The sequence below is a fragment of the Dipodomys spectabilis genome, unplaced genomic scaffold (assembly GCF_019054845.1).
Source record: "Dipodomys spectabilis isolate Male_0828 unplaced genomic scaffold, ASM1905484v1 ptg000175l, whole genome shotgun sequence".
NCBI lineage: Eukaryota > Metazoa > Chordata > Mammalia > Rodentia > Heteromyidae > Dipodomys > Dipodomys spectabilis.
In genome coordinates, this window is record NW_024870852.1 from 9,689,061 (window position 1) to 9,759,111 (window position 70,051).

Genomic DNA, 70,051 nt, shown 5'->3' on the forward strand with positions numbered 1-70,051 from the left:
CTCCCAACAAAGAAAATCCAAAGGAAAGATGGATTCGTGGCCAAACTCCCCAAACCTTCAGAGAAGAACTAACACCTAAGCTATCCAAAATTTGCCATGAACTAGAAAGGGAAGGAATGCTACCAAACTCATGCTCTGAACCAGTCAAGGACATGACAAAAAAAAAAAAAAAAAGTGGGGGGGAGGGAAAAAATTATAGACCAATCTCTGATGAACACAGATGCAAAAAATCTCAATCAAATACTCATAAATTGAATTCAGCAACACATTAAAAATATCACACACCATGATCAAGTTGGCTTCATCCTAGAGATGCAAGGATGTATATCAACAGCATATGTAAATCAACAAACAAGTGCTGCACATACACAGAATCAGAGATGCAAATCACAATTACCTCAATTGAAATGGAACACACATTTGACAAAATTCAACCATCATTTATAACAAAAGCTCTGAAGAAAAAAGAAAAAGAAGGAATGCACCTTAATGTCCTAAAGGCTATATGTAACAAGCCCATTGCCAGTATCATACTAAATATGGGAAAACCAAAATCGTTTCCTCTAAAGTCAAGACTGAATCAAGAATTTTTTCTCTCCACTCTTATTTAATGCAGTACCAGAATTTCTAGCCAGAGCACCAAGGCAAGAAAAAGAAATTAAAAGTAACTCAAATAGGGAAGGAACAAGTCAAATTATCTCTATTTGTGCATGACATGGTCCTACACTAAAAAGGTTCAAACCTACAAGTAAGTCTCATAAACACTTTTGACAAGATAGCAAGATAGAAAATCAACACTCGGGGCTGGGAAGGTGGCTCAGTGGTAGAGTGCTTGCCTTGCATGCTCAAGGCCCTGGGTTCGATTCCTCAGCACCACATAAGCAAAAAGAAAAAAGCCGGAAGTGGTGCTGTGGCTCTAGGTAGAGCGCTTGCCTTGAGCTGAAGAGCTGAGGGACAGTGCCCAGGCCCAGAGTTCAGGCCCCACGACCGGACCCAAAAAAAGAAAATCAACCCTCAACAATCAATATATACTTGTATACAGTAACAATAAAGAGGCTGAAAAGGAATGAGGAAAATAATTCCATTCACCACAGACTCAAAATAGAAAATACTAGTCACTGGGAGTACTAAGGAGGCTGAGATCTGAGGACTGCAGTTCTCAGCCTAGGGCTGAGAGAATTTTACCTCCAACTAACTAGTAAAAAAGTCAAAGAGCTGGGAAGGTGGCTTAGTGGTAGAGTGCTTGCCTAGCATGCATGAAACCCTAGGTTCAACACCTTGGTACCACATAAACAGAAAAAGCCAGAAGTGGCACTGTGGCTTAAGTGGTAGAGCACTAGCTTTGAGCAAAAGAACCTCAGGGACAGTTCCCAGGCCCTGAGTTCAAGCCCCAGGACTGGTTAAAGAAAAAAAGAGTCCAGATGAAACTGTCTTCTTAATGCTTTCCAGAAAATGAGCTAGGAAGCAATAGTTTGTTTGCTTTTTTTAATCTGTTGAGGCCAGAGGTCTATTTGTGGGGTTGGCTGCATGACTCAGTTGGTAGAGTGCCAATCAATGATCGAAAGCACTAGTACTAAGTCTAAGTCTCAGACACAAAAAACAACACATTCCTAGCCAAGCGCTGGTGGCTCACACCTGTAATCCTAGCTATTCAGGAGGCTGAGATGTGAGGATTGATGTTCAAAGCCAGCTGGGGGCAGGAAAGACCTTGAGACTCTTCTATCAAATAAATCCCCAGAAAACCAGAAGTGGCACTATGGCTCAAGTGGTAGAATGCTAGCCTTAAGCTAAAGAGCTGAAGGATAACACCTAGGCCTGGAGTTCAAGCCCCATGACTGACCAAAAAAAAACAAAACTTATTTCTATACCAATGGATGATATTGGTCCTTCCTTCTAATACTCCACCCCCTCCACCAGCCCTGAACAACCCCACTTCCAGCAGGATGGAACCAAAATCACCGGAGCATTACAAACTGTATAACAGAGATAAAACATCTCTTCCCTCATAATGCCTTATATGGGCTTAGATTTCCTTTGGGAAAATTATTCTAGAGGTTAAAAGTTATTATGTGTGGTATGTCCCATAGGTCTAGAGAAATTCTCATACAGGCTGATCAGGGAACACATCCCAATTTTCCCACAGTGTCCGTATATTTGTGTACATACATGTGTGTGTGTCAGAGTGAGAAGCTGTATGTCCACTGAGGAACAGATAGACGAAATGTGCCCAGATGCTCACTGTGGAATACCAGGCATCAACGAGAAGTCACACACAAGTACACACTCACAGCGATGCTGTGTCCTGATCTGGGCAGGACAGTCATAGTTTAGCTCCTTTGTCTTGGTGTAATTGTGATTTATTCCATGATCATACTGGAGTTTGAACTTAGCACCTTGCTCTTGCTAGGCAAGTGCTCTACCACTTGAGCTATGCACCCAGGACTCTCTCCTTTAGTTATTTTGCAGATAGAATTTCCTGTTTTTAGGCCGAGGCTAACATAGGCTTCAATCTTTCCCACATAAGAGATTCTTTTTTTTTTTTTTTGGGTCTGGTCATGGGGCCTGAACTCTGGGCCTGGGCGCTGTCCCTCAGCTCTTCAGCTCAAAGCTAGCGCTCTACCACTTGAGCCACAGCACCACTTCTGGCTTTTTTCTTTTTGCTGAGGAATCGAACCCAGGGCCTTGAGCATGCAAGGCAAGCGCTCTGCCACTGAGCCACCTTCTCAGCCCCTCCCACATAAGAGATTCTATACTGATGTAATCATACTATTTAACAAACAATCCATATCTACATTTCTCTAATTGCTTGAAGTTTTCCCTCCAGAACTTTTTTTCTTTTCTTTTTTTTTTTTTTTTGCCATTTTGAGACTTGAACTCAAGGCTTCGAGCTTTCCTTTGGATTACTTGTTTATGACTGATGCTCTACCACTTGAGCTAGGTCTCCAATTTGGCATTTTTGCTAGTTAATTAGAGAGAAAGTCTCAGGGAATTTCTGCTTTGGATGTCTTTGAGCCTCAATCCTCACATCTCTACTGGGATCCTAAGTAGCTAGGATTACAGATGTAAGTGACTAGGACTTGGCTTTTCTGTTGTTTTGGGTTTTTTGTTTTTTGTTTTGATTGTGGTCATGCCTGTAATCCTCGCTGCTTAGGAGGCTGAGATCTAAGGATACCAGTTCAAAGTCAGCCCAGGCAGGAAAGTCTATGAGATTCTTATCAGCAGTTAATCACCAAAGAGGTAAAAGTGGAGCACTAGCTTTGAGCAAAACAGCCCATGACAGCATAAGCTGTGACTTCAAGCCCCAGGAGTTGGGAAAAAAGAAAAAAAAAGGTTTTCATCCAGGATGCAACTGATGCAAATGTATTACATCTGATATCTGATCATTTCTTTTAATCTGCTCTCATCTACAACAATCTCTATGAGGTTTTGTTTTGTCTTCCCTTTTGGTCCTGCCTTTCAGGGCACTGACATATTTGAAAAGTCCCAGCTAATTTCTTGTAAAATGTGTCACAATCTGGATTTTTTTTCTGATTTTTCCTGGTCTTTCTTCACGAATAGATGCAGGTAAAACATGTTTGGCCTGCTTGGCACTACATAGATGATATGTCTACAAGGTATCTTTTTGTCCCATTATTGGTGATGTTAATTTTAATTATTTCATTAATAGAGCATCAACCAGATTACCCCATTTCAGAGAAACTTCTCTTTGTAATTAGTAAATTATCCGTGGATTAAAACTGAAGACTATGTGGATATCTCACTACACAATTACCTTTTTCTCAATGGTTTTATTATTTATTTATGTCAGCTGTAGGGCTTGAACTCAGGGCTTAAGGGCTGTCCCTGAGCCTCTCTATGCTCAAAGCTAACCCTCTACCACTTGAGCTACAGTGACACCTCCAGGTTTTGAGTGGTTAATTGTAAATTACAGTCTTCCTGCCCAGGCTAGCTCAAACCACCATTGGATCCATGGGGCTGGGAAGATGACTCAGCAGTAGAGTGCTTGCCTCACATGCATAAGGTTGGGGCACGTAACTGTGGCTCAAGTGGTAGAGCACTAGCCTTAAGCTGAAGAGCTCAGGGACAGCTCCCAGGCCTAGAGTTCAAACCCCATGACTGACCAAAACAAACAAAAAAAAACCCACACCATTGATCCTCAAATTTCAGCCTCCTGAGTAGCTAGGATTACAGCTGTGAGCCATCAGTGTCCATCTATCTCAATTAGGTTTTAGCATCCACTAATGATCCTTGCTTGTTATTGTAACTACCTCAGGCTCCATTCTTGACCTCAGATCTCCCATAAAGTAACCCTATACAGGAAACTTCCTCTTGGAGCACCCTCTCTTTGACTGCCTTACTCCTGTCTCCAAGGAATATCAAGCCAGAAATCCAACCCTAGATCCAGAAGAAGCTTTGGCAGAAACTTTCTGAACTTGGGTCAGACCCTGGATTCCCTGGCTCACGTTCACAATCTCCTGGAGTGTAAGGAGAGATGCCAGACCAGCCCTAGGCCAAACTAAATCCAGGGCTTAGCACAGCAGTAAAGAGAAGTGTTTCCAATTTCAGATGAGGAAACTGAGTCATGAAGCCTGTCTCTTGGGCAGATTCTATGGCCAGAATTATGGATGAAATGCTAAGATCCACTGAATTCATCTACCCATTCAGGCCATGTCTACCTTATTGAAGAGAAGAGCTTCAATTATACTACTTGGCTTGGAACTCCGTCATTCTCTCTGGTCCAAAGTCTTTAGCCTTCTGATAGCTGGGATGATGGGAAGAGAAGAGGTTCTGGAGGCCCTAGACCTGAGTTTGAGTCCCTGCTCTTCCACTGCTGACTTCATGACCTGGGTGGGCAACCTGGCTTTGCTAAGGGTCATTTGTAAAATGTGATCAGTCGTCCTTACAGATGTTTTGGGGATCAAAGCAAATATGCATAAAATTACTGGCCCAGTGCCTGGCATGAACTACCTTCCAAGCCTGTTCTTAGCCTTGTGATTTTTTTTTTACCATATGTACTTTTTATCAACTTATTGCCTCTCAGTTCTAAATCCACTTTTTTTGCCTACTCTCTAATAAGAGTTGGGCTTTGCAAAATATTTCTCCTTTGCCAGATGACATGTGTTGAGCCTTTTCAATGTGTACTAGAGCTACACTGGGGGATGGTGGCTCTTTCTTTCCAAGTTCCAAGTTGGCTCACTGTCAAGTTGCTGGAAGGCATGTGTTCTCCACTATTTGGCCCACAATCTCTCCAGTGCTAGAAACATGCAAGGCGCACCGTTCTCCAGTTTGCCCACTACATCTACTGTAGTATATCCATGAGCCTAGGAATTTCCTGTGTTAAGGGATCATTGTGAAAATCAAATGAGATACTCCTTCATCCAATAAATATTCATGGATGGAGCTGAATTCATCAGTGTCTATAACCCAACACTTGGGAGACTGTAGGATCATGAGTCCAAGCCTGGCTATTTTATAATACCCTTCCCCCCTCCCAAAAAAAAGAGATATTATTGGGGCTGGAAGGTGGCTCAGTGGTAGAGTGCTTGCCTTACATGCATGAAGACCTGGATTTGATTCCTCAGCACCACACAAACAGAAAAAAATCCAGAAGTGGCACTGTGACTCAAGTGGTAGAGCACTAGCCTTGAGCTGAAGAGCTGAGGGACAGCGCCCAGGCCCAGAGTTCAGGCCCCATGACGAACCCAAAAAAAAAGAGAGAGAGAGAAATTATTGGGGGAGTTGGAGTCAGCACTTTATCACTATACAAGGTTACAGACTGGTAAGAGGTTCATTATTGCTGGACACAAAGCAGGCACTGAATCATTTGCAGACCCCACACACTCAGTACTCTATCCTTGCTCTGCTTAATTTATCTGCATTAATATGCAAGGTAACATATAATTACACACTAACATCTTTATGTTTAAAAAAAATGTTATGGTTTAGAGCTTATATTTTATTTTGTTCATCTGTCTTTTCAATATCCCCTCCCCTGCACCAACATGCAGTGTTCACGATTGTGGAGGCAAGCTTTTGTCTGCATTATTTACGTCAGTGTCCCCAGATGCTATGTGAATGCCCCACATATTGGAGACACCCAATAAATAAGAAGCAAACAAACAACGGACTATGTGAAGAATGCACGGATGAATAATGAACAGATTCTTAAGGATTAGGAGAGTAGGAATGAAAAAGTAAATAAAAATAAAGCCAACTAGGACTAGAGAATTGGTCCCTGGGGGCCTCTCAGATGGACGCCGGCCATTAATGGTCCAGAGCTCCCATTTCCCGACTGCCAGCCAGTTGCTTAGCAACCGGCCACCTACCAACCACCGCCGCTAGAGGGCGAGCGGGCGGGGAGATGTGAGAGCGAGCGCGTGCGCGTGCGTGCGGGCGCGTACGGGTGTGCGCGCTGCGCGCGCCGGCTAGAGAAGCACGTCACTTCCTGTTTCTTTAGGGGAACGTGGCTTTCCCCGCAGCGCCCTTCCCTCCATCTGCGTCTCTGCCGCGGCGGCCGGAGCTGGAGACGGAGCCCGAGCGCAGCCTCGCGATGGACTCGGCCGCCAGCGAGCCACACAACGGCAGCACGGAGACCCCTAGCCCGGCCAACGGCACGGCGCGACCGCCGTCCACGCCCGAGGGCATAGCGCTGGCCTACGGCAGCCTCCTGCTCATGGCGCTGCTGCCCATCTTCTTCGGCGCCCTGCGCTCGGTGCGCTGCGCCCGCGGCAAGGTAGGGGCGGCGCCGGCCACGCCGAGCGTTTTCTACCCACTCCATCCCACCCTGCCCCACCCCACCCCACCCCACCCCCCACTTCGGATCCGACTGCCACGGACCCTTGCGAAGCTAGCCCTGCTGGGTCCTGACATCTCCCTCAGATAGGAGATGGTTTTTGTCTGCGCGCGTGCGCGTGGACCCTCACACATCCCTCTTGTCTGCCTCACGTCGCACTGGGGGACACTGTCGACCCACCCTCACACTGCGACAGAGTGAGCCCACCGGGCCCGGGCAGACCGGCCCCACCTTCTGTGGCCGGGCCAGCAAGCAAGGCATTCTCCCCTTACTGTTCCCAGCTTCAGGTCAGCCCAGTCTGGACCCGATGGACGACCTGAGAATTAAATGGCTCCCATCTTTTCTGCTCTGTCTATATGAAGCCCCGCCAGGCCCCACCCAGGGCTAATTCTGCCATCCACAGCCATCCCGAGGCATCCGTAGAATCGTGACACCTTGCTCACTCACCTACAACTCCCAGACCAGGCATTTGCCCTGCCTCAAAAACAAAACCCAGAAATCTATCCCCAGCCCAGAGCAGCCTTCCATCTTTTGTTTCAATGTCTGGAAGCCATTCCAGGCAGCTGGCTCCTCAGAAAGTGACACCTGAGTCTTCTAGTTTTTAACCATAGACCCCTTCCACTGTTGATTTCCTCTTCCTAACTTGGACCTTTTCTAGCCAAATCACAGGTCCTATTCCTAACTGCTAACCCTGTTCCCAGCCTACCTCTAGCTTTACTTCATCCCACTTAAGACAATCTCTCCCAAGTTGCGTCTATCTGCATAGAGATTGAGCCACTGCTGGCCTCTTGTGACACTGGGCCAGGCTCCTTCCTTGGCCTTCCATTGGATATTAAGAGGATTCCAGCATCTTCCACCTTTTGCCACCCTCTTCCTATCCTCCCTGTCCCTACTTCTTCCCTGTATTAAGCCCTCCATAGTCTATTTGGCCAATTGCTTTTTGCTTCCTGGCACTTTCTCCTCCACAGCCTTTTAATGTGCTGCCTGCTCCTCCCCCACCAGACCTGAAGAGGAACCAAGCAGAAGCTGCCCTTAGCCAGAGAGGGCAGGCACACAGAGCAACTACCACTTTTGAAACTCTCCAAACACTTACCCAACTTGTGCAGTGGCTAAGGGTTGCCACCTTTCATCCCAAGAGCAGAGAAGACACAAGAGTGACAGGGCTTCAACTGAGAGGCTCCCGCATGACCCATTTTTCTTTCTCTTCTGCCTCTTTTAAGTGGAATTCAGGTGGTCTCAGCCTGTCTACAAGGCCTATCAGGCATTTAGTGAAGAAAAAATTCTGAAATAGACCAGAACAAAGAGGGAGAGAGGGTGCAGTAAGGCACAAGTCTAGGCAGTCCAGTCTAAGCTGCTCCCAGACTGAATAAATGGGTCACTCATCTTTGCAAAAAAACACCTACCAGGCACCAGCACAGTGTTTCCTGTGCTTCCACTAATGCCTTGTGTTGGGGAGGTGTAAAGATGAGAAGTCAGAGCCTGGACACCCCAAGAGTAAAGATGAGAGAGGGTGACTAGGTCTGTGATTGAAATGCAAGCAGCACTGCAGGGCTGAGCAGCAGAGTAAAGAGGCTTTGTGCTGGAGGCAGGTGTGAGCCATGATGGAGATGTAGAATTCCAGCCAGGAGGGGGCATTCTAAACAGAAAATAAGGAAAGCCAGAGAGATGAAAGCAATTCAGGGAACAGCTGGAGCTGGTGTGAATGGAGCAGAGATGGAATAAACAGAAGACAACCTTAACCTCTAACCATCTACCCCAGGCATCTCCTACAGGGCAGTGAGGTTGGAAGACTGAAACTACAAAGGACCTGACCATTCTGGTGGCTTTCTGCCCCCAAGTAACCAGGATATTCTCAAGTTTATGAAACCATTACACACCCTTGGATGGTTACAGCACCTGAATGTGGCAGGCAGAGCCAGTTTTATTGTCTCTTTAATGACTTCTTTTTCTTTTTTCTTTTCTTTTTTTGGTCGTGGGGCTTGAACTCTGGGCCTGAGCAGTGTCCCTCAGCTCTTCAGCTCAAGGTGAGCACTCTACCACTTGAGCTACAGCACCACTTCCTCTAAGAATGACTTCTAAAGGGCATTCTCTCATTTTATAGTGGAACCCAGGGGTGTCTACTGCTAGACCAAAGTGTTATCTTTGATATACGTGCCTGTGGAAACCCACCCAAGTAGCATTTGGGCCAAGGAAAGGACAGGCAAAAATCATTCCCTTGTCTACCCTGAGTCACTTGACAGAGAGAGGACCCAAGAATTTAGGATTCCCACTGGTATTAGACCCAAAGCCAGCTGAGAGGTCATCTGAGGACAATTCCCCTGGGGTCAAAGTGTCCACAACAAGAAAAACATGTGAAATCCTGGGGAGAAGGTGGAGCCTGCAGGGGGGTGGGAAGAAGTGGCCTGGGAGGGGCTCTCCATTCTGTCAGAAGAATCCCACCCAAGCACTAATTCATACAGAATGGTTCTACAGAGGAGCCCCTCAGCTAAGAGGACAGGGCATCGGCTTCTATGTCAGTCCCTGGGCTAGGCACCAGCAATGGCTAGAACAAGATACAGATGTGACTGGCTAAGTACAGTGAATTCCATCCCTCTGGAAGAGGCAGAAGATGTCTTTGCATGGATATGAGGGCAATGAGAAGTGAGATAAGAAACAAAAAGAGGGACCTGGTGACAAGATGCTCAAGGAGCTGGAAGCCTTTGTGAGGAAAAAAGAATCCTGAAGGCAGCTCAACACTTAACCTTAGTAATGACAGAAGTACTACTCACTTGTAAAATATTCAAGTGCCAGAGTTTAAAGGAAAAGCTGTGGGAGTGAGACCCCACTCAGCTGCCTGTGTGCCACCTTCCACAGCTGCTTTTTTATAGTGCTGGCTATTAAACCCAGGACTCAGATATGGGCACATATACTTGCACTGAGTATATGTCAGCCTGTCTTCCAAAACTCTCCTTGTGCAAATACAAACAATAGGTACATGCTCGTGAAGGTAGATGCAGGGAGATGTTTTTATAAAAGTAGATTATACAGTACTTGCTTGTCTACAGCTTGTCATTTTTCTGTGATAGGTTTATCTCCAATTACAGGGAGGATGAATGACTAATGTCCTGGTTACAGAATTCAGAAGATATACTGGGGTGAAAGTATACTCCCACCCCAGCTGCCCAGCTTCCCTCTCCAGTGGCAGCCTGTCACCATGTCTTACGATATCCCATCCACAGGGATTCTATACCTTTTCAAACAAATAGACGTATGCTTACCCCATTTTTGCTGTATAATTTGCATGTTGTTTCTTATACACTGTTTTCTGCCCCCTTGCTTTTCTCACCAAATACATCCAGTCCTGTCATTCATAAGATTTGGTCATGCCCTTTAACAGCTGTGTGGTACCCGCCATGCCCCGCAGTTTAGAGTGCTGGTTCTCAGCAGGCCCTGGACCTGCAGCCTCAGTACCCCTAAGGAACGTGTGAGAAATGAAGATTCAGAATCAGACAACAGGAGTGCTCCCCCATGTGTGTAACAAACCTGGTGCATTTCATGCCACTTGATTTGGGGAGTCAAACAATGGTCGACAATAGAGTTAACAGTTTCCTCGGCAAGCAGCAGAGTCCTTGCTTGTTTAGTAACTGCATAGTACACCCTGTGGAGGTTTTCAAGCAGGCTAGTGCTGCAGACAGGTTTTTTGAGTTCTCTCCCAGCTGATGGGGGAGGGAAAGGTGAAGACAGCCTTGGGCCAACTGTGAGAAGGAGGTGATTCAGGAAATGTTCAGGAAGCCGAACTGTGGCAAGGTAAGTGACTGGAGGGCTAAGTAGAGGGGGCCCTAGGGTCTTGAGCTGGGGTGACAGGAACAGAATGGTTCAGGCATTACAGGTGGTTCCTAGGGCATGGCTTGGAAGCGGCACTCTCAGACCTCAAGCTCTGCCAATAGCTTGAAGTCAGGCATCTGTCTTCCTTTGCTTCTGCCCTGATAAACTGAAGGTCCAGAAAGCTATGCTTATATCTGCTTGTATGTCAGTCTCCTCCTCGCTCTTCTCCCCCCCCCCTTCTCTAATTATGTTTTGTGTTTCAGGAGCTGTTTGAATTAAGTATGTTTGGTTTGGTTTAAAAGTCCAAGTTATTATGTACAGAATTTCTGTAACTTCTTTACCTTTGGGGTTCTGTTCCTCAGGAAGGTTACAAGCTTTCTGAGCATCATCTGCTCACAAGTTCCCATCAGAAATTTCCAGATATTAAGGATGGAGCTCATCTAGTAAATAGTAGCCAGGAGCTTACATAGGCTCTGCAACCAGCCTGCCTGGGTTTGAATCCTGGGTCTGCTGCTCCCATCCATGTTTCACTAAGCAAGTTACTTTATCTATGAGACTCCATTTTCATGTCTGTCAAAAGTACCTGCTTCTTAGGGTTTATGAGAATGAAATCTTGTAAAGCACCCAAAGCAGTGTGTAGCACATGAAAACGTTTCAGTCAGTGATACCCTCATTACTGTTCCTGCCAGTCAGATCCCACATCTTCCATTCTGACTCAACACTGCAGCATAAGATATTTATAACAATTACCCGCAGAGACCAGATCCCTCTGCTTGGTGAAGCATCTGGCCAGCCTTGTTTGTCATCGAATATCAGACCTCTTCCTGCCTGAATACTGGGCTGCACTGAAAGAAATTTGTGGAAGTGAGTCACAGTACTGGTTTGCTGAGAAGCCACAAAGTCCTATTTTAATTTCAAGCCCTGTACTTCTATATGTACAGGTCTCTGCCTAGTAAATGCTTCACCTCCTTGTACGTAAACTACTCAACTCTGTTTATCTAGCTCCTGCTCCACACCAGACCCTTTGCTGAGCTTTCAAGGCCTTAAGTAGCATCTGCTCAAGTCACTTGTGACTAGAAATAGTGTTTTTTCTGCTTCCTAGTGATGCTCTTGTGTGTAATACAAATAGCATGTACAGCTCGAATGATTACTCAGGTGCTAAGTGCTTCTAATGTAAATGGGAATCCTTAAAACTCACTTTGCAGCCAAGAAACTGAGGCCCTAAGAGAGAAGATCAGCATCCCAGAGTCCTACAGCTGGGCAGAAGCACAGCTGGGAGCCTGGGCCTTCTGGCCTCGGTGTGCTCTGCACTGCTGAGTGTTTCCATGAGTGTTGCATTGATATGCCTTTCTGTCTTATTTCATGTCTGCTGCACTGTACTAGACTATTCACCTGTTAAGGTCTTAGCCTACCTGCCTAGAAACACTTAGAGATCAGGAGCTGGGTAGGGATTTTTTGACCCATACCACTATATTAAGGTTCTAGAGATGCAGAAGAAAGCAGGTACTTGCCTTATTCCTATTACCACCACCAAAAGCAGAAACCAGGGGCTGGCAGAAAAGAGGGAAGGAAACCAACCCCACAGGGCCAGTATTGTTTTCCCTCTCCCACCCCACCTCCTGGAAAAGCTGTCCCCATGACTCCGGGGGCAACAGTCTACCTTAGCCCTACACATGATAATCATAGCCTCTCACATGACCACAGAGCAGCAATGAATAAGTATCTCAGGTATAGTTCATATGCATCTTTGTGCATATGTGTAAGTTCTGTCTTCAGGAAAAGTTCCCAGAAGTGGAATTGCTTGCTCAGAGGGTGTGTGTGTACATTTGTGGTTTTCATATATATTGCCAAATTATCTCTACAAACAGACCTGTTGGCCCTTTCTTCCCCTGCATCCTACCAACTTTGTTAGCAGTGGTAGGATTCTTTGTACTCCAGGAGATGATAAATGGAATCTTGGTGTGTTTTAATTTGAATTACTAAAAATGAGCAGCTGAAGCTGAGCTTCAGCTTCTTGCTAGTGGCTCATATCTGTAATTCTAGCTGAGATCTGAGGATGATGGTTCAAAACTAAAATGGGCAGAAAAGCTCACAAGACTCATCTCCAGAGAACCAGCAGAAAGCTAGAAGTGGCTCAAGTGATAAAGCACTAGCCTTGAGCAAAAAAGCTCAGGGACAGCCCCTAAGCCCTGAGTTCAAGCCCCAGGACTGGCACTTACAGTGGGGAAGTCTAGAAGGGCTTCACGGTAGGAACACTTACTGACCCCTAAGGAATAAGGATTCTGCCTAGTATAAAAGGTATGTAAAGGGGCTGGGAAGGTGGCTCAGTGGTAGAGCGCTTGTCTTGCATGCATGAGGCCCTGGGTTTGATTCCTCAGCACCATATAAACCAAAAGAAAAAAGCCGAAAGTGACACTGGTTCAAGTGGTAGAGCGCTAGCCTTGAGCTGAAGAGCTGAGGGACAGCACCCAGGCCCAGAGTTCAGGCCCCACGACTGGACCCAAAAAAAAAAAAAAAGGTATGTAAAAAACTTTCAAGCTGGGCATTGGTGCTTGTGTCTGTAATCCTAGCTACATAGGAGATCTGAGGATCATGGTTCAAAACCAGCCCAGGCAGGAAAGCCTGTGCGACTCTTATCTCCAATTAACCACCAGAAAACCAGAAGTGGTCCTGTGGCTCAAGTAGTAGAGCGCTAGCCTTGAGCTGAAGAGCTGAGGGACAGCACCCAGGCACAGAGTTCAAGCCCCATGACCGACAAAAAGGAAAAAAAGAGCTTTCAAATACAAATTTAAACCAGGATTATACTATTACTAATGAGCTTTCATTTTAAAGTCTTTTAGCATAAAATCTGTGAAACTGGTTTAATTCTTTTGGGGGGGGGGCCAGTCATGGGGCCTGAACTCTGGGCCTGGGCACTGTCCTTCAGCTCTTCAGCTCAAAGTGAGTACTACCACTTGAGCCACAGCGCCACTTCCAGTTTTCTGGTGGTTAATTGGAGATAAGAGTCTCATGGGCTTTCCTGCCCAGGCTGGCTTTGAACCGTGGTCCTCAGATCTCAGCCTCCTGAGTAGCTAGGATTACAGACATGAGCCACCAGCCCTGGGCTGTAACATTTTCCGACCTGGGCTGGTTCACCCCTCCTTAGGCAGCCTGGTGTTCCCCCTGCTCCCGGGAGGTTACCATATTGATGCCGAGCTTAGTGCAGACACCCGATCAGCATAGCACACTGCAGCCCAGAACTCCTGGATTCAAGGGATCCTTCGGGCTCAGCCTTCCGAGTAGCTGGGATTACAGGCACATGCCACCGCAGCAGGCTGGGCTGTAAGTTTTTGAAATAGGATCTCACTTCCTCCCCCAGCCATGGGTTCTGCCTCACCCTTGAGAAAGGGTTTTGGTGAACTTTTCAGTCCAGGCTGACCTCAAACCTCATCCACCCTTCCAATCTTAGCCTCCCAAGTAGCTAGGATTACAGACATGAGCCACCAGCACCTCAAAATAGTGGAGTTATTTTTGGTTACATTCAGTTCTTTTTCGCGTAAATATTTATCCTCTGTCAGCTCTTTGCCCACAGTCATATTCTTGCCAACTGTGACATCTGCTGTCATAAATTTAATTGTGGCTTTATTTTTACTGTACTCAAATCTCCCAGTCATATTCTTTTAAGTTTACATTTTGCTTCTTGTAGTTGGTGTCTTCCTTTGTGCAATTTTAGCTTTCGTTAGTTTCGTTAGCTTATTTTAACTCTACTTATTACTTGTTGACTGCTGTATAAAAGACTAATCATATTTCCTCCTAGCTGACGTATTAGAAAATTGGTCACGGAAGCCAGGTAAGGTGGCCCACACCTATAATCCCAGCCCGCAAGAAGATTGAGAGTTGGGGGCCAGCCTGGGTTAAACAGCAAGACCCTGTCTCAAAAACAGTTCTCTTTATGAGATCAGCTGTCACAATTTCCATTGTCTCAGCTCTTCTCCACAGGTGCCCTGTACTCTAGGTTCAGAGCTCAGTGGCAGAATGATGAGATGGGTGTATCTCACCCATGGTGTAGACAAGAGAGAAAAGCATTAGCAAAATCTTTGGGGCCCAAGGCACTAAACTGGACTGGAACAAAAGGGGAAGAAAGAAAGCATCACATTTCACCACTCCCCAGCTGCGGTGGCCAGACCTGCAGCCCCAGCTCAGGGACCCTTTTGTTTTCTCCTCTAGAATTCCTCGGAGATGCCTGAAACCATCACCAGCCGGGATGCTGCCCGCTTCCCCATCATCGCCAGCTGCACACTCTTGGGGCTATATCTCTTTTTCAAAGTAAGTCATTTTTAGTTTAAATGATTTTATTTCATCTCATTTTTCACCTCACAGGAGCTATGCATGTTCCTTTATAGAACATAAAGCACTTACCGCACTTACCTGTAGATTTGTGACCCAGGGACATCACTGTGGATGTTTGAGACCCTCCCCATCCATCGATTTTTTTTTCTCATATAGTTTTTTGTTCTGTTTTGTGGTACTGCTTTGGTTTTAGCATACTGTTTACATTGGGCTGGGGATAGCTTGTGTTAGACATACCTCTGCCATACTAATCACCTTTTTTTTTTTTTAAATTTATCGAGGTTTATTTTCCCAATAAAAGTTACACGGGCTCAGTGTTGAAATCCTGGAATACACAGAAAAGTAAAAAGGGGGAAACAGCAGTCATCCAAAGCCCCACTGGCAGATACAGTGACAGTGACAGTTTCCCCTCGGAGGTGTGTCCTTCGTGTCTCTCCCTGCTCGGTTTCTCCACACTGTGACCGCATGCTGTATTTGGTCTGTAGCTGCTTTTTTCACTTAATTGATGATACCGTGAGCATTTTCTCATGTTGCTGCAAATGCTCCACAAGCTTTTATTTTAATATAACTGTACTACTTTCTGATGATAAAAATAATATAGGCAGAAAAGTGTGTCAAGAGAATGCAGAGGTCATCATGTCCACCTTGTCACTCGACTGGTATGTCTCCTTCCAGGCTTTTAAGAAGCATGATTTTTACATAGGAATAACTACAGTATTTTCTTCTGTTTTTTTTTTTGTTTTGTTTTGTTTTTGTTTTTTGTCAGTCGTGGGGCTTGAACTCTGGGCCTGAGTGCTGTCCCTGAGTTCTTCAGGTCAAGGCGAGCCTTCTACCACTTGAGCCACAGCGCCACTTCTGGTTTTCTGGTGGTTTATTGGAGATAAGAATCTTACGTGCTTTCCTTCCCGGGCTGGCTTTGAACCTCAGATCTCAGACTCCTGAGTAGCTAGCATTACAGAAGTAAGCCACTGGCACCCAGCCTCTTTGTTTTTTAAATAGTACATTACAAGCACTTTTTTCCTGGATTGGGAATTACTCAATAATGATTTAATTTGCATTTTCAAAGTATATGTATATGGTTTAACTTTTTGCAAGGCTGATTAAGTATAGTGGAGTACTTGCTTAGCATGTGTGAGGCCCTGGGTTCCATTCCTAGCAACAACAACAACAACAAAAAAAAAGTAAAAATTTTTTAGCCTAAGGAAAGACATAAAAGAGCTATAATCCTCTCCCCAATATAGTTTGTTATGAATCTTTTTTTTTTTTTTGCCAGTTCTGGGGCTTGAAATATAGACCTGGGCACTATCTCTGGCCTCCTTTTGCTCAAGGCTAGCACTCTACCACTTGAGCCACCACTTCTGGCTTTGTCTGTGATTAATTGGAGATGAGAGTCTCCCAGACTTTCCTACAAAGGCTGGCTTCAAACCACAATGCTCAGATCTCAGCCTCCTGAGTTGCTAGTATTACAGGCGTGAACTACTGGTGCCTAGCATGAATCTTATTCTTCAGAGTTAAGTTTAAAAGAAAAACACTAAAATTTTAAATGTGTACATCAAATCTACCCTTACCAGGGCAGTACTACCTGTGTCAACATCATGAAATCTACCTGGTGTTTTTCTAACAGCTTTTCAGGGTTGGTTACGATGTATCTGAGAGTGTTTAGATGTGAAATTGTTGCATTGCCATAGTGCTGACCATGGCAGTATTCATGTGGACCTCTTTGTGCACATATTTTGATTCATGTTTCATATTTTACTCAAGTATCTCTGCAGTAGGATTGCCAAGTCAGTCTTGGCTTCTGTAATCAGACACTGCCAAATTTCGTGTGTGTGTGTGTGTGGTGACACTGCCAAATTTCGTGTGTGTGTGTGTGTGGTGCTGGAATGAATCCAGGACCTCACACATGCTAATAAGCATACTCTCAGCCCCAGATAGTGCCAGATTGACCTCCAAGAAGATTGCTGTTTACATTCTCACCAACAGTTACACTTGGGCTCACTTCCTCCTGCTCTCAAGATAGCTAACAGCAGCATTTTTAATTTTTACTGATCTGTGGATGAAACAAACGCATAATTTGTAATGTCTCCTTACATAATTTGTAATTTATAGTTGCCTCCATGCTTCATTGTTGGATCAGAAACACTTTTATTGTGGGGAGAGGGTCCACTGTCCCTCAGCTTTTCAGCTCAAGGCTAGGGCTCTACCACTTGAGCCACAGTACTACTTCCGGTTTTCTGGTGGTTTATTGAGGTAAGAGTTTCATGGATTTCCTTGCCCATGCTGGGGCTGGCTTTGAACCACAATCTTAGATCTCATCTTCCTGAGTAGCTAGGATTACAGGCATGAGCCACTGGCGCCCGGTTCAAAAACATTCTTTTTTAAGTTGGCAGTTGTGGCACATGTCTATGATCCCAGCACTTAGGAGGCAGAAGAAGAACAATTATGAGTTCGAGGCCAGCCGGGGCCAAATAGTGAGGTCCTGTCTCTAAAAGCCATTAAAATGAAAATAATCTTTAATGTTTCCAGAATATCCTTATAAGCAGATACACTATAGGTGATATACAACATCATCTTCACTTTAAGCAAAGTGTCATTACCATTTTTACTCTGCGCACTGTTCTGTTTTCTCTTTTTTTCCTGGAACTCAAGTGAATAGCTGAGTACATCAAATGTCTTGACTCGTAGCATACCATTCTCAGACCCTGTCTTTGTTTGAACCCCTTCACTAGTAATGCCCACCTCCCTTCCCACCTTTCTTTCCCTATTCACCAGAGATCACTGCTCCCACATGTCTGGCATGTTGGTGTGTCTATATGAGGGAGAGTTGAGCTCTGCCACAAGCAGTCTTATATAGCAAGTCTCCCTCTGCTTCCTTTTCCTTTCCCCTGTACTCAGGTCTTTCTGCTGCTCTGCCAGCCCCTTGCTTCCGATTTGTCTTGTCACAGAATTATTCACGTCTCTCTTGTGCTGAGAGCAGGAATATATGTCCAGCCTGTCCTGAAGTCCTCTTACATGTGTAGTAACCGGTATTCTTTCCTTAGGCCAGATGCCCTCTTTTTGAAGCACTGGCTTCCTGTTTCTCAGCCTGTTCTCTCTTGGATAAGTGAGCTCCAACCGGCCTTGTGTCAAAGCCCAGTGTACCTCTCCCTGATGCTGTCGAGGGGCCACTTTGAGGTCCTGAAAGACAGCTGGTTAGCTGACTGCTTAAGAGAAAAAGTGGCTTTGCTTCAGCCCTTTTTTCCCTCCCTCCTGGTTGGGCTAAGTCTGTAACTGCTTTGTAAACTCCTAAAGCTTTATATTTTCCTGATATCTTGATATCCCCATGGACAAGATTTATGCATCCTGCCCAGGCAGCCAGGTGCATTGGTGTGATGAGACTGGTTTCTACCACCAGCCCCCTCTGCCTTTCCTTGATGATATTCAGATACAGAAGAGAAATGAGAAATTCCCCCAAAGTCTGTTATATATTCTTTGACCCTGACTCCAATAAAAGCATCTGTCCAGAGGTCTCCCTCATATTGAGCCTTTCTGAGGTACTTTCTGGATTGTTTGAAATGTCATATTGTAAGTGGAGAGATAAGCCTTCTGTATGGTTTTTTTTTTTTTTTTGGGTCCAGTCGTGGGGCCTGAACTCTGGGCCTGGGCGCTGTCCAGCTCAGGGCTAGCGCTCTACCACTTGAGCCACAGCGCCACTTCTGGCTTTTTTCTTTTTGCTTATGTGGTGCTGAGGAATCAAACCCAGGGCCTCGGGCATGCAAGGCAAGCACTCTACCACTGAGCCACTTTCCCAGTCCCTGTATGGTCTTTAAGGGACATTCCAACACAGGGAGGCATGTGCACTCAATGGTCCCTGGAGACAGGGACATACTCTTGGACAACAAGAATCCTTGAGCAGTTGTCCATGTTGGAGACCAGTGTAGAGAGCAAAGGCAGAAGGAGGCATTTCACTATGTGTTTAAACGTTGCTGGGTCACAGGTAAATGAGGGCAAGAAGGATAGCTTGTGGCAAGAACCAGCCTATTACTAGTCACCCGGCCACGTAGGCAGGGTGTGCCCAAGCCTATTTTTAAGAATGTTGAGGCATCAGGAAAAAGTCTTGAAATTTTAATAACATTTTTAATAACACTTTAATAACATTTCTCAGCCTTTTACTACATTTGCTTTATCTCACCTCATTTAAAACAGATTGTGTTGAAACAGCTTATAAAAATTAACTCCAAATATAAGTGTAATGAAAACCTGTAATCCCAGCATTTGAGAGGCAGAGGTGGTAGGATCAAAATTTCTTCAAGGCCAGTCTGGACTATACAATTAAGACTGTCTCAAAAAAGAAAAGAACAGAAAAAAAAAATCAGTAGCATAAGAAAAAGTTGCTGGGCATGGTGGCTCACCTGTAATCTAGCTACTCAGGAGGCTGAGATCTGAGGATCATGGTTCAAAGTCAGCCCCAGCCTAGGGCTGTAACCTTCGCATTATCAGGCACTGATTTTCCTCATCTATTCAGTGATTCTGCATTTATTGAGTACTGTCACATCGAGCTCTGTGCTGGGGACACTGTAGGGAGAAAAGCAGTTGGTGGTCTCTGCCCCCAGGATAGATGTGAAGTGGCTCTAGAAAAGCTGTAGTGCCAGGAAAGCACAGAAGGACCAGCGCAGGCTGAGCCCCTCCTGCCCATACCACCACACTAGACAGCAGTAGCACCATCCACCTGCTGCTCACCCAGAGCGCCCAGGCATCTCCTTCATCCCTGCCTCTTCTCCCAGCCCCTATATATACATCCTGCACTCTGGTTCCAGAACAGATCTGGACCCTGCACTACTCATCACCCTCCACGCCACTGCCTAAGGCATCACTCTCCTCCCTGTGTTGGGTTCTGCAGATCTTCCCTGAGCACTGTATTTATTACCACTTTTGCCATATAGGTTCTTGTTTTTTTTTGTCGGTTGTGGGGCTTGAACCCTGGGCCTGTGCACTGTCCTTCAGCTCAAGGCTAGAGCTCTACCACTTGAGCCACAGCACCACTTCTGGTTTTCTGGTGGTTTATTGGAGATAAGAGTCTCACAGCCTTTCCTGCCCGAGCTAGCTTCAGACCATGATCCTCAGATCTCAGCCTCCTGAGTAGCTAGGATTACAGGCGTAAGCCACTGGCGCCTGGCCCATGTAAGGTCTTCTATAAGCAGAGTTCCTCTCAGACATCAGATCATGTCATAGCCTTTCTCTCAGCTGTCACTATTCCATGCACACACAAAGAAGTGCCACCCCGACCTCTGTACCTGCCCTCCCCTCTGCCTTAGGTATCACCCCCAAGAATCTTTACAACCCACTCTTCACTGATTTTAGGATTATGCTCCAATGTCCTCTTCCAGAGGTCTTCCTTAACTACCTGTTTGAAATAACTGTCACTTTCTCTTAACTCTGCCCTGCTTGGCTTTTCTGAAGCACAATCTGATAAGACATTGTGAATCATTGGTTTGTCAGTAATTCTCCCTCCATCAAAGGCACAGGAATTCTGGGTGCAGGAACTTTGCCTAATTCCTTGCTGCATCCCAGGTGTTCAGTAAGATACCCTTGAATTGGGGGAGGAGGTACACTAGAATGCCAAGAAAGCAACCTAAGGAAAACTCTGAGCTGAGAGTGGAGGAAGGATGAGTAGAAGAGACATCTCAGGGCAGCATGTGCCCAAGCTACCTGTGCATGAGTATGGCACAGACCACTATAGGGGCTAGAACTGAGCATGGCAAAAGGAAGACACTGCAGGGCTTCAAACAGGACAGTGGCTAGGAACCAATGACTTACACCTGTAATCCTACTCAGGAGGCTGAGATCTGAGGGTCACAGTTCAAAGCCAGCCCAGGGAAGAAAAGTCCGTAAGACTCTTATCTCCAATTAACCACCAGAAAATCAGAAGTGGTGCAGCTCAAATGGTAGAACGTTAGTCTTTGAGCTAAAGAGCTCAGGAACAGTCCCCAGACCCAGAGATGAAGCTCCACAACTGACAAAAAAAAACAGGACAGTGACTCTAATCAGAGTTGCTCTGTATGTGTGTGTGTGAGTGTGATGGGCTTGAACTCAGGGCCTGGACACTGTCTCTGAGCTTTTGTGCTCAAAGCTAGCCTTCTACCAATTGTAACCACAGTGCCATTTCCAGCATTTTAATCATTAATTGGAGATAAAGCCCAGGCTGGCTTTCAACCACAATCCTCAGATCTGAACGTCATGAGTAGCTAGGATTACATGCGTCAGTCACTGACATCCAGTATAGGAAAGTGACATTTAAACAGATTCTGTAACAGGCCTGCTTGGAAGTAGCCAGAGTTCCTGTACAGTGTCTGAGAGCACATCTTTTCCTCCATTAAAGACCATCAGAATGTCAAATTCAGTAGAGGAGACAGCAAACATGGAATCATACAGCATAACCTTGCCAATGCCCAGAATTAGCATGACCACTGCCTTAGGATGTTTCTTAATTTCACCTGGCAGTAAGAAAGGGAGCAGCAGCTGTCAGGGCCTAATATCCTGACTGCCTGCCACCGTCAAGAGGCATGGTCAGAACTGATGTGAGATGTCTAGTAATTAGCATGCTTGGAGGTTTGGTGGCCACTTTGTAGGTGCTCCCAAGATTTTTGAACAGAGAAAATGGAGAAGTGAATTCTGAGGTTCCAGCAGCTCTCTTGGATCTGTGTTTATATTTTGTCATCCCCCACAACTACCATGAAAGACTAGGCATAAATATAATAACTGTCTTCAGATGTGGAACCATGATCACAAACCTTCAGACTCCTTTGGAAGGTACATCTGGGGGCTTGAAGGGCCACCCTTTTTTTCACAGCTGTACAAAATAGAAGGCCCCTAGTATTGCTTGACATTCTTCCTGATTGTCTCCTAACTCCTGAGAGGGGACTTTGGTTTCCTCATGGCTACCAGCTACCTAACTTCCTGTTTTCTTTTTTATTTCTGCAGATATTCTCCCAGGAATACATCAACCTCTTGCTGTCCATGTATTTCTTCGTGCTGGGAATCCTGGCCCTGTCCCACACCATCAGGTCAGAAGGCATCTCTGCAGCATTTGAAGCCACTTTCTTGGGAGCAAGTACAGGGTCTTGGATATGAACATGACCTTTGGTGTCATTGAGAGCCAGGTGTGGATCCTGGCTGTAAAATCCAAGGCAATCTTGCCCTTGTGTCATAAGGTGACCTAAGATGAAAATCATAACCTCTCTGGGCTACAGTTTCCACATAAGGGCTGATAGAGTACCCAGCTGGAGAGTTGCCTGTGAAAAGTACTGTCCTGGTAGTTGGCATAGCACTAGATGAGGGACGCCAGTGCACTAGGCTCAAGTCTTCACATATCATCTTTTCTCTTAATCAGAGGCACAGTGTGGGAAGCAGGAGTGCAGACACTGAGAAATTTGACTGCCTGACTTTGGATCCAAACTCTGCCACTTAATAGCCCTGTAACCTTGGGCAAGTTACTTACTTAATCTCTCTGAATGTGAAGAAAATAATAGTACTTCTCTCCTAGGGTAATGTGGAAAACTTTTTGTGGTCAGTCATAGGGCTTGAACTCTGGGCCTAGGTGCTGTCCCTCAGCTCTTCAGCTCAAGGCTAATGCTCTACCACTTGAGCAACAGCACCACTTCCAGTCTTCTGGTGGTTAAATGGAGATAAGAGTCTCCTGGACTTTCCTGCCCAAACTGGCTTTGAATTGTGATCCTCAGATCTCAGCCTCCTGAGTAGCTACGATTACAGGTGTGTGCTACCGGCTCCCAGCCTAATGTGGAAAACTTTTAACATGGTATCCTACACTTACTATGTTCAACAGTTTTTTTCAGTACCAGGGTTGCACTTAAGAGACTCCTACTTTTATGAGATGCTTGCTTAGCTGGTGCTCTACTACTTGATCCATGCCTTCAGCTCTGCTTTCTGCTGGATATTTTGGAGACAAAGTCTTTGAGACTTTTTTGCCTACGTTTGCTTTGAACTATGATCCTCTGGATCTCAGATTCCTGGGTAGCTAAGATTACAGGCATGAGACATGAGCACCTGGCATCTTACATATTCTTATAGCTTTTATCTGTGCTAACCTGCCACATAATCATCTATGGTTAGTTTTTGCTTTTAATCCTGAGTTGTAGTCAGGGAAACTGAAGCACAGAGAGGTTAAGAAGTTACTAGGATCACAGAGATGGTAAGTAACAGAACCAGAATTTAAACTCAGGTCTATGTGACCCAGAGGGGGCTACTATTGACTTTCTATCCTGTGCACTGCAAACCCTCAACATCCTTGTACTACCCACCACATGGGGGACAAGTTGTGCCCAAGCTTGTGTTTACAAAGATGTCTCAGTATGTTTCAACTGTCCCCTTGCAGTGGTTAGCCATAGGCTGAGAACCACTAATAGGGAGGTGGCCAGCAGACCAGGAATGTTCCCAGAAGGGAACTTGACTTCAACTCCAAAGGGTGGAAACCTGGAAGAGATCAGGCCAAGAGTTTAATAGTCCCTGCATATAAGTGATCACTATCAGCCTTTTCCCAGTGCAGTCAAAGAAAGCACTAGAGAGAAAGAACAGAATTTCCCTCAGCGACAGTGAACACCATGGAGAGTATGGCCCATTCCTCAAGGCATAGTGGCAGGATGGGGTGGTTAGAGCATAGTTTTGAGGGGCAGCCTGAGACCAAGGCCTGGTTCTCCCAGCTTTGCAATTTGCAGAGGTTATTCAAGCTTATCTGAGCATCAGTTTTCTAAGCTACAGAAAGAACCTCACAGAAAAACAGGAAGCATCAAATGAGCCTCTGTGTGCAGTGTCCTTAAAACACATGGCAGGCTACAGTGAGTCCCATGCTAGCCTGAGCTTACATATTGGGACACCACTCTGGTCTTTGGACTGATCTAGTACTACCTTCACCTACCCTGAGCCTTAACCTACAAAATCTTACTCGCACATTGAGAAGTGTTTTGTTTGGTTTGGTTTGGTTGGTGGTGGGACCTGAACTCTGGGCCTAGGCGCTGGCCCTCAGCTCTTCAGCTCTCCCACTTGAGCCACGGTGCCACTTCGAGCTTTTTCTGCTTATGTGGTGCTGAGGAATTGAACCCAGGGCCTCATGCATGCAAGGCAAGCACTCTACCACTAAGCCACTTTCCCAGACTCATCTTGAGAGAATTCTTATCCAGCTCCCTAGTCTGAAATGTGAAGGCTTAGAGAACCGGCAGTAAAGGCTGCACTCATGAGGACCTATGGCAGGGATGGAAAGAGTCACTCGACTCCATCCTAGGCTGATGAAGACCCAGCCCGCCCCACCTGCGAGCCTGGCCATCCTACCTCAGTGTTACTATAGACTGAGAGAACCCCACATTGTTTGAAAGCCACAGATGGGCCATATGCTAAGGAATTATGAGGTTACTTTATCTTAGCAACCCTTCAAAGAGATATTATCTCGATCCAACTCCCACACCAGATATATTGAATGATTGTCTCCTAACCAATTTGGAATTTTTCATGATAGATATCAACAGAAAATAAAAACTAACAGTAGCTTAGGGATGTAGCTTGGTGATAGAGAACTTGCCTTGTAAGTTTTAAACCCTGGGCTTGATCCTTCCTTGGCACTCAGAAAATAAAAAAGAATGGAATAAATAAAAATAAATAAAAAATGGAATAAAAAGTAAAAATTGTTAACTAGAAACTATAAATAATGAAAATGAGTGTCATATCCATCCTAATATAATTTAGAGCAGTAATGAGATATTATGTCTTATAAGCCCAGCAACTCAAGAGGCTGACTGACAGCCAGCAGTTGTGGCGCGCTCCTGTAATCCTATCTATTCATGAAGCTGAGATCTGAGGATCATGGTTCAAAGCCAGCCCAGGCAGGAAAGTCCATGAGATTCTTATCTGGTTAACCACCAAAGGCCAGAAGTAGAGCTATGATTTAGTAGTAGAACTCCAGTCTTGACAGAAAAAGTTCAGGGAAGCCGGGCGCTGGTGGCTCACGCCTGTAATCCTAGCTACTCAGGAGGCTGAGACCTGAGGATCGCGGTTCAAAGCCAGCCCGGGCAGGAGAGACCATGAGACTCCTATCTCCAATAAACCACCAGAAAACCGGAAGTGGCGCTGTAGCTCAAGTGGTAGAGTGCTCGCCTTGAGCTGAAGAGCTGAGGGACAGCGCCCAGGCCCAGAGTTCAAGCCCCACGACCACAAAAAAAAAAAGAGAAAAAGCTCAGGGATAGCATCCAACCAGACCCTGAGTACAAACCCTTGTACTAATCCTCCTTCCCCGCCCCCCCCAAAAAAAGAATAGATTTAGGTATAATAAAAGAAAGCTGAAGCTCCACTTCCTGCTTTTTGGTAGTTTATTAGAAATAAAGAGTCTCACAAACTTCAAACCACAGTCCTCAGGTCTTAGCCTCCTAAGTAGCTATGATTATAGGTGTGAATCACCAGCATCTGGCTCAATTTTTTGTTTGATTTTTTTACTTATAGCAACAAAATTTGACCTAAGAAAATTAGAGCTAGCTGGGCACCAGTGGCTCATGCCTGTAATCCTAGCTACTCAGGAGGCTGAGATCTGAGGATCACGGTTCAAAGCCAGCCGGGGCAAGAAAGTCCATGAGACTCTTATCTCCAGTAAACCACTAGAAAACCGGAAGTGGCACTGTAGCTCAAGTGGTAGAGTGCTTGCCTTGAGCTGAAGAGCACAGGAATAGCACCAGAGTTCAAGCCCCATGTCTGACAAAGAAAATTAGAGCTTGTAAAAATACTAGGTAGCTATGGACAGAGGTGTGCTCACCATACAGAACAGTCAGAGCAGCATATGGAGAAAAATTTGGTAGACAAAAACTGCCAAGTGAATGAAATTATTGTTTGTATGTAAAAGAACTACATGCTCTAAAGATAATTTTACTACAAAGAGAAATACAATTTAATTATGGGGGAGGAGGGTTATAGAGAATTTACCTAACAATTAAACTGACTCTTGTTCAGTTGAATTGAGTTTTCTTTAATACCTTCTCAAAGAAAATTACGGGATTGGAATTTCCATGAGCTTTATATATCCACAAACTTAAGAGTCAGATGTTCTTCCAGATCTATACAACAGTGGTCCAAAGGTGTGAGATGGAGAAAATTGAGGTTTGGAAGGGTTATGTGACTGCCAGGAGCCACAGATAGCAATGGCAGAGTGAGGTTTTGAGACCAGGCTGCCAAAAGTCTGTAGGAGCTGATCCCACCAGCCCACCGGCCCCAGCTGTGGTTTTCTCAGATCTCTGCACCTTTGCTACCATCCTGCTGCCTACCTCAATACTCTGAAAACAAACCATAGCTTATGGTATAGGGGGTGAGGCTATGAGCTGCCGTTATCTTTTGTACAGTCCCCAAAACTCAAGTCCAACTAGACCCCAGATATCCTCCTGCCAGCAGAGCCTTGGCTTATTTTTATCACCTCTGACAGTTCCTGTCCTGTGCAGCTGACCCTTGGAGGACAGAGGCCCAAAGCTGCCACCCCAGGAGGAGGAGGCCACATCACCAGTTTCACTAACCCTTACCATCCACTCCCAGAGAAGAAGGGTACCTGGGTGGTTACTTAGAAATCACAGGCCTTGTTTGACAGGAGCCATCAAAGGCTCTCTGCCTACTGCAAAAATGCATTGAGAGTTGTTCAGCAAGCATTTACCATTTACCACCCAGTTACCATGCCTAGCATGGATGGCAGGAAGATAAGTAGATAGGAGCCACTGCTCAGAATCACAACTGCCATGTGTCTCTTCTTGAGTTATATACAGCCTCTCTTTCCTCCAGAACAGACACCAGTCTGTTCAGTGTGGTACTGTACATCTGTAGTCTTCTCTACTCAGAAAGCTAAGGCAGGAGGATCACAAGTTTGAGACATATCGGGGCAATTTAGTGAGACTCAAAATTTTTAAAAGGCTAGGAGTATACCTCAGAGATAGGACACAGGCTTAGCATAAACCAGGACCTGCGTTCCCTCACCAGCACAAAGAAATGACAGTTGAGAAAAATTGAAGCTGCATTTAATTAAGTTCAGAAGATGCACTTACTTAATCCTGTGAATAGTCCCATGAGAAAGGAGTTACTTAGTGGTCCAGTTGTACCATAGATCATGCCTTTAATAGTAGAGCTGTAATTTGAGCCTATGAAGTCTGGCTCAAAGCCATATTCTTAACCAGCATACTATGCTGGTGAGAAGCAGAACATCAAGTTCCTAAGGAAGAGGCCAGACTGGGCAAAGGCCTTATTAGCTCCTTGAGCCACCTCTCTGCCTCTGCCCATAACTACACATACCCCAGCTTCAGACTTCCCCAAAGGTACCTCTATACACTCAGTTTCCAATCTCATCCATACCAGCTTCTGCCTCCCACATCTTTGGAGCTCTGCATGGAAGCCCATTTCTGATTCCAGCCCCCTATCTACCACATCTGCCCACAAGGCCTCTCAATATTCATACTGCAACCCAATCCTCCAAGCTACAAGCAATCGGTTCTGGAACAAATGGGGAACCTGAGGTCCAGAAATAGTTCTTTAGTCCACATCTTTCTCCAAGACACCAGAATATTAGAGAACTCTTGTCCACATGTCTTAATTACAGTGACCTGGACATATCTAGGCTGCCTCGGTTTACCTTTAGTTGGGAGAACAGTTATGTTTTCAAGCCCAGCCTCTAGAAACTGCACTATACAAAAGCTTACAGTTCTCACATATCCCTGTTGCAGTCCCAGCACTTGAGCTGAACATCTCTTCTACCTTTTCATCTTTACACAATCCTTTGTCCTTACAAACTAGTGGAAAGGCTGAAACCAAGGCTTGGAATTCCTGACTGCCATACTAACTCTATCTGCCTCTGTTTTTGTGTATATTTGGTGGGAACAGGCATTACAAAAATCACTGGGTACCAGTGGCTTAGGCCTGTAATCCTAGTTACTCAGGAGGCTGAGACCTGAAGATTGTAGTTCAAAGCCAGCCCAGGCAAAAAAATCCATGAGACTCCTCTCCAATTTCCATGGGAAGTGGTGCTGTGACTCAAAGTGGTAGAGCTTTAGCCTTGAGCAAAAGCACTCAGGGACAACACCCAGGCCCAGAGTTCAAGCCCCAGGACCAAACAAAAAAAAAAAAAAACACCAGGAGTTCAGAGAACCAGGTTTGAACCTCAGGACAGATACTTTATCACCCTGAGCAAGTCATTTTATAAGAACCTTTTATCTAGCCGGTCGCTGTGGCTCACGCCTGTAATCCTAGCTACTCAGGAGGCTGAGATCTGAGGATCACGGTTCAAACCCAGCCCGGGCAGGAGAGACCGTGAGACTCCTATCTCCAATAAACCACCAGAAAACCGGAAGTAGCACTGTAGCTCAAGTGGTAGAGTGCTCGCCTTGAGCTGAAGAGCTGAGGCTCGCCTTGAGCTGAAGAGCTGAGGGACAGCGCCCAGGCCCAGAGTTCAAGCCCCACAACCAACAAAAAAAAAAAAAAAGAACCTTTTATCTATAGACTAGGAAAAAAGCCAGGAACCTGTGGCTCACACATGTAATTCTAGCTTCTCAGAAAGCATAGATCTGAGAGCTACAGTTTGAAACCAGCCTGGGTAGGAAAGGCTATGAGACTCTTTTATCACTGATTAACCAGCCAGAAACCCTCAGTGGAGCAGTGGCTCAAGTGATAGAATACTAGTCTTGAGCTCTAAGAGCTCAAGGACAGAATGCAGGCCCTAGTTCAGCCCTAGAACTAGAAAAAGAAAAATTAACACCTACCTATCTGTGGAGCTGAGGGTGCCAAGATGTAACAGCAGTAAATGGGTGTTGAGGGTTATATTAGAGCTATTATTCCCAGGGGGCTCTGTTTGCCAACTTGCTTTGTCTTTCCTTCTAGCCCCCTCATGAATAAGTTTTTTCCAGCCAGCTTCCCAAACCGACAGTATCAGCTGCTCTTCACTCAGGGCTCTGGGGAAAACAAGGAAGGTCAGTGTTACCCACTTTCCCCTATGGTGTTTTGGTTTTCCCAGTTGTCTCCCAATACTGGATTCTCCCAATAGAGAAAATGATGAAAGTGGGCTCCAGGATATCTTTCCCTAGGTTCATATCCAGCTCTGCCACACTTAAACAGGACTCTGGGTGGATGGCTTATCTCTCTGAGCATTAGAATGGTTTTGCTGGGGCTTTTTCCCCCCATCTGAAAAACGCAAATCAAGCACCTTCTTCATAGAAGACCTTTTGGCTCTATTAGGACACAGTACATAATGAAAAACACCCAGCACACTGCCTGGCTCATAAAAGTACTCAACTAAACACTGCTGTCAATCAGGTTTTATGGTGTCTGTTTTTGTGTGATATTCAACCGGAGACTTGAAAGAGGGATTCGACGGCTTTTTTTTTAGCCATAGAGGGTTCCGGGGAGCCTAGGGATAGCGGGTTGTCATGTGGGTCCGAATATGGACTCGGGATTATCAGTAGCGTGACCAAATGGAAGCTGTAGCCCCGTTGGTAACAGTCGTAAGCCGTGGAATGCGTCCCCCTGCCGGCACCAGGCCCCTCCACCGCGTCGGAGCAGCAGCGTTGTTACGGGATCCTCTGTCTCCAGTGCACACATACCGAATAAACGATTTCTGGATTTTTTTTTAAGGCTAAGCCTTTTTTTTTAAGAGACCAGAGTCTCGGGGTCCGGACCACATCGGTCCCAGCTCTGCCTTACTCGGGTGGCCCTCGGGTCCGGGATGGCGACCATCGCTCCACTGTCCGGCCGAAGACATTGAAATTCCCCCGTCACGGGCCCCTTCAGCGGCCGGGGGGCGCTGGGCAGCGCGGCCGAGAGCGGTCCGGGAGCGAACGGCCCACGAGCGAGTGTCCAGCCAGAGCGCCGGCCGACGCCCCGCCCCAGACCCCGCTTCCGGCGACGACGGGAGCCGCTCTGCCCCTCTTCCTGCCCGTGGCCCTCCCTTTCCGCTGCCCCCGTGCCCAGGAATAGGACGCTAGAAGATCCGGAAGTGGGGGGAAAAGCGGACGGGGTGCTGACGTGATGCTCGGGAAACGGAAGTGGTCATATTTTGCGCGGCCGTAAAGCGCAGCCGGCTGGACCACTTTCCGGTTGACGACAACGGCCCGACCGCGTCCTCCGGTGCCGGCCTTCCTCGAGTGCGGAGCTTCCCGGGCTCTCACCGGTTCAAGTTTCGCGTGTGCCCGTCCCAGTTGGCGCCCTTCACCCGAGGATCATGTTCAAGAAATTTGACGAAAAGGAAGATGTATCCAACTGTATCCAGCTAAAGACGTCGGTTATTAAGGGTATCAAGAGCCAACTGACCGAGCAGTTTCCAGGTATTGAGCCGTGGCTTAATCAAATCATGCCCAAGAAAGATCCCGTTAAGATAGTCCGGTGCCATGAACATACGGAAATCCTTACGGTAAATGGAGAGTTGCTGTTTTTCAGACAAAGAAAGGGACCTTTTTATCCAACCCTCAGGTTACTTCACAAATACCCTTTTATCCTGCCACATCAGCAAGTTGATAAAGGAGCCATCAAATTCGTGCTCAGTGGCGCAAATATCATGTGTCCGGGTTTAACTTCTCGTGGAGCGAAGCTTTACCCTGCTGCAGTAGATACCATTGTGGCGGTCATGGCAGAAGGAAAGCAGCACGCTCTGTGTGTCGGAGTCATGAAGATGGCTGCAGAGGACATTGAGAAGGTCAACAAAGGAATTGGCATTGAAAATATCCATTATTTAAATGATGGTCTATGGCACATGAAGACATATAAGTGAGCCATAGAAGGAATGTACTTGGGTTAAATATAGATAATTGTGTTTGTATATGTGTTTGTGTCTGTGTGTGACAGCATGGAAACAGTGCCTCTGTAGTTATGCTGAATAAATTCAACATTCGCCTTTAAAAAAAAAAAAAAAAAAACACCCAGGGTCCTGCTACCCCAGCAGAGAATTGAAATTGGGGGAAAATTGTAGTTATCTGCTATACGCTGGAATCAGACTGGAGTGGCTACTGCTCTGTGAACCTGGGCAGCCTCCATCGTTTCTCCTGGCTTACTTGTTAGAAAGCTTAGAAGCATCAAGAATGGGTCAAACATCAGGATGCGTGCCACAAGGGTCCCCACAAGACCAACCTCAGGCCTGTTCCTGCCTTTTTTTTCTAGGCTTGTGTCACTACCCTCTTCTTCCTCTGCTATGGAACAAGAATTGCCAGCAACCTTCAATTCCTTTAGTGGCAAAAAGATTCCAGAAAGAACTGGGACCTTGTTAAAGACCTGAGTTCAGTGTGCCAGGCACTGTGCTGAGGGCATTATAAGGACCTTCACTTCCCCTAGTAGCTCTATGAGGGAGGTGCTGTTGCCGTTCTGACAAATGAGAAAACTGTAACTCAGAGAGGGAACTGTCTCCCCCAGAGTCTCCCAGCTGAAAGTGGCAGAGCCTATATTTCCAATACTAGGGACCACCTTCCTCTGACTCTCAATTTTCTCTGGGTCTCAGTTTCCTCTTCTAAAACATTAGAGGGGTTGGGATAGCTCTGATGGGCTCTTTCCATCCTAATACCCCCACCAAACTGGAGAAATCAAGGCTGAACCCCTGGGTCTGTGGGCTTCTGACCATGACCATAGACATGCCCTCCTCTATCCGGGGGCTGACAGGTGGGAGGGACAGCTCCACACTGGGGAGTGAACTTACCCAGCCTCTCTGCCCAGATATTGTCAACTATGAGTTTGACACTAAGGACCTGATATGCCTGGGCCTAAGCAGCATTGTTGGTGTGTGGTATCTGCTGAGGAAGGTAAGTAGCCAGCGCTTGTGTACAAGAGCCGGTAAGGGTGGCAGGGGAGGCAGCGTGTGGGCAGGGCAAAGTACAGTAAGCTAGGTCTAACTTCTGTTTTTCTCCAGCACTGGATTGCCAACAACCTGTTTGGCCTGGCCTTCTCCCTCAATGGAGTGGAGCTCCTGCACCTGAACAACGTCAGCACTGGCTGCATCCTGCTGGGTGGACTCTTCATCTACGATGTCTTCTGGGTGAGTCAAGCGGGCATTCCAGAGATGTCCATCTCTAGCCTCCCAGCCCCGCTTTCTTACTCCCCAATCTCTGGCCCAAGTGATAGTCATCTAAGGGAAATCAGGTCCCCTCTGGGTGGGCCCATCTGTAAAATGGAGCCAGAGAAAGCAAACTACCTATGACAGAGCCCATGCAGTACCTAGTGCCTCTGTCTACCCTCATGTCATTTTGATGGCTCTCAAATAGTAATCTCTGGGGGGCTGGGAAGGTGGCTTAGTGGTAGAGTGCTTGCCTTGCATGTGTGAGGCCCTGGGTTCGATTCCTCAGCACCACATAAGCAGAAAAAGCTGGAAGTGGTGCTGTGGCTCAAGCGGTAGAGCACTAGCCTTGAGCTGAAGAGGTGAGGGACAGTGCCCAGGCCCAGAGTTCAGGTACCATGACTGGCAAAAAAAAAAAAAAAAGTAATCTCTGGAGCAACTGAATTAAGACTCAGGGGTGTACAGATGGGTGGTAGAATACTAATGAATGGTCCAGTAATGACCTGGAAGAACAGAGACTGCCTGTGCTCTGGCTCCACACCCCATGAAGCATAGCTGAGGAATTAGATCAGCCCAACACAGGGACCTTTTCCCTGGCTCAAACAGCCATTCTCCCTTGCTGACCATTGGTGGCTCACACCTCTAATCCCAGGTACTCAAGAGACTGAGATCTGAGGATCACAGCTCAAAGCCAGTTTGGGCAGAATGCCCATGAGACTAATCTCCAGTTAACCCCCAGAAAACTGGAAGTGGCATTGTAGATCAAAGTGTGAGCACAATCACAAGTTTTGAGTGAAGAGCTCAGGGATAGCGCCCAGGCCCTGAGTTCAAGCCACATGACTGAAAGAAAAAAAAAGAAAAAGCAGCTATTCTCCCTTGAGTGGTTGGTGACTGAGGGCTTTTATCTCTTCAGGGGCTGGGGGCAGAAACAAACAGGCTGCCTAACTTGGGCCATCAGAGCTCCTTTGCAGACTCCTTGGAAGTTCCTCTCCACTGCCCAGAAATAGCATCAGGCTACCTCACCTCAGTTTCATCGGCTCTGAGCCCTCCTAGCTTCCTGCCTCATTCCTGCAGAACTCAGGCAGCAATGTTTTCAGATGCCATGGGACAGTTGTTCTTTACCACCCCTTCCTTTGCCTTCCTTCAGACTCTTCTTTTCTCCTTCCAGGTATTTGGTACCAATGTGATGGTGACGGTGGCCAAGTCATTTGAAGCACCAATAAAATGTAAGTGAGGGGCTGGGAATGTAACTTAGTGGCAGAGTGCTTATCTACCATGCATGAAGCCCTGGGTTCAGTTCCTCAGTACCACATAAACCGAAAAAGCTGGAAGTGGCACTGTGGCTCAAGTGGTAGAGTGTTAGCCTTGAGCTCAGAGAGACTCCGCAACAGAGCCCAGGCCCTGAGTTCAAGCCTTACAACTGGCAAAAAAAAAAAAGTAAGCATCTCCCACAATGTAGAACCCCCTCATCAACCATAGCGCATTCTCGTTTGGGTCAGTACTCCCTTTTCCCCATAAACTTCTTCCTCAAAGGTCTAGTGAATCTCTTCAACCTGGTTCTCTTATTTTGATTAATCCAGCTGTGTTCTTGATCTACCACCTTCTGCCTAAGCCCTTTCCCAGGGACAGCTGCTGGGTCATGGTAAGCAGAAATGGGAACAAGCTGGAAAGAAGCATAGAGAGGAGGTATCCAAACAGCCTATTGTGGGGCTGAGGAGAACTTTCCAGAGGGGAGACTACCATATTGAGAACTGAGAGCATAGGACCCACTTACCTTCTCTAGAACTCTGTCTTTCATATTGACTTGGTTTATTTTTCATTTTTTTAAGGTTTTTTTGGGGGGTTCTTTTGTTTTTTTTTTTTCTTGGTTGGTCGTGGGGCTTGAACTCTGGGCCTGGGCGCTATCCCTCAGCTCTTCAGCTCAAGGCGAGAGGACTCTACCACTTGAGCCACAGCGCCACTTCTGGTTTTCTAGTAGTTTATTGGAGATAAGAGTTTCACGGACTTTCCTGCCCAGGCTGGCTTTGAACCGCAATCCTCAGATCTCAGCCTCCTGAGTAGCTAGAATTACAGGCGTGAGCCACCGGCGCCTGGCAAGTTTTTTTAATTGTTATTATAAAGATGATGTATAGAGGGGTTATAGTTACATAGGTACTAAGGTGCTGTCCCTGAGCTCTTTTTGCTCAAGGCTAGTGCTCTACCACTTTGAGCCAACAATGCCACTTCCCATTTTCTGGTGGTTAATTGGAGATAAGAGTCACGAATTTGGGGCTGGGAAGGTGGCTCAGTGGTAGGGTGCTTGCCTTGCATACATGAGGCCCTGGGTTTAATTCCTGAGCACCATATAAGCAGAAAAAGCCAGAAGTGGCGCTGTGACTCAAGTGGTAAAGTGCTATCCTTGAGCCGAAGAGCTGAGGGACAGCGCCCAGGCCCAGAGTTCAGGGTCCATGACCGACAAAAAAAAAAAGTCATGAATTTTCCTGCCCAGGCTGGCTTTGAACTGTTATCCTCACATCTCAGCCTCCTAAGTAGCTAGAGTTATAGGCATAAGCCATGGTGCCAGGTAAGCTCATGGTCTCTAGATGAGATCATGCTTCCTAGCATTGACTCTTCACTCAGCCATATCGAGGCACAAAAGGGAAGCTTTATCTCAGGAGAAATCAATCCCCCTGCCTCTTTCCTATTTAATATCACAAAATTGGATCACAGATTCAAATTATGCATCAGCAAGACAGATGAGAAAAATACGTAATTAGCTTAGAGTCCCAGTCCTAGACTGTGCACTGATCACCTCTTCAAATCATCAGGCTGTGTACTGGATGTGCATGATAGAAAAGAAAAAGGTATGGGACTGGGAATGTGGCTTAGTGGTAGAGTGCTTGCCTGGCATTCATGAAGCCCTGGGTTCAATTCTTCAGTACCACATAAACAGAAAAGGCCAGAAGTGGCACTGTTGCTCAAGTGGTAGAGTGCTAGCCTCAAACAAAACAAGCTCGGGGACAGTGCCTAGGCCCTGAGTTCAAACCCCAGGACTGACAAAAAAAAAAAAAGTAGCCTGGTGGAGCCTTTGCCTGTCAGTGATGCCTCAGTGAAGTCAGCTCAGAACACAAAGAATTTCCTGTCTTTCTTGTCCCATTCCCTGCTGTAGACAACTTTTTGCCATGAACTGGGCTAGAATTTATAGCCACAAATCACTTCTAAATTATGTAGTCTCAGGCTGGGATGTAGCTCAGTGGCAAAGTGCTTGCCTAGCAAGTACAATATCCTGGGTTCAATCCCTAGAACCAAAAAAGAAAAAAAAAGTCAAAAGATAAATAAATTCTGTAGTCCCAGCTCAATTAGCCCAGAGGAAAAGCTTTAACATGAATAAACTCCCAGAGACTATCCATGTTCATCTTCCTAAAGAGATGGAAGCAGGGTACAACTTGGCAGCTTCTCTATTACTCTGAGCCCAAGGCTTCTACAGCTTTATAAAGCACTGAAATTGCTGGGCATCACTGGCTTAAGCCTGTAATTCTACTTACTTAAAGACTAAGATCTGAGGATTGCAGTTCAAAGCCCAGGCAGAATAGTCCATGAGACTCATCTCTAATTAACCACCAGGAAACCAGAAGTAGTGCTGTGGCTCAAAGTGGTAGAACAGTAGTCTTGAGTAAAAAAGTTCAGTGCCCTGGCCCTGAGTTCAAGCCCCACAATCAACCAAAAAAGGGAAAAAAAGAAAGCACTGAGATTGTATGGTATGTGAGTTACTTACTGCCAGAGAGCCCCAGATTTCTCCCCATTCTAACCAGCTGTGACTCCAGACAGAGACATTGCTCATCAGCCAGTAAAGTTCTCACCACCACCCCATTGCCCCCAGAAACACAAGTGTGTGTGTGTGTGTGTGTGTGTGTGTGTGTGTTACCCAGGGTTGGGGATTGGCAGCCTGAGTGTTATGAACTCTAGCCTAACTTCATCACTGTGTCTCCCTGCAGTGGTGTTTCCCCAGGATCTGCTGGAGAAGGGCCTGGAGGCAGACAACTTCGCCATGCTAGGACTCGGAGATATTGTCATTCCAGGTAACTCTGCTGGAAGAGGGTTATGGTAGAGGGGGTGGAGAGATATTCTAGAACAAGGAGGAGCACTATGAAAAAGATAGCTTTACTTGTTGAGAAAGAACAGGGAAGCCCAGGATTTGGTGAAAGATTCTTCTTCAACACACTTTTGTGGAGCAGCAGTCATATGTTAGGCCCTGAGCTGGACCCTAGATGGACAGTAGCGAACAAGGCTGTCATCATAGAAGTTCTGCTCTAGACAAACTGTCATGATTTTTAAAAAAAAAAAAAAAAAACTTAAAAAGAAAATGTCTAGGGCTGGTAGAGTGCTTGCCTAGTATGCATGAAGCCCTGGGTTCAATTCCTCAGTACCACATAAACAGAATAAGCTGGAAATGGCCCTGTGGCTCAAGTGGTAGAGTGCTAGCCTTGAGCTCAGAGAGGCTCAGGGACAGAGCCCAGGCCCTGAGTTCAAGCCCCAGCACCAGAAGAAAAAAAAAAAGGAAATGTCTAATGAGTGAGATCAACTCTGGAAAATAAAGCATATTATATGCTGGGTACCAGAGGCTCATGCATATAATCCTAGTTACTCCAGTGGCTGAGATCTGAAGATTGCAATTAGAAGCTTGCCTGAGCAAGAGTCCATGAGACTCTTATCTCCACTTTACCCAAAAATCTGGAAATGGAGCAGTGGCTTAAGAGCTCAGGGAGTTTAGGAATTTAGCTCAGTGGAAGATTACTTGCCTGGCAAGTGCAAGGCCCTGAGTTCAGTCTTCAGCTCTGAAAAACTACAAAATGGAAAAAAGAAATAAAGCTTAAGGAAATGGCACCAGTGTCCCATGCCTGTAACCCTAGCTACTCAGACAGGATAGGAAAGTTTGTGAGACTCATCTCCAGTTAAGCACCCAAAAAGCTGAGTGGAGCCATAGCTCAAGTGGTAAAACACTAGCCTTGAGCAAAAAGAGCTTAAGCCACAGAACTGGCGCATGCGCGCGCACACGTGTACGCACACACACACACACACACACACACACACACATACACACAGCTCAGGGACAGCACCCAGGCCCTGAGTTTAAGACCCAGGTCTAGCACCACCACCATCATCTCCTCAATAAAGTGTGACTGCCTCAAAGGAGCCCAACATCCCTCATAGATAAGTTACAGATGGCCTACGACTACCATTGTCCCCTTGTTCCTGTCTCCTTTGCTGAAAGGACAGAGAGCAAGAATGCAGGTGTGAGCCACTGTGTGTGCTCTTGGCACATACCTGCTTGTCTGCACAATCTAGCCTTTGAGCCACATCTATGTGTGGGTGCTTATCAGTGCGCCATGGATGTGACACAGGTTTATGTCCCCATACATCAATGAATGTGCCTCAGTGTGGCATCGAAACTCCCAGTGGAGACTCACGATAGCTACAGTGGCTAAGACTTCAAAGCTATGTGTCTGCAGACCTGGTAACAGAACATGCCAGTTCTAGTCACGGGTTCAATCAGTAGATTCGAAGGCTGTTACCGAGTTTGGAATACGTTAGAAGCCAGCTTGTTTTCTAGGGTAGGAAGATGAAAGAGCAACGGTAATAACTCAGGTGATGTGGGCATATTTGCCTGTGATGCTCTCTCCTTGGGCACATGCAGATGAAGCTGAGGCTTTAGGTAAAGAAAGCCTAACTTGAAGAGAGGAAAGGGGCTTTCAGAAGTGAATAGACTATAGACACTTACCAGCTTATAACCAGCTGGACTCAGACCAAGCCTGTCTTCACTGCAAAAAAGATGACACTGTAAGGCTGGGGTGTTGCCCAGTATAAGACCCCAGAATTCATCCAGCATTCATGAATGGGTGAAGTATGTATGTATGTCAAGAACCTGTTTTCCCTAGCATGATACTGGAGACTTTCTATGCATTATCATTATTAGTCCAGCAGCCCCTTTAATATAAAAACTACTTCCATTTTTCAGATGAGGAAGAAGGTTAAAAAATATGGTTCCCAGGGCTGGGAAGGTGGCTCAGTGGTAGAGAGCTTGCCTTGCATACATGAGGCCCTGGGTTCAATTCCTCAGCACCACATAAGCAAAAAAGAAAAAAACCGGAAGTGGCGCTGTGGCTCAAGTGGTAGAGCGCTAGCCTTGAGGAGGAGCTTAGGGACAGCGTCCAGGCCCAGAGTTCAGGCCCCACAACCGGACCCAAAAAAAACATATATATATGGTTCCTAGTTAGATGCGGGGGCTCACGCCTGTAATCCTAGCTACTCAAGAGGCTGAGATGTAAGGATCACGGTTCAAAGCCAGCCCGGGCAGGAAAGCCAATTAACTACCAGAAAACTGGAAGTGGCACTGTGGCTCAAGTGGTAGAGTACTCCCCTTGAGCTGAAGCACTGAGGGACAGCACCCAGGCCCAGAGTTCATGACCGACAAAAAATAATAATGAATACACACACACACACACACACACACACACACAATTTGTGGGCAAAAAAGTAAGCTGGGCCCTGGTGGCTCACACCTATAGCTACTCAAAAAGCTGAAATCTAAGGGTTGAGAATTAAAGCCTGGACAGACCAATAAATCCAAGAGATTCTTATCTCCAATTAACCTTAAAAAAAAAAAAAAAAAAAAAAAAGCCTGAAGTGAAGATTTGGCTCAAGTGGTAGAGTGCCAGCCTTAAGTGAAAAACTGGAAAAAAAGAGAAAAAAAGTAACATAACTGCTTGCCTGGGGAGCTTCGGCTTGAACTGAACTATTTCCATGTTTCACGGCTCCATGAGGCAGGATGCTTTCTTCTCAAGAAAGGTAACTCATACAAGGGAAAAAAAGCATTTGGCTTAATCTCCAGAGTATGGTCTTTCTTAGACACTCAGTGACAGACCGCTCCAATATCCTTGGTGGTCAGTTCTAGCTGTCAGTTCTGGCTGTTTCTGCATGTTTATCCTTCCCAAATTCATAGATGTCTCAGAATCTTTCAGCACTCGTGAGAATCTCAGTGAACTGGGCCCTCTTCCTGCCCAGGTGGAGCATGCTTTGAGGACCAGATGAGCTGTTAGGAGTGAACACCTCTGTCAGAACTCCAGCCCCTGGATTGGTTGAAGAACAGTTGAGAATTTATCTGCCAGGATGTTGAGTTTTCCCACTTTGCAGTAGGGCAGCCCTGGCACTCTCCACCTACCAAACTATTTAGAGTCATTACAAGTGACTAACACATTTTTCTCTTTTTTTTGGGGGGGGGGTCATTCTTGGGGCTTGAACTCAGGGCCTCTGCGTTGTCCCTGAGCTTTTCTGTTCACAGATAGTGCTCTACCACTGGTGGTTAATTGGAGATAAGGGTCTCTCAGAACTTCCTGCCCAGGCAGGCTTTGAACTGTAATCTTCAGATCTCAGCCTCTTGAGTAGCTAGGATTACAGATGTGAGCCACCAGGGCCCAGGTCATTTTCCTTTTTTAAATTAATTATTTAAATCAAGCACCAGTAATCCTAGTTACTTTTGGGAGGCTGAGATTTAAGGATCCAGGTTTGAAGCCAGCCCAAGCAGAAAAGTCTGAGACCTCTCCTTCCTTCCTTCCCTCCTTCCTTCCTTTTTTCCTTCCTTTCTTTTCTCTCTTTCTCCCTCTCTCTTTCATGCTGGTTCTGGGGCTTGAACTAAGACCCTAGGCACATCCCAGAGGCTGTTTTGTTTCTCAAGGCTAGTGGTCTAGTGCTTTAAGCCACAGCTCCACTTCCAGTTTTTCTGGTGGATAATTGGAAGTAAGAGTCTCCCAGACTTTCCTGCCTGGGCTGGCTTTGAACTGCTATCCTCACATCTCTGTCTCCTGACTTGCTAGAATTACAAGTGTGAGCCACTAGCACCTGACTCCAGGAGACTCTTTTTTTTTTCCTGGCTACAAGTTTATTCAACACAAAACAATCTCCATCTTTACTGGGGTGGCTGACCACGTCCACGACCAAATCCACCTCTAAACTGGGATTCAGTTGCTGACCCAGCCCCAGCCTCGGCTTTCTTGTCAGCACCAGGGGGCACAGCACTCTGTCTGTAGGTGTCTCTGTCAGCTTCACCTCTTGTGAGTCTTGCAGGCCGCTCGCCCTCCAGACCTTTTGGCTGAGGCCTTCCAGTCTCAGGTCAGCTGCGGCGCAAGGTAGCAGGCACAATCTCAGGGGGCAGGTGGAGGTAATCACCAAGATGCTGGATACCCTCGTTGGTCAGGTACCAATAAAAATGCCTCCAGGGGCTGGGAAGGTGGCTCAGTGGTAGAGCGCTTGCCTTGCATGCCTGAGGCCCTGGGTTCAATTCCTCAGCACCACATAAGCAAAAAGAAAAAAACCGGAAGTGGTGCTGTGGCTCAAGTGGTAGAGCACTAGCCTTGAGCTGAAGGACAGTGCCCAGGCCCGGAGTTCAAGCCCCACGACTGGACCCCCCCCCCCCAAAAAAAAAAAAAAAAAAAGCCTCCAGGCAAACTGTTCCTTCCCGTAGCCCCGAGACTTGAGAGACTGCTTGGCCTTTGTGACGTGAAGGTTTGGCACATTCTTTTTGTTGTTGTTGTTTTGGGTCCAGTCGTGGGACCTGAACTCTGGGCCTAGGCGCTGTCCCTCAGCTCTTCAGCTCAAGGCTAGCGCTCTACTACTTGAGCCCAGTGCCACGTCTGGCTTTTTTTCTTTTTGCTTGTATGGTGCTAGGGAATTGAACCCAGGGCCTCAGGCATGCAAGGCAAGCGCTCTAAAACTGAGCCACCTTCCCAGCCCCAGGTTGGGCACATTCTTGTCTGCCAGTTCTGGGTGCTTGGGCATGTGGACATCCTTCTTGGCCACCATAACACCCTCCTTAAAAAGGAGTTCATAAATGGCAATCTGGTTTTTCTTGTGCATCAACATCACAGCGGCTTCAGGGTCAGAGGCCAAGACTGGAAAGGAAAGGGGCATGCGCGATACGGCGCCTCTTCCGGGTTACGTGGCCTCGCCTCTTCTAGGAGGCTCTTTATCTCCAACTAACCACCAAAAAGCCAGCAGTGGAACTATGACTCAAGTAGTAGAGTTATTAGCCTTGAGCAAAAAAGCTCAGGAATAGTGCCCAGATTCTTAAGTTTAAACCCCAGAGCCAGCACACAAATACACAAAAATAATAAGCTGGGAGCCGTAGCTACTCAAGAGGCTGAGTTCTGAGGATCACGGTTCAACACCAGTCTGGGCAGGAAAGTCCAGGAGACTCTTATCTCCAATTAACTACCAGAAAACTGGAAGTGGCGCTGTGGCTCAAGTGGTAGAACACTCACCTTGAGCTGAAGAACTCAGAGACAGCGCCCAAGCCCAAAGTTCAAGCCCCACCACTGACCAAAAAATAAAAAATAAGTAAATAAATAATTTGTGCTAGAGGTGTAGCTCAGCAATAGATCACTTGGCTACCATGTCCAAGGCTTTGGATTTGATCCTCAGCACTGCAGAATACTTATAAATGTATGTAAATGCATATACATATTTGCATATAAATCACATGTTGTCTGTTGGTGCTTCTGATCAGCACAGAATGTTTTGGTACTTTTTTTTGTGTGTCAGTCCTGGGGCTTGAACTCAAGCCTGGTGTAGCTCTTTTGTTCAAGGCTCAACCACTTGACACTCAACCACTTGAGCCATAGTTCTATTTCCAGTCTTTTGCTAGCTAATCAGAAATAAGAGTTTCACAAACTTTCCTGCCCCCATTGTTCTAAATAGAGAAACTGGGATTTCTGTGGGCATTTGGCAGTGTTGGCTACCCCTTTAGTCCCCAATGAGGGTTCCATGCCTGGGAATACCAATCTGGGACCCGCTCCTTCTCTGCCACAATCTAACCCTGACTTTCTTCCCACAGGGATCTTCATTGCCTTGCTGCTGCGTTTTGATATCAGGTAAGGGAGGAAGGGCCTCCTTAGGGGGGACCAAATACTCTACCCAGAGCAATGGAAGCAATTCCAGTTTCATGTCCGTTCTGAAATTTAAGTGTTCCAAGAGCCCTATCCAAAATGTTCTGTAGTGTTGAGAACACAGACCAAGAGTTTAAATCCAGAACAAATGTCCTAGTGGGACATGCAGTGCTTTCTCCCTGTGCCCTTGCAAGCAGCCTAGCCTTGCTAAGTCTTGGATTTCTCACACTTAAGGTAGTAATAGACAAAAGTTCCTACCTCAAGTGCATCACAACAGTCTGGAGAGAGTGCTGAGTGCAGGCCAGCCACAATTACCAATATCATCATCCTTACCAGCCTGAGGTCAGGTCACAGGGTCCCAGCTAGGTCTCTAGCTATTGCCTGCCCTCTCCTTACTTGGATTTTTTTTTTCTTTCAGTCTGCTGTAGAAAATCAGCACAGGGCTGAGGGTATGGCTCAGTGGAAGAGAGTTTGCCTAGCTAGTCAGGGCCTAGGCACTGCCCCTGAACTTTTTTGCTTAAGGTTAGTGCTCTATCACTTGGGCCATAACTCCACTTATAGCTTTTGAGTGGTTAATGGGAAATAAGAGTCTTAAGAGACTCTTAAGAGACTTTGCTAGTTAGGCTGGCTTTAAAACATAATCCTTGGATCTCTGCATCCTGAATAGCTAAGATTACAGATGTGAGCCCACTGACACCCAACTTGTTTTGTGTCTTAGGGGTTTTGTTTTTGTGTATATCAGGGGCTTGATGGAACTTGGGGCCTAGGGCACTATCTCTGAGACTTTTTGCTCAAGTACTTTACCACTTGAACCACAGCTACACTTCTAATCATTTACTAGTTAGAGATAAAAATTTCATAGACTTTCTTGTTTCTTGTCCCCAACTGAACTTTGATCCTTAGATCTCAACCTTCTGACTGAGTAGCTAGGATTACAGGCATGAGCCATCAGTACCTGATTTATTTTGTGCTTGTTAGACAGTTTCACTTTGTAGTCCAGCTGACCTCAAACCCTGAGTGTTTACAAGCATGGACCACCTTGCCTGTTTTTGGGGGGCGGGGTTTTGTTTTGTTTTATTTTTTTTGGTCGTGGGGCCTGTACTGTGAGCCTGGGCACTGTCCCCCAGCTCTTCTGCTCAAGGCTAGTGCTCTACCACCACTGGAGCCACAGCACCACTTCTGGCTTTTTCTGCTTATGTGGTGCTGAGGAATCGAACCCAGGGCCTCGTGCATGCAAGGCAAGCATTCTACCACTAAGCCACCTTTCCAGCCCTTGCCTATCTTTTTACTTGATTGATGCTTTTCTTTTGCAGCACTGAGAGTCAAACTGAGGCCTTGAGCATAGTAGACAGGCACTAGAACTAACTCCCCAACCTCTAATATCTGGATGCTTTGTGTAGTTCCACTTAAAACCTCATGAAATCACAGGCTTCCAGATAACTTTAATAGGGCCTGACCAGTAAGTAGGGAAACCTACATCTGTACCTTCCACCTCCACTCCAGAAGTAGCACATAGAGAAACCCACAGAAGTCCCCCTGGCTCACCTGCTGCAGGCACAGACTTAGCTGCCAGCACCCCAGAGTCAGAAGATAGACCTATCTCATCTAGGTTCACAGGGTGACAGTGTAATTCTAGAATCAGTGTCACATTCCCAGAGTCACTTGCACCAGCCCTCACAAAAGCCATCTAGAGAAAAAAAGAAGCCAAAGGTACTCATTCTACATCTTAAGTGAGCCTGCAGTACTTGGTGGGCACCATTCCTGCTGCTTGGGCCAGCAAGGGACTTTAGCTGGCATTGTACAGGAAAGTCAGGTAGTGGTGGTATCAGGTTGCATTTGATTCATAGATTCTGAAGCTGATCTTGGATGAATCACCAGGAAACTACTGGCATTTTTTTCCGTGCAGCTGGCATCTATTGGGTGCTCACAGATACTGAGTTGTTGCATCTGCCACATTTAACAGTAGAAAAATTGCCTTCACAGTTTCTGTCTTTCTATTTCCCACAGCCTGAGCCACCCATATCACAGCCTCTGTTGTTTTTCAACATGCAGTTCCTTGGCCTTGCCTCACACCTGCATTTTTTTCACAAGCTTTTGTAAATGATCTGTATGCGGACTCAAAGTCTCCCAGCCACTGTTGCAGGTTATATTTGATATTTAATCAAAACCACCAAGGAGATGGGCTCCTGTTTCTTCCATTCTGCAGAAGAGTAAGCTAGGCTGAGGGAATGATAGTGACTTATCCAAAGACCCTTACTAGGCTAGGGGGTGGGAATGTGGCCTAGTGATAAAGTGCTTGCCTAGCATGCTTGAAGCCCTGGGTTCGATTCCTCAGTACCACATAAACAGAAAAATCCAGAAGTGGCGCTGTGGCTCAAGTGGTAGAGTGCTAGCTTTGAGCAAATGAAGCTCAGGGAGAGTGCCCAGACCATGAGTTCAAGCCCTAGGACTGGCAAAAAACAAAGACACTAATTAGCTGGGGCAAGTGCAGACTCTAACCCCCATCTCAGAGTTCAGATCCCCTAACAACGAGAGGGTCTTCCCGAGACAGGAGCTTGCTCTTCCAGACCTACGTCTAACCCTCATCCTCCTCCCCATCTTCCCTGAAGCTTGAAGAAGAACACTCACACCTACTTCTACACCAGCTTCGCTGCCTACATCTTTGGCCTGGGCCTTACCATCTCCATTATGCATATCTTCAAGCATGCCCAGGTAAGCAGGCTATCCTTATGTGAGTGGCAGTATTATACTGCAAGTAACAGGACTGGCAGAGGTTTTGCTTCTTGTGTACACAGCCAGAAGTGGGCACTTTCTGGCGGGATCAGCAGTGGTTTGTGGTTGCAGGGTGGCTGTCTGTGCTCTTAGCAGGTCATGCTTAAGAGGAAAAAAGCCAATCGTGCTGTTGTCCTCCTTAGGAAGACAGAAACCTTTCCCAGATCCTCACAGATGTTTGCTTACATCTCAGAAGCCAAGTAGATTGCCCTGACTGCAGAGGACAAATGGGAAGAAGAGCTGGCTTCACTGGCTCTCTAGTTGGGGCAGATTGAGTAGAACTGAGTAGGTGTTGTGGGGTTTTTTCTCTTTTTTTTTTTTTATTATTATGAAGGTAATGTAAAAAGGGGTTACAGTTACACAAGTCAGGTAAAGAATACATTTCTTTTTGAACAATGTCATCCTTCCCTCACTCCCTCCCAGTTCCTCACCCCTCCCCCACCTCTGTCCCTACCCACAATAGTTCATTTTCAGCCTAGTGTCTAGTGAGTACCACTGCTGCCTTTGTTCCCCCTTTACCCCTCCATTTCTGTGCCTCCCCTTCCCTTTCAAGTGTTGAGTTTTTCAGTCCAGGGTTCCTCCCAAGCAGGCCAAGGCTCTGCCTCTTCCTCCTACCAAGATGGGTGCTAGTAGTCAAAGCCCCTGAGTGAGTGTAGCCTAAACGTTGGGAGTGGATAGAGCAGGCAGAATGCCTCTGCTGGAGTAAAAGGGAGCCTTGCTTGTTGATTACTTCCTGCTTGCCAGGCTTTGTGCCGAGAAGGTCCTTGTGAACAGATGAAGAACCACATAGCAGTCTTGTGGCAGAGTCAGAACTCAAGCCTAGGTCAGTGTGAAAACCAGGCTCAGGCTCAACGGCCCTGGTTCTAGGAAAGGCAGCATGGAACAGAAGTTGAGAGGACCCTGTTGGGAATCCAGACAACCTCATTCATTAATAAGAACAGAAAAGAGCCGGGCGCTGGTGGCTCACGCCTGTAATCCTAGCTACTCAGGAGGCTGAGATCTGAGGATCGCGGTTCAAAGCCAGCCCAGGCAGAAGAGACCGTGAGACTCCTATCTCCAAGAAACCACCAGAAAACCGGAAGTGGCGCTGTAGCTCAAGTGGTAGAGCCATCGCCTTAAGCTGAAGAGCTGAGGGACAGCGCCCAGGCCCAGAGTTCAAGCCCCACGACCGACAAAAAAAAAATAAGAACAGAAAAGGAGATCAACAATAGCCACCTTAGGATGGTTTGAGTATGGGATGAGTTAGTGTAAGTTAAAATACTATAAACTCACCTGGCCCAAGTAGTCTAACTGTCATTATACTGCCCACCTCCCCATGCAGTTTCATTGTAGTTTGGCTACTTGTAGCAAAAAAAAAATTAAATGGAAAATTCCAGCAATTCATAACTTAATTTTCATGCATTGTATTACAATCAACTGACCATCCCATGAGAGCCTTTATGCAGCACTTCCTACCCATTAGTCTCTTGATAGCCATACATATATATATGGTACATATATGTGTGTGTGTACCATACAAATATATACACATATATATGGTATGATAGCCATACATAAATATATATGTATGTATGGTACAATATTATCTGCAGTATTAGGCATCCCCTGGGGTCCACATATCCTCAAACTAATAGCAGAAGATGGTGGTAAGCCCTAGGTGTGGAATTAGACCTGGGTTGACTTTAAGGGCTTTTGTGAAGTGCTCCACTATAACTCAGCCCTTCACTGCAGTCCAAGCCTCAAGCCATTCACTTGGCAGCCACCAGATGGCAGGCTTGCCTTTCCAACTGGACCAGGGGAGGACTCCATTAAGCCCTCATATGCAAGGAACGAGAGATGATCTCCTTTGTGGGGAAATTGCAGACCTAGGAGGACAGCAGTCTGCCCAAGGTCACATAACAAGCTTAGCTAGGCCTCTACTGGAGCCCTGAGCTGGACAGCCCAGGCCTGTACTATTCCTCAGCCCTTCTCTGCAGTTATCTAAGTCGTTATTTCCTTGACAAATCCTTTGGGGAAAGAGATCTGGTGCACAGGAGAACATGTTGCATGAGGTGGCCCCTTTTCTAAGACAGAGGCAATTCTAACGCTAGCATGGCCGTAGATGGGAGTCGCCTCTGTAACCTCTGCATGGCCTTCAACTTATTTGACCTCCTGAGAAATCTCCAAGCTAGCATGCGATCAAAACCCCTTAGGAAGTCTCTTAGAGATGACCAGGTAGAACACTGAGATGAAACTCAGTGTTTCTTCGGGCCTGTTAGATAGCATCTACCATTGAGCTACATACCAGCCCTTTTTTCTGGCCTCCTGATTTAAAAGCTTAGTTTGTGTATTTCAAGCCCTTGTTTTTCTCACCAACTCACTTAAGGGTGGCAGTTTTCCATTTAGTACCACTTTGCTTTTCACAGGCTTTGGAGAAAACCTGTTACTGTGATTTTTATCCGCCTAGGCTCAAAGCCCAGTTCACAGTAAAGACCCAGTGTCCACATAAGCACAGCTACCCAGAGTCAAATCAGACCTGATGCCCCCCAGAGATGATACCTTAGCTGAAGACAGGAGGAGGAGGAAACTAGGCACAGATGGGAGAATATTCCAGGCAGTGGAAACTGTGTAAAGGTCCTGGAGCTATGGCCAGAGTAAGGTAGCTCAGGTGAGGTTAGAGAAGGTGTCATGTCTCATGGGGCCTTCAGATTACTGGTAGCACTGGGGACTATGGAGGATTGAACAATGGAGTAAGAATTACCTTTTAGTTGCTATAGACAAAGAATGGCTTGACTCTGGCATGCCTGAGCTTCCATCCTCACTTCGGCATTTGGACCACCGAGGCTAGGATGGCTCCTCCCTCTCAGCACATCAGTCTTTCTCTATAAAAACAAAGCAGCCATGGGGGAAAAGCCAAGGTGGTGGGTCCAGCTCCCAGACTGTACCAGCAGGGTGTCATTGTGCCACATAGGCTCTGAGTATACAGATGTCCTTTCCTCTGAGTCCAGCTTTTCCAGGAATCTCAGCACAGACTTAGGGGTACCTAGGTGTGAATCCCAGTGGAGCCAGTGACCATTTGATCACCATAACACAGGCCATAACAAGTGCTGCGTGTATACTGGCTGTGTCCAGATGGTCGCCTTCGTCACAGCAACTTCTCCAGCACACTCGGCCCAGTCAAGACTCTCAGGACCCTGAAGCTCTTCACCCTTGGGCTTCTTTCTAGTCGGTCATTCCCTGCCCAGCCTGACAGGAGCTCTGAGTTGGGGCCCAGCTACTGGCCGGAGCTAGGCCGGAGCTGCCCTTGAGTTAGGCCTAAGCAGGTGCCCTGCCAGCAACACTCACCAGCCTATGCCCTCTCACAGCCTGCCCTCCTGTACCTGGTCCCTGCCTGCATCGGCTTTCCCATCCTGGTGGCGCTGGCCAAGGGAGAAGTGACAGAGATGTTCAGGTAAGCACAGCAGGGGACAGAGGTTCACATGGGGTCCTGTGCACCTGTGGGCAGCTGTGGCGCCTGCCAGAAGTGTTTATCTCCAGCGAACATTGTTCCCACCACCTGTTCCACTCCTCACTCTTTCTGCCAGCACCTGGGTGCCTGGCCTGTGGCCACCAAGGGAACCTCTCCCTGGGCCAGGAGCCAGGATGGAGCCAGGCCTGGGGCTCTCTAAGCAGCCCCCACACCACATGCCATCAAGGTCATGAGAAGGGAACAGGTTGCCCACTATCCTTAGCTCTGCCACCAGATGACTTGACATGTGACCTTCTCCTGCACAGTCCGTGTTCACACAGGAGTAGAACAGGACATGGTGGAAAGTGCCCTGAACGTGAGAGGTCATGTGGGTCTCTAGCCGTAACCCACTGGCATTCTGTCCAGCTCTGTCGCCCCTCTGTCATAACACCTCAGCCACGCCTTGTGCGCAGCTCCACCCCTACCCCAAGGCCTTCGTGATTCTAGCAGGTGTCTGCTCCCTGGCACAACCAACCCCACTTGCCAGGGACCTAGAAATAGCTGCCAGTTGCTACTAAAGCTGCCCACTCCGTTTATCTGGCCTCCAAGTTGCCCCTCAAGTGCCTGCCAGGGCCTCCTGCACACCTGGCTGCCTCAAGGGCTGCCTGTGACTCACCCCTCCCCCGTACCTGCCTTTGCCCTCCTTGCACTGCCTAGAATCCCCAGTCCCCAGCCTCTCTGCCCCTATCTCCCCGCCTGCCAAAGCCTTGGCATCTGCAGCGAGTGGGGTAGGGACATGAACTGGAGGACAACTCTGGGAAACGGGCAGGGTACTTGACCCCTGAGTTTAGCACCTCTTTGGGGCATATCCAGCCTCAGGTCGCCTCGCCTCATCCCCTTGGGGTGACTTCCCTAGTCCAGCCCACTGTGTCCTTTGAGCAACCCAGGCAGGACAGAAAGTGCCCCTTCACCCACTTGGGGCTTGCTTTCCCTGGATTCTATGACATGCATTCACCACCACCACTCCTCCAGTTCTTAGGGAAAGGTGAGGAAGTAGCAGTCTCTCTCTCTCTCTCTTTAGTCTCTCATTCTCCACCTGACCTCTGCTTTACTTTTCTCTTGCTGCTACTCTTCTTTTTGAAATTCAGTCAGCCACTCATACCCCATGCTGGGGATCGAACCCAGGACCTCATGAACGCTAGGAAGTGATCTACTACTGAGCTGCATCTTCGGCCCTCATATTATTCTTGAATGGGTAACGCATTCCCCTGGTCAGAATTTCACCATCTCCTAGCTATGGAAAGCACATGCTCTTATGCCACAGAGACTCCTGTGCACTGAAGTGTAGCTGTGTGTGCACTGATGGTGGCACTCTCCACTGGTCTGCATCTGATGTTTTGGGTGGGGATTGAGGCTGGGGCCTGACACTTGCTGGGCACATGCTCTGCCTCTGGGTAAGCATTCCAGCCTTTGGATTTTCACAGAACAGTTAAAGAACTTCAGAGAGATTTCCACGGCAACGCGTTGTTCTTTTGCACAGGTGCATAGTGCACCTTTTTCTGCAGGTGATGCTGGCTTTCTACTAGTCTGGAAGTGCAGAGCCAGATAACAAAGCACAATGCTTGTGCTTTCTGCTCCTCCACTCTTTGTCTTCCTCTCTCCATCTCTGTTCTGTCTCTGTCTCTGTCTTTCACACAGCTACGAGTCCTCGGCGGAAATCCTGCCTCATACCCCGAGGCTCACCCACTTCCCCACAGTCTCGGGCTCCCCTGCCAGCCTGGCCAACTCCATGCAGCAGAAGCTAGCTGGCCCTCGTCGCCGGCGCCCGCAGAATCACAGCACCATGTAATGCCCAGCGGGTGCCCACCTGCCCACTCCCTCACTGCCTGGGGCCCAAGGTAGGGCAGTCGCTCCAGCTCCAGTGGAAGGGCTGAGGGCAGCGGCAGGAGGCAGCTCCTCGGCATTCTGCGCCAGGCCTGTGCGGAGCAGGCAGGCTGCGCCTTGGCGTGCTCCTGGTGACATGTGGCTCACTTGAGAGTGGGTTCAGACCTGAGTGGCTGTCGCACGTGCTGGGTAGTGTCTGTGCAAGTGGGCGCACTCAGGTTGATCTCGTGAGGAAATGTGTGTTGTGCTTGGCATGAATACAGTTGCTCAATAAATGAAGCCCATGGTAAGAGCTCACCCAGACTGCCTTCCAGGAGGGCAGCACCAGACCCCTCTCCTGAAGCCTCATCCTAGCTGCCCTTCATTCCACTGTCCAGCAGAAGGTTCAAGAAGCTTAAAGTTTCTGGGTGCTGCTAGCTCACAGCTGTAATCCTAGCTACTCAGGAAGTCTGAGGATCATGGTTCAAAGCCTGCCCAGACAGAAAAGTCCCTAAGACTCCTATCTCCAGCAAACTTACTCAGAAAAAAACAGGAAGTGGCCCTGTTGCTCAAGTGGCAGAGTTCTATCCTTGAGCACAGAGAGGCTCAGGGACAGTGCCCAGGCCCTGAGTTCAAGCCCCAGGACCAGCAAAAAAAAAAATTTAAAAAGCAGCAGCTTAAAGTTGATCCACACATGCCCAAGTCTAGCCTCTCCCATTTGCTGATGCCTGTTGGCAGCCCAGGCACAGAGAACACAGAGCGGCCTCCTACAGGGACACAGTCTGGCTAAGGCCAGGTGCTAGCAGATGCTGGGCAGTGATTACACACTGACCCTCATGTGCCCAAAAGACTGTGGAGGGAGGCCCTACCTCTAACTGTGTGTTTATTATTTTCTGGTCAGTTATGAGGAGTCAAACCCTAAGGATCCAGCAGCTGTGACAGAATCCAAAGAGGGAACGGAGGCGTCAGCGTCAAAGAGGCTGGAGAAGAAGGAGAAATGAAGCGGCTGGCGACTGACCCCCTGAGGGCCAGACCAGACAGGTCGGGGACAGATTGACAAGTGACTTGGGCAAAGGACATCCTCAGGAGGTGAAGGCAGCTCCAGGACGGGTGGGCAACAGAATCCCTCCAGCCCAGCCCCATCCCATGGCCTGCTTCCCTTTCCCGTGTGTGTATGTGAGTGTGTGTCTGTGTGTGTGTCCTTCCTCTGCTTCTCCCCACCCCTGCAGGCAAAGGAAGCCCCCAGCAACCTCCCTCCCCAGGAGCCAAGTCGGAACTGGGTGTGATTTTTAGATTTTTGTATTGTGAACTGTCTTTGCCTCACATTAAAAACTCATCCCATGGCCAGGTGGGTTGCTGTGTTCTGTAAGCACCCCCAGCATCTAGTTCTAGGTTCATTAGGTCTCACCTGCCACCCGAAAACTTCTCCAAAAGCCCCCTTCTGGATACCCACCCCAATGCTGGGCTAGCTGGCCAACTCAGCAGACACCCCAAGGATGACTTTGGGCAGCAGAGGGGGTTCATAAACCCTCCCCAGCCATCGTTTTCCTCACCTCCTTCCTCCTGACACTTGCTGGCAGGTGCTCTGTGTGCGCCACTCACCTTGGTAAGAGGTGAGGTGACTGCCACAGGGTCAGCGTGGCCAAGAGAACCAGCAGCTAAAGCTGCCAGCTTCCCAGCTCCCATGTGGCTTCAGCTAGAGCAGTCCTGAACTCCAGGCTGCCCTAGGAGCATTTCTCTGGGATTCATCCCAAAATGACTTAGGAAGCCAGCCACAGCACAAAGGCTAGACCCTTAAAGGGGCTAGAGTGAGGAGGGACTGGATCAATGACTTGAAGTAGCCAACTAGGCCCAGGAGGGGGAGACTGCAGGGTTCGTTTCCCTCAGCCCTGGCCTTCAAGAGAGCTCTCAGTAGACAAAGCAATGAGTAGGGACAACCCTCATCCACCTGCTAGAGTAGATTGATGGGGGAAGACTAAGATAAAAGATGATGGCTATTGGCCTGAGAGCGAGGCTTCCAGCGTCCAGCCTAGGCCTCTCTTTCACCTGCATTTCAAGTTCAGACACTGAAAATAACTAGCTTGAAGGTAGTTTGGAGGTGGCCAAAGGACCAGAGCATGCAGAGTGAGGGTGTGGGGATGGAGATCACCTGGGTAGCAGTCAGGACTTGCCCTTCCCCTGTGCAGACTATGGTTGGCTGTTGCTGTGCAGATAAGGGAATTGAAGAAGCCTTTCAAACCACTGGCAATCAGAACACAATTCCAAGTTCCTAAGGATTAGGCAGCTGCCCTCAAGACCCTTGAGACCAAGCCACTGAATGGTGTGCTCTGAGCCAGCCACCCAGCTTTTCTGATCCTATGACTTTCTAGTAAGAAAAGGGAAGAATCTCTATGGCATTTCCCAACCAGGGGAACCCTTTTAGGGGCTTCTCTGATCCCTGTATACTGCAGCTGCCTCCAGGGGGAGGCCCTGTGGTCCTGGAACAAAGCCCCTCTGAGGGCGGCAGATGGGGCAGGCAGCCCAGGCACACAGCGCAGTTGGCTCTGCAGCCCAAGGTCCACAAAGGGCTCATTGAGTCACCGCCAGCCCCCAGCGGAGGCTGAGGTGGCAGTGGCGCCAGGCGCCTGCCACCTAATGACCATCCTGGCCCAGCCAGATGTTCCACAGACCTCGGCAATGCCGACCAGGGCCCGCCCGGCCAGCCGGCCGCAGAGGCCACTCCAATTCCAATTAAGCAGCTTCAGCTGAGCAAACAGCGGGCAGCAAGGCCCAGCCTGGGCGGTAGGCCCAGCCTGCAGAGCCTCAGAGTCTAGACTCCAGATGTGAGCCACCACGGCCTGAGTCCTATGGAAAAATGGCACCAGGCCGGGCACAGATTGGGCCTGCACGCTGAGGCAGAGAGGAGGGGTGGGTGGTTGGGCAGGGCCTTGGGTGGGCCTGGTGCCAGCCTCACCCAGGGGTAGGAGTGGTTTCTTGAGAAGCTACTCTAAAACCCCAGAATTGCCCTTGATTTGTTGTGTCCCTCTCTGTACTTCAGTCTCCCCTAATTGCAGTAGATGGAGAGGACTCCAAGGGGGAAAATTCCTATCGAGAGCCGCAGCTCATATCGCGCACTTAATATGTGACTAGCGCTGTGCTAATATTTCAGAAATGTTATCTACCATTATTGCACAGCAAAGGAAACAGGCCCGCAGTAGTGCGTCCCATGCTACATTTGAACCAGAGGCCTTGCCCCAGGATTCTGGCCTCCTGGTTCCCTTCCTTGTGAACAGAGTTGGAGGAGTGGGGCTGGAAGAATAGCAACCTCACCCTGCTCCTGCGGGGGGGGGGGGGGGACCCCCTCCACGATGACTGACGACCACCACGGAGGTGAGCACCTCCCCCCACAGCCCAGCTTTTTGGGGGGCCGGGGAGGGAGCTCTGACCTCTACATGGGCTTCAGAACCATCCAAGGGTCACATGGCTGGGGAAGCAGGTCAGAGGGTATGACCTGGCTGGCACCCCAGAGATGCCTCCAACCCCACCATCCTGGCTAGGGCCCTGCAGCAAGGCGAGAGCCCCTGCTAGCATTGCATTATCAGGGAAACCGAGTCAAACAAAACCAAAATGGGGGGGGGGGGGGCTGAGGAGAATGGGGCTTGGGCCTCTTCTCCCCGCACCGGCCCGCAGTGAGCCCTGGTCCCCCGAGGCCTGCTGCCGGCTGAGGCTAGGGCGCGGGAGGAGGCCGCATCCTGCCGGGTGCGTCAGGAAGGGTCGAGCCAGCAAGCGGGAAGGAAAGCCCCACCTCCCGCCCCCGCCGCGGCCACACCTGGGCTCCGCAGGCGGCAGGGGGCCGGCCGGCGCCTGGCTCCAGCGAGTCTGGGCCGCCTCCCCGCGCGCCCAGTGGGGGCGGCCAGCTGGGCCGGCGGCCGGAGCGGCCCGGCCCGCAGGAAGCCAGCTCCGGGCGGGTTGTGGGCGTGGCCTGCTGGCTCCGCCCGCGGAGGGCGGCGCCAGGCTGCCCCGTCCCGGACCCCTGGCACCCTCGTGTTCCCAGGGCAAGGCACTTCCCTAATCGGTGCCTGTTTCTCTACCTGTGCCTTCGGGCTGCTTATCTTAGCTCGCTCTCTTTTTCTTTTGTTTTTGTTTTTTGAGACAGTTTCTCCCTATGTAGTCCAGGCTGGTCTCAAATTCCTGGTCTCCTGCTTCCCCCTCATTGTCACCCCTTATCACCATTTCCTCCCCTTCTATACTTTGATATTCTATATTACTTGGAAAATACCGAACAATTGGACTCCTTCAACCATGAGCTATCTGCACTGGATGCAAACTCTGGCTGCCTAAGCCTATTTTCCTCTCCATGGTTGCAGTCTCTGTGTGTAACCCAGTTTCTGTCAAATGAAAAACTGAAGGTCTGGCCCGGTCCTAACATCTGGCACGTACTGGGCCTTCTTAAGTGAACACACATTACCTTAGGACAGTGCAAGCTAACCTCTCTCACTTCTTCTGGGAGAAGCCCTTCTACTCAGGCCTGCTGGAGGAAGAGAAGCTGGAGAGATGAGGTCTAGAAGGGGAGCAGTTTCTACAAGGCCAGGCCAAGGAGATTATCATCACTGCCCTGAAGGCAACTGGGGGGCGAGGAAGTGACATCATCCCTTGTGTGCATTAGAAATGCAGCCTGGAAGCCTGGGACTGAGCACCAGATGATGACATTCTGTGTGATGAAGACAGGTACGCTGGGGAAGGATGCATGAGGACTCTGAGCATTCCACAGGGTAAACCCAAGTCATCCAGACATACCTTGGCAGCAAGGCAGGGTAATAAACTCACTTGTCCTGACTTCACTTACCATTTCTTCTATGGGAAATGTTCAACTTTTTTTTTTTTTAATTTTTTTAAATTTTTGTCGGTTGTGGGGCTTGAACTCTGGGCCTGGGCGCTGCCCCTCAGCCCTTCAGCATAGACTAGAGCTCTACTACTTGAGCGACAGTGACACTTCTGGCTTTTTCTGTTTATGTGGTACTGAGGAATTGAACCCAGGGTCTCATACATGCGAGGCAAGCACTCTACCACTGAGCCACCTTCCCAGCCCATGTTCAACTCTTACACTTAAAAATATGCTAAGCAGGGCTGGGAATGTAGCTTAGTGATAGAGTGCTTGCCTAGCATGCATGAAGTCCCAGGTTTGATTCCTCAGTACCACATACGCAGAAAAAGCTGGAAGTGGCGCTGTGGCTCAAGTGATAGCTTGCCTTGAGCACAGAGAGGATCAAGGACAGTGCCCAGGCCTTTAGTTCAAGCCCCAGGATTGGCAAGAATCAAAACAAACAAAAAAAAAGTACCCTAAGCAAGCCAGGTGCCAGTGTTGCACACTTATAATCCTAGCTATTCAGGAAGCTGAGATCTGAGGATCACTGTTCAAAGCCAGCCCAGACAGGAAAGTCCCATAAGACTCTTATATCCACTTAACCACCAGAAAACTGGAAAGGGGAGCTCTGGCTCAAAGTAATAGAGTACTGCTCAAGCAAAAGAGCTCAGGGACAGTGTCCAGGCCCTGAATTTTTTTTCTTTTTTTTCTTTTTTTAAAGCCCTAAGGTGGGGCTGGGAAGGAGGCTCAGTGGTAGAGCTCTAGCCTTGCATACATGAGGCCCTGGGTTTGATTTCTCAGCACCACATAAGCAAAAAGAAAAAAGCCGGAAGTGACGCTGTGGCTCAAGTGGTAGAGCACTATCCTTGAGCTGAAGAGCTGAGGGAAAGCACCCAGGCCCAGAGTTTAGCCCCACCAACACAAAACACACACACACATACACACACACTTTTGTGTGTGTATGTGTGTGTGCGCGCATGCCAGTCCTGGGGCTTGAACTCAGCTTCAGCACTGTCCCTGAGCTTCTTTTGCTCAAGACTAGCATTTGAGCCACAGCACCACTGCTGGCTTTTTCTGAGTAGTTTATTGGAGATAAGAGTCTCCTGGTAGCCGGGTACCAGTGGCTCACGCCTGTAATCCTAGCTACTCAGGATGCTGAGATCTGATGGTTGCAGTTCAAAGCCAGCCCAAGCAGGAACATCCATGGTTTGTTTGTTTGTTTGTTTGTTGTCGGCCATGAGGCTTGAACTCTGGGCCTGGGTGCTGTCCCTGCACTCCTCAGCTCAAAGCTAGCACTCTGCTGCTTGAACCACAGCACCACTTTGGGTTTTCTAGTGGTTTATTGGAGGTAAGAGTCTCAAGGCCTTTCCTGCCTGTACTGGCTTTGTACTGTGGTCCTCATATCTCAGCCTTCTGAGTAGCTAGGATTACATGTGTGGGCCACCACCAGCATCTGGCTCCTTGAGAATCTCCAATTAACCACTAGAAAACTGGAAGTGGCACCGTGGCTCAAGTTGTAGAGTTCTAGCCTTGAGCTGAAGAGCTCAGGGACAGCACCCAGGCCCAGAGTTTAAGACTCACAACCAACAAAAAATAAAAAAGACTCTCATGGCTTTCCTGCCTGAACTGGCTTCCACCTGCGATTCTCAGATCTCAGCCTTCTAAGTAGCTAGGATTGCAGACTTGTGACTAAAAACAAACAAACAAAAAACAACTAAGGTCTGGGAAGGTGGCTCAGTGGTGCAGTGCTTGCCTTGCATGCATGAGGCCCTGAATTTGATTCCTCAGTACCACATGAGCAGAAAAGGCCAGAGTGGTGCTGTGGCTCAATGGTAGAGCACTAGCATTGAGCTGAAGAGCTGAGGGACAGCACCCAGGCCCAGAGTTCAGGCCCCATGAATGACTGACAAAAAAAACCAAAAACTATTTACTTTATTGTTATAATAAAGGTGATGTACAGAGGGATTACAATTACATGAGTCAGGTAATGAGTACATTTCCTTCCGTACAGTGTCTTCCCTTGTTTTTTTCTCACTTACTATTCAACTATTAAAAGGTACGTGTGTGTGTGTGTGTGTGTGTGTGTGTGTGTGTGTGTGTGTGTGTGTGTGTACACACCAGCATCAGGGCTTAAACTCAGGTCCTCATGTTCTTTTTTTTTTCTTTTTTTTTTTTGAGATCTGGTCGTGGGGCCTGAACTCTGGGCCTGGGCGCTGTCCCTCAGCTCTTCAGCTCAAGGCTAGCACTCTACCACTTGAGCCACAACGCCACTTCCAGCTTTTTTCTTTTTGCTTATGTGGTGCTGAGGAATCGAACCCAGGGCCTCATGCGTGCAAGGCGAGCACTCTACCACTGAGCCACCTTCCCAGCCCTGGTCCTCATGTTTTTGTTTAGCTTTCTTGCTTATGGCTGGCATACCTGCTTTTTTTTACAGGTCCACTGCAGACAGCCTTGGGGACCCTTCTTCCCTCTTAAACCTCAGCCTTCTGAGTAGCTAGGAGCATCGGCATGAACCACCAGCTTATTAAAACTTTTGTTGGGGCTGGTGAGTGGCCCAGTAATAGAGCCTTAGATAGCTTGTACAAAGCACTGGGTCTAATCTCCAACACTATAAAAGAAAAAAAAAACTTGTATTATCAAGGAGCTGCGTACATCCTTTATAGGAATTAAAAATATATGTTGGAGATGGGAAGATAAAATAGCACATTAATGCCACCTCGAAATTACTGCTAACACCTTACCTTACCAAAGAAGGTTTGTTTTATGTATGTTTATTGTGTTTTTCAACCCAAATACAACTACAGTCCATATTGCACTGTGCTCACACTGACTTTGTTTGCTGTGAACACTCCTATTTTGGTCAGATGTCATCCCATATACAAGGACCTCATGAAACCTTTGTCATTTTAAAGCAGGGCAAGTGGGAGAAACAGGCAATCTGCATGTGAAAGGGAGTCTGCACTGAGGTAAAGCCCTAACTAGCCTCTTCCTATCCTCCCCAACTTGATACACAGCCCAGTGCTGAGCCCCTGGGGTGACCCTGGGAAGTAGAAAGAGTAGGCCCCTTGTGTCCCCACCCCACCCCCTTGGGGCTGCATTCAAGACTTGCAGGTGTCTGTACACCTGTGCACCTTCCCTTCCTTCCAGGAGCTGAGTGCCCACCCCTCTCTTGAGGAGACCACATTCCCCAGCTCCAGCTGTGCTCTTAAGGGGAGGAGAGAGGGAAAGCACCGAGACACAGGTGCCCTCCCACATGTGGACAAGGAGAAGAGAAAACAGGGCAAGGCCTGGAAGCCAGATGATTAGGTAGGTGTGGGTCCAGGAGAGGTTAAGTTCCTTTTTGCCTGGGTCCTCTCAGCTTGGTAGGTTTTCCTTAGGATTAGAAGTGTGTGTGTGTGTGTGTGTGTGTGTGTGTGTGTGTGTGCTGGGCACAAGTGGCTCCTGCCTGTAAAAGCTACTCAGGAGGTTGAGATCTGAGGATCAAAGTTCAGTCTGGTCAGAAAAGTCCGTAAGACTTTTTTTGTTTTGGTCGGTCGTGGGGCTTGAACTCTGGGCATGAGCGCTGTCCCTGCGCTCTTCAGCTCAAGGAGAGCACTCTACCGGGAGCTTGAGCCACAGCGCCACTTCTGGTTTTCTAGTAGTTTATTGGAGAGAAGAGTCTTACTGACTTTCCTGCCCGGGCTGGCTTTGAACCATGATCCTCAGATCTCAGCCTTCTGAGTAGCTAGGATTATAGGCAGGAGCCACCGGTGCCTGGCTCTTATCTCCAATTAACCACCCAAAACCAGATGTGGAGCTGTGGCTCAAAGTGGTAGAGCACTAGCCTTGAACACAAAAGCTTAAGGACAGTACCAAGGCCCTGAGTTCAAGCCCCAGGACTGGCAAAAAAAAAAAAAAAAAGTGGTGTGGTAGGTGTAGGTGTGTGTATTTAAGAATCTGTGCAAAGCCGGGTGCCGGTGGCTCACGCCTGTAATCCTAGCTACTCAGGAGGCTGAGATCTGAGGATCACGGTTCAAAGCCAGTCCGGGCAGGAAAGTCTGTGAAACTCCCATCTCCAATAAAACACTAGAATACTGGAAGTGGCACTGTGGCTCAAGCGGTAGAGCGCTCGCCTTGAGCTGAAGAGCGCAGGGACAGCGCGCAAGCCGAGTTCAAGCCCTGCGACAGGAAAAAAAGAAAAGACTTTAACAACCTTTTATTAATATATATATTATATATTTTTGTTTGTTTGTTTTTGTTATAGTGCTGGGATCAAACCCAGGGCCTTCCTACATCCTAGACAAGTACTATACTACTGTGCCATGGCCCCTGCCTCCAGCTGGCTTTTTTTTTTTTTATTGTCGTTAGTGGGGCTTGAACTCTGGGCCTGGGTGCTGTCCCTCAGCTCTTCAGCTCAAGGTGAGCACTGTACCACTTGAGCTACAGTGCCACTTCTGGTTTTCTGGTGGTTTATTGGCAATAGGAGTCTTGCAGTCTTTCCTACCCGGGCTGGGTTTGAACCGTGATCCTCAGATCTCAGCCTCCTGAGTAGCTAGGATTACAGGCCAGGCGTGAGCCACCAGCGCCCAGCCCCAGCTGGCTTTTATCTAGGATTCCATAATGGGGCAGCAATGGTTCTCTAAGCGATAGTGTTGCAGCTGTTACAGTGGAGGAGATCCTGCAGGAAGTAGACTGATCATTTCAAAGTTATTGCCATCATAAGGCAGAAGACAGGAAGACCTTCTTCACCCTTACAGGACACTGGCTGGCACTTATTGACCAGTTTAGGAATTTGACTTTTATCCCATCTCCTGAATTCTTGGAAAGTTGGATAAAGCATGCAGTTCTGGTTTGCTGATGTGGACTTTTTTTGCATGGAACTCCATCTTGGGTTGCTCCATCCAACCTAGTGCTGCAACTCAGTCCAGACAGATGGCTTATGCAATTGTTGTGACTGTGTTGGTTTGTTTAGGAGTGTGTGTTTTTGAAAACATCTGTGAGCAAACAACTGCACTGGTATGTGTGTGTGTGTAACAGAGAAACAGGGTTACAATTGTGTCTGTGTCAATTCTGTGTGGCTCTTTTGTCAACTAAAGCCTCACTCCTGACGCCTCTCTCCCCCCCCATCGTTGATCTTTTTAGTATTGTCTATTACCTGCCTCCTTTCCAACCTCCAGCAATCCTTCCCACAGGACCAAATTGATGACACCTTTGCTTAAGCCTAAATAAAGCCTGTTTCTTCCCAATTTGCTCAGCACCTAATTGCTAATCACCCTGGATTTCCCTAGGGCAAGCTCTAAGCAGGAGGTTCAGGAAGGGCCCTGCTGGGGGTGTCCACAGAGGTGCACATTTGTGAGTCTAGAAGGGCAGGCAGGGCATTTCTATTGCAGGCAGAATGCACAGAGCCAGTAGTAGGAAAATTGTAACTCAGAAAGGAAAATAGGCAAAGTCTCATGATCAATGTGTGTGTGTGTGTGTGTGTGTGTGTGTGTGTGTGTGTGTGTATGCTAGTCCTCGGGCTTGAACTTAGGGTCTAGATGTTGTCCCTGAGCTTTTGTTCAAGGCTAGCACTCTACCACTTGAGCCACAGCTCCACGTCCAGCTCTTTTTGGTGGTTAATTGGAGGTAAGAGTCTCAGGGACTTTCCTATCCAAACTGGCTTTGAACTACAATCCTCAGATCTCAGCCTCCTGAGTAGCTAGGATGACAGGCTACAGGCATGAACCACCAGCGCCTGGACTTGATCTAGGATTTTTGTTTTTATTTAATGATTCTAGGGATTCCCTAGCACCCCCTTCCCAGCCACTGTGTGGTCTGTCCAGAGCCTACCAACTCCCTCCACCCCCCCCCAGCGCCCCCCCCCCCCCCGCCACCCCCCCACCCATGGCCACCCACCTCCAGTCTGAAGATTTCCCAGGATTCACATGGTAATGAAGGCATCCATCTTCCCCCTGACACATTGTAGGCCCTTTGGACCCTCTGGCCACACAATGGGCACCAGGGCCCGGCCCACCACCTGTTGGATTTTCCCAGGGAAGGGAGGGAGGAAACAGGCGGACAGGAGAGGGGCACCAGCCCCCAGCCTCACTTGCTCCTAGTCCTAGGGTCTGTCTGCCTGCTCGTTGCAGCCCCATCCTCAGTACCTTCAAACTAGAGGTAATGCTGAGACCCCAGTTAATGCGGGGAGAGGAAGGGAAGGGTGGGGGTGTCCATGAGCCACTCAAGTGCAGAATGAGGTCAGTCAATAGCTTAGGGGGCCTGCTTGAACTCAGGGCCTGGGCACTGTCTCTGAGTTTCTTTTGCTCAAGGCTAACACTCTAGACCGCTTGAGTCACAGAGCCACTTCTGCCTTTTTCTGTGTATATGGTACTGAGGAATTGAACCCAGGGTTTTGTGCATGCTAGGCAAGCACTCTACCACTAAGCCACACTCCCAGCATGCTGGGCTCTGGTTGAAGGTAAGTATTGGGATCAGCCATCCTTCCACCCAACAGAGTCAGGATTTGAACCATTTTGCCTCACCTCAAAGCCCATCATCCATACCACCACATTAGCTATCACAATGCTCACCAATGATAATGATCCTGGAAAAAGCCACATGAAAATCCCTAAAGAAGCTAAGAAAGGAGGGCTGGGAAAGTGGCTCAGTGGTAGAATGCTTGCCTTGCATGCATGAGGCCCTGGGTTCGATTCCTCAGCACCACATAAGCAGGGGGAAAAAAAGGCGGAAGTGGCGCTGTGGCTCAAGTGGTAGAGCTCTAGCCTTGAGCTGAAGAGCTGAGGGACAGCGCCCAGGCCCAGAGTTCAGGCCCCACGACCGGACCCAAAAAAAAAATTGAAGAAAAAGAAGCTAAGAAAGGAAAGAAATCTGAATGTTACCCAGCTCTACAGCAACTTGCTGGGGTCTCTGAGCCTGTATTTATTTTTATTTGTTTTTGTTGTACTGTCCCTGAGCTTTCTTGCTGATGGCTGCCACTCTACCACTTTGAACCACAGCTCCACTTATGGCTTTCTGGTGGTTAATTGGAGATAAGAGTCTCAGACTTTCCTGCCTGTCTGGCTTTGAACTGTGATCCTCAAATCTCAGCCTCCTGAGAGGGTAGGATTACAGACACACCCACCAAGCATCCAGCTCTCTTTGTTGTTGTTTTGAGAAGGGCCTCACTTGATCTTACCAAAGCTGGTCTCCAGCTCCTGGGCTCAAAATATCCTCAGCCTCCTTAGCTGTGAGCACAGGCTGACCGCTACCACTCCCAGTTAGTTCTTCTGCCTTCCCTTTCCCCATGGCTCAGTGTTCCTCCTGTGGCTATTACCAATGCTCTGGTGACAGACTTGTGGGCTTTTCCCAATTGCTACCTTATTTCATGTCCTTAAGATGGATCCCTGACACTGCCTCATGATTTCCAAGGGCCACAAGAAATTTCATAGTTAAGCTGTTCTCCTTTCAGTGAGCAATTAGCTCACTTGTGATTGGCTGCTCTTATGAAGGCAGCTCCTGGGGGAATTCTGACCACCCCGTGGTCCACAGCAGAATGTTAGAAGCTGTCCATCCCTTTGCCAAGATATACCTCAAATTTACCCAACTTAGAAACCTGCCCAGGAATCCCAAGAAATTCCATCTAAACCAATTGTCATTGTTCAAATGGAGAAAGGCAGTGGCCGAGAGATTAGCATCATGTCTCACACACAGAGAGGATGGCACTGTAACTTTTTGTGGTCCCATCAGAATTGTAGAGATTCAATGCAGGTGGTCAGTTGATCTCTAGCTTCCTGGGCCCACCGCCCTCCCTTTACTCCCTTGACTCAGCCAAAATAAAAGTCCTCTGTGTGGAGCTGCACAAGGTTAGGTGACACAGTTCTGTTCTGCCCCTTAAAATGGCCCTGAGCTTACTCCTTAGATCCTGCCTCCCTTGATCACTCAACTAAAGCCACACCGGCCTCTGAAATATATATATATATTTTTTTTTTTTTTTTTTTTTTTGGGTCGGTTGTGGGGCTTGAACTCTGGACCTGGGCGCTGTCCCTCAGCTCTTTAGCTCAAGGCGAGCCTTCTACCACTTGAGCTACAGCGCCACTTCCGGTTTTCTGGTGGTTTATTGGAGATAGGAGTCTCACGGATTCTCCTGCCCGGGCTGGCTGTGAACCGTGATCCTCAGATCTCAGCCTCCTGAGTAGCTAGGATTACAGGCGTGAGCCACCAGCGCCTGGCTCGGCCTATGAAATATATTAAGCAGGTACATCTCTGCCTCAGAATCTTTGCACTGGTTGTAACTTCCTCTCCTCCCCCCACCCCCAGCCTGTCCTGGGGATTGAACTCAGGGCCTGGGCACTGTCCCTAAGCTTCTTTTTGCTCAAGGCTAGCACTCTACCACTGGAGCCATAGTGCCACTTCTGGCTTTTTCTGTGTATGTGGTACTGAGGAATCAAAGCCAGGGCTTCATGCTAGGCAAGCACTCCACCACCAAGCCACATTCCCAGCCCCTGGTTGTAACTTCCTTTGTCAGTCATGGAGCATGGACTTTCTCAGGTACTTTCCTGCCCAGGCTGGCTTAGAACTGCGATCCTCAGATCTTAGCCTCCTGAGTAGCTAGGATTACAGATGAGACACCAGTGCCCAGCAATAGTTACAACTTCTGTGTGGAATTTTGTTTTCCTCCAAAGCTGGGAAAGGGAAGGAACAAGTTAAGTTCTTCATTGAACTATCTCCTCACTGAGGCCCCCTTCACCTGATCTCCCTCCAACTCTCTCCATTAAGGATTACAACTCAACTAGGTGTGATGCTCCACACCAGTAATCACAGTATTTAGTAGGCAGGTAGTAAGTTCCCACATTACATTTACTCTAAGGTGCTCAAGGTTAGGAAAATGGAGGAGAAAGGACAAAAGGAATAGATTGGATTCTCAACAGGCTAGGACTGTTTACTGAAGAGCAGCAAGGGGCACAGACCTCGTGGGTATGGAAGTTGTCAAGGAGATGGGGTTGGAGTTGGGCTTTTATGAGGTCTTAAGCAAGGAGGCAGAGGTTAAGGAAAAAGCCATTAGGTCTAGGGAGGTGGGGCTTTCCTTTGGGCCCACAATGGAATGTTTACAGCCAGGCTTAGGTGGATTGCCCGGCCTACGTCAAGCAGTCTGTGTGTATCTGGTGGCTTGCCTGACAACTGTATGCACCTGAGACGACAGGGTAGGGGTCAATCCTTCTAGTTCATCTTTAGAGACACACAACGACTAAGCCAAGAGGAAAGAGGCAAGTCCTTCATGCAGGATAAAAGCCACACAGGACAGAGACTTGGGTTGGTTCTGTTAGGTCTAACAGTTCAACATGGACCCAGAACCTGGCATGCACCAGGTCCTTTGCAAACAGGTATTGATTATAAAGTACTTAGGTAAAGTACTTTAGCTAAGTGGCTGTGGTGTCCAGTGACCCACCAGAGTTTCCAGTACTAGACTGAATTGCAGCTTTGTGCTCTGTGGGCTACTGAGGGGTCCAAGGCAGTGCTGGGGATGGGTTGCTGGTACTGGCGATGGATGACGGTGATGATAGCTAGTGGTGATGGTAGAGGTGATAATGGTAGTGATGGTGGTGGTGGTTTGGTGGTGAAGGTGACAATGGCGGTGGTGGTGGTGATGATGATGATGGTGGGGCTGTGGCCAGCTTTCAGTAGGGTCAACAGGCAGCAGTCATGGCACTACTACAGCAGGGTAGAGAAGGACCAGAGAGCCCAGGCAGAGAACTTGAGCTCTATTCCTGAGATGGCTACCTAGCGCTTCCCAGCAGGTGTGTGTAGGGCTGTTTGGTGGCCTGGGGCGTGGGTAGGCTGGGGATGAGCCGCCCTTAGACCCAGCCTGCTCCCTCCCGCACTGCGGCTGCACTTTGCTGGAGGCCCTGGCGAGAGGACACAGGAAACAAGCCCGGTTTTCCCAGGCCCCACCCCACCCCCCACTCCCGGAACATCTGGCCGCGAACATCTGCCCGTGCCTTTGTCCCCAGGCCCCAGGCCGCCGCCTCGCACCCATCTGCCTGGCCCCCGGCGCCGCCCCATCTGCGCCGGGCTCGCGGGGGCGGTGCCGGCGGCCGGTTCCCACGGGCCGAGCGCGGGAAACCCGCGCCCATCTGCCGCCGACCCAGGAATGCCCTTGTGCCCTGAGTGCCCCAAATAAATCCGGGGTGCAAGTTCCTGCCCAGACCTGCTGGCAGCCTACCCACCTGCCAGGCGACCCACAGCTTCCACCTCCAAACCCCAAACCTGCCACCCGACCGCCCTGCTGCCTACAATGCCCCCTGCCCTTGTTGCTGGCCTGTTTCTGTGTGTGTGTGTGTGTGTGTGTGTGTGTGTGTGTGTGTGTGTGTGTGTGTGTGTGTGTGTGTGTGTGTGTGTGTGTGTGTGTGTGTGTGTGTGTGCTGCTGAGGATTGAGGATTTGAACCCAGGACCAGGCCATGCCCAGGCCAGACCAGCAGTAGACATTGAGCTACATCTTTTTTTTTTTTTTTTGCTTGTTTTTCAGTAATGGGGCTTGAACTCTGGGCCTGAGCACTGTCTCTGAGCTCTTTTGCTCAAGGCCAGCGCTCTACCACTTGAGCCACAGTGTCACTTCTGATTTTCTGGCAGTTAATTGGAGATAAGAGTCTCCTGGACCTTCCTGCCCTGGCTGGCTTTGAACTGTGATCCTGAGCAGGAGAGGTGTGAATGTATCTAGCTGAGCACATACCACTATTCCCACAGAGGTGTGCAGCCGCTAATTTCTGTGTTCTGTGATCAGACAAGGGCAGGCATAGAAGTGTGGTGCATGTGCGGCTCTCATCTGCTGGCTCCTGCGTGCAGGACTACCTCTCAGGCTGCATCCGTGGGAGTGAACTGACAGTCATGGGGCCTTTGAATGGTCACTTTTTTGTTTTTTAAAATCTGAGACAGGACTTGAACTCAGGTACCTGACTCTTCTGCTTATTGGCTAGCAGTCTACCAATGGAGCCATACCCCCAATCCCTGAATGGTCATCACACTGACTTCCCAAGTGACCACACCAGTTCACACACCCACCAGTAATGGATGAGCCAATGGCATTTTCCTTTTCCCACGTCCTCATCTACATTTTCTATTATCCGACTTGAAAGCTTTTTGTTGTTGTTTTTGTTGTTTACCGTGCAACATGCAGTTGTCTCCTGCAGACTAACTAGATATGTAAATGTGGGGTCTCTGGAGCACCCACTCCAGCTGGGCTATGGCCTTCTGCAGCAGGAAGACACTCCTGGCTCCCTTTGGCTAGCAGACAGTCCCTTCTGGGCCAGCCTCATCACAGCCCTGGGAACTGGGAGGGGGGATGATGTCACCACAGTTGGCCTCTCCCACCACAAGGCGAGATCCCCAGGCAGCCACATTTGTGGGGAGGCTGGCCAGACTCCGGAGCATGAGGCTCTTTCTATAAACAGTACTCTGGTCAGGAGCCCATGGCTCACACCTGTAATCCTCGCCACTCAGGAGACTGAGATCTAAGGATCTTCAAAGCTAGACTGAGCAGTTAAATCTAAATCAGAGAGATCTTATCTCCAATTAACCATCTTAAAGGCGGAAAATGGAGGTGTGACTCAAGTGGTAGAGTGCCACCCTGGAACAACAAAAAGGTAAGGGACGGCATCCAGGCACTGAGTTCAAGCCCAAATATCAACACACAGAAAGCGTATTCTGCAGAGGGCTTCCTTACCCCTAGTAAGGTATTCCTCTTTATACTCCTACAAAGAGCCCCTTGGGCCGCTGGCAGCCCAGCACCAATTCCCCAACATGTGGATACAGGAAGCAGCCACCTGGCTGGCAGTGGCTATGCCCATTTGGTTATCCCCTGATCGAATGGGGTCTCTCAAAGCAGGAGCCTGGTGCTTGTTCTGCCCTGCTATGCCTAGTAGGGGGCCAGTGTTCACTGCTGGTTTGCAGAATGAATGAATTGAGCCGGCTGTGTAGTTCTGTAGCTGCGCGGTGGGGAACATAGCCACTTACTCAACAAGAGAGGCCTCTGGATACTGGTGACTCGTGACATCAGAATGCTGACTTTGCCAGGAGCTGTTTGATGATCCTCATGTGACCTCGCTCAACCCTCGCTCAGTGGTAGTTCTGCCATCTGTGCCAAGGGACACACAGGAAATGAGGTGACTCCAACCCAGAGCTTGTAAAATCCTGGAGCAGAATTTGAACCCAAGGCTCTTTGACCCTCTGAGAAACACACACCCCTCTGTGGTTTCTCAAGGAAAAAGGATCTCTTTCTTCCATCCTTTCTAGATGTCTCCTTGTTCTAAAAAAGAGAAGAAAGGAAAGGGATGGCCGTGAATCAGCTCTAGTGGGCCGAGCCTGTGGCCTGAGGTGAGGGTGTAGAAGGAGGAGGCACCCTCCAGAGAGTACTTGACTGGATACTCGGGGTTGGCCTGGGGAGTGGAGGGTGGGGTTGCCCTGGGAACTGGGTGGAGTCCTGAGAAATCGAACCTCAACTGCTTCCAGGGTTTTGGCCTTGGGGCAGGTGTGGAGGGGGGGGAAGAAGCCAGGTGTACAGGAGACAGGTGAGTCAAAGGAGGACCGGAGAGGGAGGGTTTGGCTTCCTCATTGGGACCTCTGAAGCTTCCTGTCCATCTCCAGTGAGCCTATGGGGAAGTCAATGAGACACGCCCCCCCCCCCCCCCCCCCCCCCCCCCCCCGCCAGCCACAGTTGTCTTGTTCTGTCTCCCTGGTGCCTTGTCGGTGATCTAGAAGCGGTCTTGCAGCCCTGGACAAAGCTGTCTGTTGGGTTTAGCTTAGGGTGCGGCTGGCCAGCCTTGGGGTACTCCCTCCCGGTGGCTTCAGGGTCAGACCAGCTCCCACACCTCCACCTTGGGCAGGGCCCAGGCCTGCGTGGTGGGTGTGGGACTCTGAGGTCCGGGAGTATGATCATATGTCTTCTGGGTTTTATGGCATGTGTGTGTGGAGGGTAAGGGGACTGTCTACAGATAAAAGGCTTGGGGGGGAGGGGCTTTGTGTTTTAAGGTGTGGGTGTGTGTGTTTGTGTTTTGTTTTGTTGTTGTCAGTTTGTGGGTCTTGAACTCTGGGCCTGGTGCTGTCCCTCAGCTCTTCAGCTCAAGGCTAGAGCTCTATCACTTGAGCCACAGTACCCCTTCCTGTTTTCTGAGTGGTTTATTGGAGATAAGAGTCTCATGGACTTTCCTGCCCGTGCTGGCTTTGAACTGTGATCCTCACATCTCAGCCTCTTGAGTAACTAGGATTACAAGTGTCACCCACCAGCACTGGACTTGAGGGTTTTTTTGGTTTTTATCAGTCCGTTGTGGGGCCTGAATTCAGGGTCTAGGTTCTGTCCCTGAGCTAGCTCTTTTGCTCAAGGCTAGTGCTCTACCACTTTGAAACACTTCAGATTTCTGGACTGCTTTGAATCGGATTACAGGCATAAGCCACCCATGCCTAGCTTCACTTTCATTCTTTATGGAACTTAGGGCAAGCTGCACCCCTGGGTACTGGCTGGTGTTTGGGTGTGAGGAACAAGGTGCAGGTGGAAGTGTGGGTGGTGATGGTGTCTTTGGCGCGTTGCAATAGGGGGTGCATATGCTGTGGGGGTTTTTGTTGTTGATGTTGTTGTCCGTCATGGGGTTTGAATTCTGGGCTTGGGCGCTGTCCCTCAGCTCTTCAGCTCAAGGCGAGTGCTCTACGGCTTGAGCCACAGCGCCACTTCCAGTTTTCTAGTAGTTTATTGGAGATAAGAGTCTCACAGACTTTGGGGCTGGGAAGGTGTCTCAGTGGTAGAGCATTTGCCTTGCATGCATGAGGCCCTGGGTTCGATTCCTCAGCACCACATAAGCAAAAAGAAAAAAGCCGGAAGTGGCGCTGTGGCTCAAGTGGTAGGGCACTAGCCTTGAGCTGAAGAGCTGAGGGACAGCGCCCAGGCCCAGAGTTCAGGCCCCACGACCAGACCCCAAAAAAGAAAGAGTCTCACAGACTTTTCTGCCCGGGCTGGCTTTGAACTGAGATCCTCAGATCTCAGCCTCCTCAGTAGCTAGGATTACAGGCATGAGCCACCAGTGCCGGACTTATGCTGTGTCTTGGTTTTTTTTGTTGTTGTTTTTGGTCCAGTTGTGGGGCCTGAACTCTGGGCCTGGGCACTGTCCCTCAGCTCTTCAGCTCAAGGCTAGCGCTCTACCACTTGAGCCACAGCGCCACTTCCGGCTTTTTTCTTTTTGCTTATGTGGTCTTGAGGAATCGAACCCAGGGCCTCATGCATGCAAGGCAAGCGCTCTACCACTGAGTGAACTTTCCAGCCCTTATGCTGTGTTTTGTATGGTTGAGGGGGAATGGTGATGTATCTATTGGATGTTTGCATGTGTTGCCTCTTGGTCCGTTTTGTGTGTGTGTAGGGTTTGGTACCGCATGTGCTCACTCTGGCTGGCGGTTTATGTCTCATTGTGCCTCTGTCACATTTGCCGTGTGCATTTGTGCATGTGCTCGCTGGGTCAGCTGTGCCCTGCACAGCTTTAGAGTTGGTGTGTGTGTGTGTGTGTGTGTGTGTGTGTGTGTGTGTGTGTGTGTGTGTTCATCCCTGCAGGTTTGGCCTGTGCTGATAAAACCTAGGACCCGAGCTCTTTAGCTTTGGTTCCTCTGCAAGGATGCTGGGGACCCCAGGGCAGCTGTGGCCCTTTGTGAAATTACAGGAAGTCCCTCCTCCCCTCTGCTGGGGACTCCAGGAAGGGCCCAACTTGCTAGGCTCCAGCCCCCACCCTCTCCACATTGTTCTAGGGCCTCAGGAAGACAGGATAGGCTATAGAGCAGAAGGTGGGCTTAGGCCTGGTCTCCTGAACTGCCTGGAGCCCAGCAGAAACCCTCAGGATAGAGGCTGGCTCTAAGCCCACTCTGCAGATGGAAAGCTGACATCCTGAGAAAGAACGAGACAATAGAGTTCTCTTTTTTTTTTTTTTTTGCACCAGTCCTGAGGCTTGAACTCAGGGCCTGGGCACTGTCCTTGAGCTTCTTTTGTTTAAGGCTACCACTTGAGCCCACAGCACCACTTCTGGCTTTTTCTGTGTATGTGGTACTGAGGAATCGAACCCAGGGCTTCATGCATGCTAGGCAAGCACTTGACCACTGAGCCACATTCCCAGCCCAGCCATAGAGTTCTTGAAGGCTTTTCAAGGCAGAGGCCAAAAGTTCTATATTCTTCCTTCCACAGCCTCCTTGCTGGACTTGGGGGGAGGGGGGGGGATGGAAAAACAAGACCCCAGGAAGTATCCAAAACTGTTTTCAGGGTTCCCATTTTGGAGTGCTTATCATGTATTTCAA

At 48.3% G+C, this 70,051-nt stretch overlaps 2 protein-coding genes and 1 pseudogene across 6 annotated transcripts; 2 read left to right on the forward strand and 1 right to left on the reverse strand.

The window, feature by feature from the left end:
• Positions 1–6,429: 6,429 nt before the first annotated feature.
• On the forward strand, positions 6,430–51,279 carry Hm13 (histocompatibility minor 13). Of its 5 annotated transcripts, XM_042694255.1 has the most exons (14): positions 6,432–6,733; positions 8,794–8,817; positions 14,804–14,902; positions 21,887–21,969; positions 28,805–28,893; positions 31,619–31,704; positions 31,812–31,937; positions 33,124–33,181; positions 35,930–36,013; positions 41,821–41,857; positions 44,482–44,584; positions 47,989–48,074; positions 49,770–49,969; positions 50,836–50,873. In XM_042694255.1, exons 1-13 carry the CDS (start codon positions 6,551–6,553, stop codon positions 49,918–49,920), a joined length of 1,209 nt encoding a protein of 402 aa, XP_042550189.1. In that variant the 5' UTR covers positions 6,432–6,550; the 3' UTR covers positions 49,921–49,969; positions 50,836–50,873. The 5 variants fall into 5 exon arrangements, with proteins under 5 accessions (XP_042550193.1, XP_042550190.1, XP_042550192.1 ...); XM_042694259.1 differs by lacking the exon at positions 8,794–8,817 and having other exon boundaries at positions 6,430–6,733; positions 49,770–49,916; positions 50,836–51,279; XM_042694256.1 differs by lacking the exon at positions 8,794–8,817 and having other exon boundaries at positions 6,430–6,733.
• Positions 28,900–31,612, forward strand: LOC122120163 (malignant T-cell-amplified sequence 1-like). Its single transcript, XM_042694260.1, has 2 exons — positions 28,900–30,329; positions 30,426–31,612. Exons 1-2 carry the CDS (start codon positions 30,141–30,143, stop codon positions 30,684–30,686), a joined length of 450 nt encoding a protein of 149 aa, XP_042550194.1. The 5' UTR covers positions 28,900–30,140; the 3' UTR covers positions 30,687–31,612.
• Positions 39,859–40,850, reverse strand: LOC122120164 (annotated as a pseudogene).
• Positions 51,280–70,051: the final 18,772 nt, after the last annotated feature.

Excerpts from the sequence above, each read along its gene's own strand:
- Hm13 (XM_042694259.1), top strand. The coding sequence starts at position 6,551 with ATGGACTCGGCCGCCAGCGAGCCACACAACGGCAGCACGGAGACCCCT. Across the intron at positions 28,894-31,618 it reads CTCTGGGGAAAACAAGGAAG|ATATTGTCAACTATGAGTTT; the intron begins GTCAGTGTTACC and ends CTCTCTGCCCAG. Across the intron at positions 44,585-47,988 it reads ATATCTTCAAGCATGCCCAG|CCTGCCCTCCTGTACCTGGT; the intron begins GTAAGCAGGCTA and ends GCCCTCTCACAG.
- LOC122120163 (XM_042694260.1), top strand. The coding sequence starts at position 30,141 with ATGTTCAAGAAATTTGACGAAAAGGAAGATGTATCCAACTGTATCCAG. Across the intron at positions 30,330-30,425 it reads AACATACGGAAATCCTTACG|CAAGTTGATAAAGGAGCCAT; the intron begins GTAAATGGAGAG and ends CTGCCACATCAG.